General features: G+C 45.5%; 5 protein-coding genes and 1 long non-coding RNA gene across 6 annotated transcripts; 3 read left to right on the forward strand and 3 right to left on the reverse strand.

Moving 5' to 3' along the window:
- The first annotated feature begins 3,239 nt into the window (after window positions 1–3,239).
- Window positions 3,240–5,904, forward strand: LOC124675993 (F-box protein At5g25290-like). Its single transcript, XM_047212080.1, has one exon. The coding sequence runs from the start codon at window positions 3,332–3,334 to the stop codon at window positions 4,670–4,672; it is 1,341 nt and encodes a 446-aa protein (XP_047068036.1). The 5' UTR covers window positions 3,240–3,331; the 3' UTR covers window positions 4,673–5,904.
- A 13,139-nt stretch (window positions 5,905–19,043) lies between these two features.
- On the reverse strand, window positions 19,044–30,603 carry LOC124671598. The gene is made up of 7 exons (XM_047207955.1): window positions 29,875–30,603; window positions 29,229–29,727; window positions 26,570–26,803; window positions 24,031–24,146; window positions 23,427–23,766; window positions 23,076–23,290; window positions 19,044–19,397 (listed from the first exon to the last, which is right to left on the reverse strand). Exons 1-7 carry the CDS (start codon window positions 30,601–30,603, stop codon window positions 19,044–19,046), a joined length of 2,487 nt encoding a protein of 828 aa, XP_047063911.1.
- Window positions 20,136–21,992, forward strand: LOC124677943. Its single transcript, XR_006994277.1, has 3 exons — window positions 20,136–20,265; window positions 21,153–21,268; window positions 21,815–21,992. It is a non-coding gene; the product is annotated as an uncharacterized LOC124677943 (long non-coding RNA).
- A 504-nt stretch (window positions 30,604–31,107) lies between the features above and the next one.
- Window positions 31,108–34,743, forward strand: LOC124678745 (probable metal-nicotianamine transporter YSL11). The gene is made up of 6 exons (XM_047214607.1): window positions 31,108–31,546; window positions 32,592–32,755; window positions 32,845–32,942; window positions 33,027–33,161; window positions 33,375–33,564; window positions 33,640–34,743. The coding sequence occupies exons 1-6, from the start codon at window positions 31,108–31,110 to the stop codon at window positions 34,741–34,743; spliced, it is 2,130 nt and encodes a 709-aa protein (XP_047070563.1).
- Window positions 34,744–35,768: 1,025 nt separating this feature from the next.
- Window positions 35,769–37,438, reverse strand: LOC124674626 (large ribosomal RNA subunit accumulation protein YCED homolog 2, chloroplastic-like). Its single transcript, XM_047210669.1, has 7 exons — window positions 37,208–37,438; window positions 36,930–37,118; window positions 36,641–36,730; window positions 36,377–36,463; window positions 36,193–36,273; window positions 36,068–36,113; window positions 35,769–35,980 (listed from the first exon to the last, which is right to left on the reverse strand). The coding sequence occupies exons 1-7, from the start codon at window positions 37,415–37,417 to the stop codon at window positions 35,895–35,897; spliced, it is 789 nt and encodes a 262-aa protein (XP_047066625.1). The 5' UTR covers window positions 37,418–37,438; the 3' UTR covers window positions 35,769–35,894.
- Window positions 37,439–42,891: 5,453 nt separating this feature from the next.
- On the reverse strand, window positions 42,892–47,227 carry LOC124677826 (UDP-glycosyltransferase 82A1-like). The gene is made up of 2 exons (XM_047213778.1): window positions 46,726–47,227; window positions 42,892–44,015 (listed from the first exon to the last, which is right to left on the reverse strand). The coding sequence occupies exons 1-2, from the start codon at window positions 47,225–47,227 to the stop codon at window positions 42,979–42,981; spliced, it is 1,539 nt and encodes a 512-aa protein (XP_047069734.1). The 3' UTR covers window positions 42,892–42,978.
- Window positions 47,228–70,624: the final 23,397 nt, after the last annotated feature.

Consider the following 70,624-nt stretch of genomic DNA (forward strand, 5'->3'; position numbering starts at 1 on the left):
TTGCATGAAAATCAAAAGAACTATTTTCATAACTATGAATATGACTATGTGGTGGGCAATGGAACCATGGTATGTGTTGATATGGTGGAGGTTCGATTGCAATGGTTTATATCCATCTAGGATTAAATAACAAATGTCGTCCAGTGATTCTTGTGCCGTAAAACTCGTGTTAACCATAAGATCTGGAGTGGGACGGAATAGTCAGTTGTACTTCCACCTCTCGTTCATCAACAGATGCGCTTACCGTAGACACTTGATCCCGATGGACAAGCGGTAAGGTGGGGAACCCGTTAAAGTCCTCACGGTAATGCGGTCTATGATGGGTTGCAACGACCGGCGAAGGTATCGGGCCGGAAGCCTCGATAGTAGTCGAGGTCGGATGGTATCCTTTGGATACGCCGGCGCCGAGGACCCAAGGTCGGAATTGCAACAAAGGGTGGGTGTGCGAGGTAGCGGAGGAGTATAACTTGGCTATGACCTTATACCGGGCCTCACACCATCGGAAGTGTGGACGGGAAAGCTGCCCGGTTGGCACCAAGGTTAAGATCTCTTGTGGGTAAAGCAACACATTTCTGCAGAGTGTAATGAATCGTGACCTGTCACTCCCTGTTCCGGGTTTTGGAACTGCGAACGCTGCCGGAAAGGAACTCCATGAAGTTCTAGTAAACTGGTGAAGGCTGACGGACATAGTTCTTCTGAATAAAAGCAACATTTTGAAGAAATGATTACAAAAACCTGCATTAGTATTAGACTTTCTGGTCTAATACCGTAGCTAGTGCATTAAACACCTCTTTCCTATAATGAACTTGTTGAGTACGCTCGTACTCATACCTCTTATAATCCCCTGCTTAGATTGCCTGAATCATCTTGAGGAGGACACCGACGACCAAGAAGGATCAGATGGGATCTGCTATGAAGAGCCAGACCTCTCCGGAGGTGTAGAAGGAGTAGACTACCTTATAGTCTACGAAACCGGGGACGGTTCCGAAGGAGAACAAGTCTAGGACCGTGAAGTCGTAGTAGTAGCCGAGCAGTACGAACACTTTAGTACTTAGCTGCTCGAGTAGAATAAATGTATGACCTGCTCAGACTATTATATTGTAAGCTAAGTCGGGTTCACCTGGAACCCAGGAGTATTCCTCTCTGGACTCAGGAGGAACTCCGTGATGATATGTACATATGGTTTGTAATAATAAATGAATGAGTTATGGACCAGCTATGTTCTGTTGTACTACTCTGAGGGATGTAATATTTGCGGATTGGTACTTCGTGAATGTTATATCAATGACTGGCATACTACAACATGCAGTGGTATGCAGGGTCACCACACTCCTTCACCTCCCGCTTGGGGATGGTGTAGGGCGCGGCGCGGTGCGACGAGGATGGTGCCGATCGTGTCAGCCCTGATGAGGAAGAGTTGGAGGAGGACGAGTACATCCTCCTCGGCCGCCAGTGCGCTGCGGAAGTAGGAGATGGTGGCGGCGACGACGGTGTCTCCAACGAAATCTGGGACGCCATTAACGTCGCTTGACCAAAGGTAGGCGGCAGGGTTTTAGGCTTCCGAACCGCTGATGCGTCGGGCCCGCGTCTCTTCGCCTCGCTTTTCGTTGTGTCCAGCGTGCCCGGAGCGTCCCCTGTGTAGCGGGGACGAGCTCGGGGCGCCGGACACCGTATCGGCCGCGCCGGACCAAAAGAGGCTTTGAGGCACGCGGCTGGGAACGTTTTTTCGTCCGGCGCGCCCCAAATCCCTTTGGGGGACGCGGCTGGAGATGCTCTAACAGATTAGGGCATCTCCAACGGGCCGAAGCATTTCAGACGTCCGAAATGTCCGATTGTGTCCGTTTGCGTCGGCCCGCAGACGCCATGCGGCCCAGGGCGACCGTTTGTGTGGGTACCTCCAGCGGTGCAGACACATTTTTTTAGCTGAGACAACGTCAAGATCGTTAATGGCGTTTTACGTACCGTCGAGGCCTGCCGCCGGCGATTAACTGTTCCCACGCGACGACGGTCGTTCCCGCGCGTACCCAATACATTAGCAAGTTTCGCCGCCTGCGCGGCAACGCCGTTTCCTGCCCCGCCGTGGCTATATATGCTGGACACCGGCGGGGGTGACGGGCACACCTCAAGCTAAACCCTAGCATCCATCCATGAGCGAGCACAACCTTAGCTGGGATCAGGTTGTTCAGATGTGCCGCCATGCCCACCCGGAGGAGGACCAGGAACTAGTCGTCGCCGCCATTCAGGCCGACCAGCTGGACCTGGAGGCGGCGGAGGCGGCAGAGCGCGCGCAAGGGTGCCTCGCGGCGACCAGGGCGGAAATCGCCGACGCCAGGGCCGAGCTCACGGAGGCGGGCGGCGATGGCGGCCCCTCCACCAGCAGACGCCGTCATCCACGACATCGCCGACGACGACGATGCCGTACCCGGCCGCTTCGAGTTTGCCGGCGACCAGCGGGTTCTGCTCGCGTCCTTCGAGACCCTCGATGAGGACGCCATGTGCCGTCAGGCTTGGGCAGCGGAGGAGGAAGCCCACAACTATGGAGTCGCCATGGCTCGGGTACATGTGTCGCCTCGCTGCATTTTTCGGCCGGCGGACGCAAACCGTTTTGCGTCTCCCCCGTTGGAGATGCCCTTAGAACCACGTGAAAAGTCACCTCTGCCCCTCAATCCTATCTTGTTGACCCAATTCACAAACTCACGCGACCTGCACAGGTCGATTTCTTCCATGGCGCTGGCGATGCACACATCCCGCTGCCGGCCAACTGCACCACTCTCTCAGCAGCTCCCCTCCCCTAAAACCGCCCGGACCCTCCTCCCGCCATCCATGGCTTCCCGTCCGGACCGCCCAAAGCGAGCAGCGCCGATAGCGTGGGACAAGCGGAGCGGCGTTTCTTCCCCAGATGCTGCCATCAGGAAGACCGCGTGTTTCCCCTTCTCATTTCCGTCGGCGGCCGGGCACTTGGGCTACGCCGCCGCGGGTTAGTTCTCTCTCTCTTGGCTCTCAACCGGAGTTCCTACAGCGGCAACAAGTCGGATTTGAAAATCCGAATCTCTTCCACATTGTGGCCGCTACAAAAAAAAAATTCGGGTGATGCTCGTTCTTGGATTCGGACTACATCTCCTACTCGGATCAAAAGTGATGCCTCAGCTGGTTCAGCTACCCTATAAATGCAGCCAGGAGGAGCCTGCCTGCCTGTCGTCGGTGTGCTTCACCTGAGATCAGATAACACTTGTGGTTGGTGCGCAGAAGCAATTCGTCTTCCAAAAGACCTGGTTTTGCAGTTGTTCTCGTGAAGGCGTCAGCTTAGCCAGGATACCGATCTCGAGCCATTATGTTGAGAACTTTGCGTAAGCTCCTATCTCTTTCTTCCTATTCGCTAAAGGAAATTCAGAGAAACTCACCGCTTATGGAAACTGAGGTCGTAGTCAGAAATTCGCCGGAGATTCCACAGGATGTATTGCTGGAAATCTTTGCCCTCCTGGAGATCCCTGACCTCATGCGTGCGGGATCTGTCTGCTCCTCCTGGCGCTCTGCGTGTACCACCATACGCAGCCAGCCTGAACTATACAAAAGGCTTCAGACCCCTTGCCTCCTCTACACGTCCGAGTCTGCTGGTGAGAACGTAGCTTGTCTCTACAGCCTCGCAGAAAAGCGAGTCTACAATTTTACTCTTCCAGATCCGCCTATCCGCAGTAGGTATCTGGTTGGGTCCTCACATGGCTGGCTTGTTACTGCTGATGAGAAGTCCGAGCTACACCTTGTCAACGTGGCCACTGGTCAACAGATTGCTCTCCCGTCAGTAATCACCAATGAGAGTGTGAAGCCGATCTTTGACAACGCAGGCACAATTGACAAATATGAGTTGTGGGACCCAATGCACGACATTGACTTAGACTTTCAATATATTGGTCACCATATGACAATCCATGCTCTTGATGAGCTTCGTGACGTCTTCTACTACCAATCCTTCATATTTCCTGATCCGTCCACAGGAAGCTACATTGTAGTTCTCATTCACGGTCTATCACTTCAGCTTTCGTTTGCAAGGGTAGGAGATTGCAAGTGGACCTTGCTGCCGCCAGGTTGGGACTACCAACAATGCATCTACACGGATGGTCTGCTGTACGCATTCACGAGATTCGGAAGAGTCGACACTTTTGATCTCACCAGTCCTACCTTCACAATGAATACAATTGCAGATTGCATGAAGAATTATATCCCTGAGTGCATGTATGTTGTTGAGACTCCGTGCGGCGATCTGCTGCAAGTTCGCAGGGATTTTGAAATCATAGATACGGATGACAACAAGCTCATATGCGAGACCAAGAAAATATTGCTATATAAAGTTGATATGGCAGCAAAAGAGCTTTTGGAAATGAAGGACTTGCATGATCAGGTGTTGTTTCTTGGGTATAACCAGTCGCAATCCCTTAGTGCTAAAGAATTTCCCCAGTTGAAGCCAAATTGTGTCTATTTCACAGATAGTGAGTCATGTGTTTCGAAATATAAGAATTATTGCAGGGATATAGGTGTTCTCAACTTGGAAAATGACACCAGGGAAGAAATTTTACCTCAGCTTTGGTGCAGCTGGCCGAACCCCATATGGTTAACACCTAGTCTCGCAAGGATGAATTGGAGTTGCACAAATACTCAGATAGATAACTTGTTGTAATTTTATAGCCCATTTCTATGATGTCATTCGAACCTGTCCGGTAGGTTCATGTCGACCCAACTTTTCCAATCCTTTGGGCACAAGCTATGACAACGGAGGCATGTTCCGTTTATCTTTTCTCCAAACCTTAGTTGGCATATTTTTTTGACTTTTCTTTTCTGAACTGTCCAATACGTTTTCATTTAGAGTACATCTGTCTACACTACTAACCATTTGCAGTACATTTTACCCTTTTAGTTTTCCTCTTCTTAAGATATAATCCTTGTAATAGTCAGGTTCCATTTAATTTTAATTTGATAGTGTAGCTGAAAAGGCCGACAAACTAGCATGTAAACCTGAACTCCAAGATTTTTAAAGGGGAAGATTTACTTCATCCAAATTACAGTATAACATTAGTTTCTTACTGATACATTTTCTTAAAGTATGTTCAATAAATAAAGAACAGAAGTGGAAATATCTTTTGTGTTTTCCTATGTGTTACTGTAGAACAATCCTACTCTTTTGTCTCCATCTATACACAGGCATATCTGGCAGATTTCTCTGATATCTTGTCCCTATTCTTACCAGTAAGGGACATTTTTATTCATTTGATGCTTTAAAGCGCTTGAATCTTTTATTAGATTATATTTTTTGTATTTTATTAACCACAGAAGATCGAGGCCATTTTGATTTTTTACCCGAGCCAATTTGCTTCCATGTTTCATTATTTATGCCTCTACCACTGTTCCATATTAAGATACTGTGGATGAACAGTGCTTCTTTATCCTACCAGCAAAGTTTTTGTTTTATAGAGCTCGTTATCCTGAAGTGCAGCCTTTTGTCACAAGTCGGAGTTTCGTGCAAATTTTAATGATGCCCTGCAGTGTTCTTTGCTCTTGCCATGTGTTTTGTTCTTATTTTATGCTCTATATAAATTATGTATTCATTAAAATTTAATGAACATATTCTGAATGCGGACTCAGGCTCACTGGGAAAGTTGATATTTATAATGCATATGTATTTGATACTCCCTCAGGTTCACAAAAGATTGCCACTTTGGACTATAACATGGCCTTCAAGATGCAACTCTGACCACTAGTTTCCTACTCTAATATATAAAACCCAAGAAAATTAGAAAATTCTAGAAATGGTTTTGATGATAAATGTATACATGTAAATTTCAATTCTCCAATCTAAAGATCTAAAACAGGATTTTCCGTCAATTTTTCAAAAGTTTGAATGAAATAATGCTGAAACCGCCACTTATTTGTGAGGGGGGGGGGGGGGGCAACTTTCCACTTTCCACTGTAAAGCAAGGCATCTTAAACTGCAATTTCACTATTCATGTCTCAACCTATTGTGTCCCTGTAGTTTCTACATTAAAAGTTCCACAAGAATTTCCATGCAACTACAAACTTTTGAAGTCTTATGTGATGTTTATGCAATGCTATGACCTGTCAACAAATCTAATTTTGAATATGGTTAATGATATTTTTGGGTGTGTGCATCTGTGTATTGATTGTTTAGCAATTTGGGCTCCTTTTTTTTGTCTTGGATATTATGAGGGCTGGATGAGTGTCAGCGAGACTCCATGACTTGCAGTTCTATTTCTCCTTTCTGTGCACAATGGTTACCATTTGAGTATTATGTTAAGCAGATGATGAGCGGATTAGCTTGAGTTTTGCTCTCTAGGTCAGTCAGTATTTGTGGCCTTCTCCTCCGGCGCTCAAAGGCGTCGACATTCTGAAAGTGTGGTCTGGCCTCTGTTTCTCAATGAATCCTATTTGTTTTCCTGAAGACAAGATCTCCATCCGCTAAAATTTCAAGCGATTTTGCAAGGTAAAAATGTCATTGTACTGTTCAAACTTTTTAAATTCTGCTTAGAAAGTTCTTCCTTTAAAATCTGTATAAATGAGTAGTGGATCCGCACCACTTACCCATGTACTAATATTCATCTCCTGTACAAGTTAACATTCAGAATGTAAACAGAAAAGTGGATCCTACATGGTACTAAGGTGGTCATTATCTAAGAACATATATATGGACCTAAGATTGATAATCCTTGAACAACCTTCTTAAGTTTGCATGATACCAGCGACCACAGCATGAGCACTATACTATACGGCATACAAATTTAGTGCCAAAATATCAAAAATTCATATCTTGCATTTTCTCTAAGGAGATGGCGACTGCAACTATTCATATCTTGCATTTTCTCTAAGTATATGGCGCATGCTTCTAACTCATTTTGTAATATATTCTATGTGCCCCGCAGTTTGTTGGTGTGTTGAATCTAAGTAATGGCTATTCGGTTTGAGGTGCTTCTGTGCACGAATGCTTGGACCTTTCGAAGATGGCACAAGGAGGACCTGGATAATCATCAGAAGAAAATGAAGCTTAAGCACCAAGAGAAGATCATCGCGCAGCTGGGAACGGAGCAACAGAAAGGCGTGATCGCAAACTGAATGGCAAGTTCAGCGGTCCGGATTGGACCACGTGAGGTGAAGCAACGGAGGAGATAGCTGCCAGTTATCGGAGGCGTCGACAGCTGGAGGTGGGCCCACGTTCTGGAGATTTAACTTTTGGAAGCCAAATTGTAATCGAGCGTTGGCTCTGATCTCCTTCCTCCCTTGCTCCTCTCAACCCAGACTACTGCTTCTATCCTCCTTCCCTTTCTTGGATTTGAATCTTGTATCTGAATTCGGGGTGTTTCCTAATGGATTGATGAGGTTATAGATCGGGTGCGTATCACAGAAGGTCAAGTTACAAGAATTCTGTTGAGACAGCAATTTCACTGTCAAGCAAGGCATCTTAAACAACAATTTCACTATTCATGTCTCAATCTATTGTGTCCCTGTAGTTTCTACATTAAAAGTTCCACAAGAATTTCCATACAACTAGAAACTTTTGAAGTCTTACTCCCTCTGTTCCATAATGTAGTATGTTATGGCAAACTAAAAATATACTAATATTATGGAATAGAGGATGTACTTCATATCCCCTAGACCTTAACTGAACAGCACCCCAGAACATGTGCAGTCATGTGTCATTTTGCTGAATTCCTACCAGCATATATGGAAAATTTCTAGAGGATGAATTGTGTATACCACTGGTGTATAAACTGTTTTTGTCAACTTTGCTCTGACGGCACAATAGTGAGATACTCTGATTTTCATCATGAATGAAAGAGCCAAAGCCAAAATGTACCAATAACCTCGATTGCGTACTCTAGAACGGGTGGAACTATACCAAATTCAGAGCCCAAACCCAGCATTCACACGCCTCTGTTTACTACATGAACTGACTAATTGCAGTGATTACACAAACAACCATAACCTAAGCTTTAAGCCAAGACTGAACAATGGTTGCGCAGTTGATACTCCTGTCCAAACTGACTGAAGACCAGGTCATCAATTTCTACATGTTGTGGCAGAGAATCTGGTGCATGCCGATGTCCCTCTTGTTCCTTCCTGTGACCCAGCAACCTGTTTTCTTGCACACGTGCTCCCTCTTGATATTGTGAGCATCTTTTAGATGCCGGCTGGCCTAAACAGAAGATAAAAGGATTAGATTCATTTCATATTGTGCTATTAGTTCACAGAATATAACGGGGAGAGAGAGAGAGAGAGAGAGAGAGAGAGAGACATCATTCTCTGTATTGGCAATTTCAGGAACTTTCCTCCTCTGCTCCAAAAAGCAAATGAGGCACAGAGTTGTATCCTTGCCCTTCCCCCTGCCCCTGAGCTCCTTATTTTTGATCCAATACTTGAGGTGCAACTCCTCTTCCTCTTCTCTTTCATTATCTTCCTTCTGAGCTACTTCTTGTCCTTCAGGTTCAAACATTTTCTTGATACCGAAACCATTGTCTTCTTGGTCTTCACTTTCATCACCCTACAAAATATTATTGATTCAGAACTTGCATGGCTGTAAACAGGCCCGTGTAACTCCCAAAAATGTGAGGGCTCCCATTTTGTTAATTACTACTGTAATACTTTGTATGTATTGCTAATGAATGGATTAATGAAGCAGTAGCTGTTTGCGTAAACAGAACACTCCTCTTTACCGGCAAACTAACACATCAACCTCATGATCTTTTACTTTTCAACCAGTGCTCTTTCCATCAATCAGCTGGTACGTTCTAGTACACTCTAATTAACATACGTGTGCAGTGAGTGTTTTGGTTCACATTTTTAGTTTGTTCTTTTGGCCAATTGTTTTGTGTGCTATATCAATTGGACTCTTGTCCAAATCGCACCTAGCTACTAGAGTAATCTCATCTGGCTAGAAGATACCAGATTAACAGTAAAGAGTTCCACTAATCTTTTTTTTTTGCAAGATTTAGTTCTTTGAGAAGGTTATACTACTACCATAATGTTCGATAAAAATGACTTTTAGTTGGATACTTCACAGTTAGGGCCTAAATTTTAGTTTCCTACCGAGCCCTGGCTGGCTCTAAACCTCTACTTGTGAACTGAAAGCCGTGAAACCCCGAGTACCCAAACTGAACAGAGTATTCAAAATTCATTAAATCATCAAAAGCATAATCATGGATTGTGAAACCACAAGTTTCTAAATTGTGCAGAGTACTCAAGATTGACCAGAACATGCAAACCATGACGAGGGATTGTGAAATTCCACGATTCTGAACTGAACAAGTTTGAACAGAGCATCTAAAGCAGAATGAGGGATTGTACCTGAAGCACAAAAGCTGGCGGCCGAGTCGGCCTGGCGGGAGGCGAAGCAGGGCGCGCAGGCGTCGGGCGAGGTAGGCGCGGCGGCGGGGGGACAGGAGTCCAGCGTGCCCGCGGTTTCTTTGGCTTGAGCCACCCATTGGAGGGGTCGGGGTCGGGGCAGACGGCACCCACCCTTGGCTTGGGCGTGGGGACGGCGTCCAACGCGCTGGCCGGCCTTGGCTCGTTGACGGCGGCATTGGGCGCGCGCTGTTGCTCGGCGATCGTCGGCCTGAGGGCGTCGTGCTCGATGACGATCGGCTCGAGGGCGAGTTCTTGGGCCGCCCGCTCGGTACCTCCGCCATGCCGTTTCTTGGGCGCGTCTTGTTGCCGGCCTTCAGTGTCGGTCTCGGCGACGACGGCGGGCGCGGGCGCGGGAGCGTCGGGCGTGGGCTCGTGAGCGTCGACGACGACAGCCGCGGGCTCGATCTTCCCGTCGGGCTGCTGGGACGAAGAGGTGTTCGCCGCCGTGGGCTTCTTGTTGCGCGGCCTGCGGCGCCGCTTCCTTGACCCGTTCTTGGTCTGGTTGGCGTCGATGACGAGCTCGGACGCCGACTGGTGCGCGGGGACGAGTGGCCCGGACGAGGAGTCGAGTGTGAGCTCTTGGGGGAACTTGGCCGCGGGTGCTTCCTCGTCTTCCGGCATTTCCCCTTTCTTGGCTTCTCCCCGGTTCTTGGTTTCCGCCACCTTGGCCGGCGCGAAGTGCCGCTGCAGAAGCTGGAGAAGCCGGCGCAGCCAGTTGGCCCAACCCTCCGGTGGCTCTTGGGGGGACTTGTCCGAGGATCCTTCGCCGTCTTCCAGCCTTTTCCCTTGGCCCGGGTTCTTGGTTTCCGCCACCATGGCCCGCGCGAGGTGCCGCTCGAGAAGTCGGCGCAGCCACTCGGCCCAACCCTCCGGTGGCTCGCCATTCGCCATCTTGGCGGAGAAGCGGGAGGAGAGGAAGAGAATCGAGGAGGAGCGGGGATGATCGGTGATTGTATTTCTTGCAGGGGGAGGAGCGAGGAGGAGGGAGGACAGAAGGGACAGGGTGGAGCGGGAGAGAAGAAGGACGGGACCGTTTATAAAACCTCTTCGTGGGCTGGCCTTTGGGCCCGGTACATTTCAGCCCAGTCTTTGTGTCGTTTTTTTTTTGGCGAACCCCTTTTTTTTCTGTTGCTGCCACTGCCAGTACGTATGGTCGTCTCTCCGGGCTCCGGCGGCGGCGACGGCCGTGGCAGCAGGTGCGCGGCGCGGCGCGGCGATTGTTGTTTAATTTCGTGTGCTACCGGACACGTGGGCCAGCTGACTAGTTGGGTCCGACCGAGCCAGCATCAGTCCGACCGAACCGAACTACCACTCCGATCGAACCCGCGGCAAAAGCCCTAGAGAAGATATCTAGTGCTACCACCCCTTTCAGATGCTACCGTGCTACTGTACAAAAAAAAATATTTTATACGTGTCAAAAAATTATACGAAAAATTGTGAGTGCTCATGAAACATGTCCCTACAACATCCCAAAATTTCATATCCAAAATCGACATGGACACTGAGAAACAAAAAAGAGAAAAGCAGCATGAATAGTGCTACCTGCTTTTCTCTTTTTTGTTTCTCAGTGTCCATGTCGATTTTGGATATGAAATTTTGGGATGTTGTAGGGACATGCTTCATGAGCACTCACAATTTTTCGTATAATTTTTTGACATGTATAAAATACGTTTTTTTGTACGGTAGCACGGTACCACCTAAAGGGGTGGTAGCACTAGATATGTTCTCAAAAGCCCTAGCCTCGCGCCGCCTCCCTCCAGCTCGAGCGCGTCACCTCGCCCCCGGTGGCTGCTAGCGCCGCCGGTCCGTTGCCCTCTCCTGCCGACGACACACGCGGTGGCGGCAGGCCCTGTCCCCAAAGGCGGGCCGGGGTGCTTTGCCCGCGGCACGCGCGCGAGGGACCGGAGGCCGGGGCGGCGGCCCATGGTGGTTGGAGATGCGGTGCTGCGGTCAGCCGCGCGAGCGGCGCTCTTGGGCGGCTGGCCCGCGGGCGCCGGGCCAGCGGCCCCGGGATTCATGGCTGCGGTAGCGGTGCACCTCGACGGCGCCGCTCTGGTTTGGTGGAGGCGGTGTTCAGCGGCTGCAGGTGTGCTGGTTCGTAGCAGGCAGCGTGGCTCTGCACTTGGTGGCCGGCGGCGTCGAGTTGGCTCCGGCTTGTGGGCTGTGGTCGGGTAGGAGTGACTGCGCCGCGCATGGCGCGCAGAGCAAAGGCCTGAGGGCAGCCGGCCTGGCCTTCCTAGGTGGTGGGTGGCGTGGTGATTGATGCAAGGCTTCAAGCCCGTGGTGTCTCTCTGCCCTCGTGCAAGGCTTCAAGCCCGTGGGTTTCTGGCCGGCATCGCTGAGGCAGTGGATGCCATGACGGCGGTCCGGTCTTGTCGTGGTCGTCCGGCCAACAAATTTGGCGGCCTGATAGAGGATCATGTTTGGTCGAACGACGAATGGAGGTCGAGGCAGCGGCGGCCTCGGAAGGCAGTGAAGAAAGACCACGCAGGGTGTGGTAGTTCCTTGGATGGCGGGGCGGCGGCCACTGGCTGCTGTGGGCGTCAGCGTCTGGCCGGTGGTCTTGCTTGCCGGGTGGTGTGGGCTCTCCTCAAGATAGTTCATTGGAGGCAGTGGCCATGGGTTTTCGGACGCGAGTCTTGCCCGACTTGGTCGGTGCCGGCAACGGCGGCGCTTGTGGGCGCTGTTTTCCTCCTTGGAGGTGTTTCGTGGAGTGTCGACACCCCTCCGTCCATCATTCCAGGGTGAAAACACAGATCCGGATGATGGCGGCGCCTTTGGATGTCGTACCTCCTTTGAAGCATCATATTTCGGAGTGTTATGAGCCACTCTTGGGGATGCTACGGCTACAGGTTGGGTCGATGTCTTCGGAGACTGTTGGTGTGCTAGTGCTGCTGTTTTGTTTCTTGCGCCCTGCCTCCCCCATTATTTCCTTTGGTATTGCTAGTTCATTGCCATTCGTACTCCATGTTAAGTGTTAACTTGACTTCAGTTTACTTGACCTGTCCAAGATTGCAGAGAAACTAGCATCCAGACAGTATAAATGTTTGATGCGTGAAAGGAGTGGACGATACTTCTTCATTCATGAGACAAGATATGCAAGAGAATACATAACTAAAAACTGAAGGTACATGGCTTCACTATCTTTGGAATGGATGCTCTCCTTTTATTGTCTTACTGCATTTGAAGGTTTGCCCTGTTAGAATGAGTTTGCCTCAGCTATGCTTGTAGTACTAGTACCTTGTCTGAATTGGTGTGCCTAACTCTCGTTTTGGGTAAAATGACCAACAAAAATAGCAGGATACAACATCAACGTTCAAGTGATAGTGTGCACAGTTGAGTTTTTTTTTTATGTTAGCTCTTAACTTGATCAAGCTAGATGCGAAGAACTGAACATGTATTCCTATGGTGTTTGACATAAGTTATGGTTAGCAAAGCATTTGGTATCATGTGTAAGTTCTCTCATTTCTCAGTATGCTGTGTGATGTATTAATCAATTGTGTGACCAACAGTTCCTTCCTTTTGCTTATTCTAGCTCATTTTCTTGCCATCTTGGCATCGACAGGAATATACGTTATCCTGCAGAATCCAAACTTGACAGAAATTTGCTTTTATGTCAGCTAAACATCAGAGGTACATGACAGGAACATTAACTTTCAGGCATAGTTTTCTTTTCCTGGGATGCTGTACCTGACGGTTATTTTACTGTCGAGTCGTGGTGCACAGACTTAGTCCTTTTTATCGTGCCACATTTGTAGACTCATATCAGACAACCGCACCTCTTGACATTTGTAAACATGCATTCTAGTTATGAAATATGACTTCAGATTAGATACTTCTATGAACCAAACCTACTACTTCAGCTAATTGTTCAAGTTTCAATGAAGTAGAGTAGATTTTTGTATCTCTCTGACTGTATTTGAAAAGAATTATTCATGCATACTGCCTGCAACTCAAACTTACTGCTTGCTGTTTTAGAACTACTCTCTTGCCTCAGTTGCAGTACACTACTGTTTTTGATGTATAAAAGGGTTCTCATAGTTGAAATCTCCTGAATGATTCTTGTAAGATATATATTTTGTGACACCAACGTCGAACATAGCTTGTGCAATCTGTGGGTTAAGCCTGAACTGAATTTATGGTTTACAAACAGAAGCATTTGTATGCAACTCCGTAAAATTCTATTCTATTAATTGCAAACAGAATTTGAGTACTTGCATTGTTATCTCCTGGATGAGTTTGTGAGATGGTAGTTTACTAATATACAGTTTTTAATCAGAATTTGTGACAATTCTGTGCTATACATGGTGGTTCTCCTTTGCATGCATACTGTCCTGGTGGTTCTCCTTTGCATGCATAATATACCAAGTTCCTTCAGTTTTGTATTACTGGACCTAACCAGATGGTCTTTTTGTTTTGTTGTTACGTAACCTGGACTGATCACCAGCAGAAGTTGGAACTAAGATCTTCGACACTTGGTGCAGGCATACATGCTTGGATGGAGAACTAACCTGAATACCTGATGCATTGTTTCTATAGCGAGTTATGTGTGTTAAGTTGCTACTCTTTTGCACGAGAGCTTTCCCATGTGTCCATGTATGTATCTAAGAGTTATGTATCCATTGAGCCCCTACCTATTTTTACTTTGTGCGGAAGGGTTTTCAGCCCTTATAACACATGCTGGAGAGCAAGGAAATTTAATTGGAGTTAAAGTGTGCCGCAATGCACCATCTGTGTCTCATTTGCTATTTGCGGATGATTCATTCATTATTCATTCTCATGGAAGCGGATGATGCTAATGCCACATGTCTGAAAAATATTCTTGATTTATATTGTGCATCGTCGGGGCAGATTGTGAGTGATGGAATCAAGTATTTTCTTTAGTCCAAATACACCACTAGACAGGAGAGTGGAAGTTTGCACAAGACTGAATATAGTAACAGAGGCTCTCTCAGATAGATATCTTGGGCCCCCTCTGTTGGTTGGTGCTGAAAGAAGTGACTCTTTCCAATATTTAGTGGATAGAGTGTGTGAAAGATTACAAGGGTGGAAAGAAAAGATTTTGTCCATGGGTATCAAGGAAGTGCTACTCAAGGCTGTAGCTCAATCTTTATCAGTATTTGCAATGTCTGTATTTAGTATCCCGAAGAACATTTGTAAACGGAGATAGCGCAATATTGGTGGGGAGATGATGTTAACAACAAGATGCACTGATTTGCTTGGTGGAAATTGTGTACACGAAGAGGGAAGGTGGACTTGGATTTCGAGATCCACATTGCTTTAATCTCTTTGTTCAAGGGTTTAGGGTTTAGGATGAGTATTATCCTCATGGAAAAATTCTTAATGCTCAAGTTAAAAGTGGTTCCTCTTTTACATGGCAGAGCATTGTTGCCGGTTTGCAATGTTTTAAGAGAGGAGCAATATGGAGAGTTGGTGATGGTAGTCAAATTGACATTTGGCAGGATCAGTGGCTTCCCTTGAGTCCAAATGGAAAAGTATTGACACCTAGGGGTGCTAATTTGTACTTAAAAGTACAGGACCTTATTGATCCAATATCGGGTGCATGGGACGAGGAGCTCATCAGATCAATATTCTGGCCAAGAGATGCACATCAAATTTTATCTATCCCCTTAAGCCTATACGGTGGAGCAGGAGGCTGTGTTGCCTGGAGATATACAAAGAATGGGTGTTTTACTGTTCGATCTGCTTACCACATGGAACGGGATCATCACCTTGGCAGGAAACTGTGAGAGGGGATGGTAGGGGAAGATCAGGATTGAACCCTGTTTGGAACTATTTATGGAGAAATGCTGTCCTAGCAAAATTAAAGATTTTTGCATGGAAAATCATTGCATGGAGTTCTCCCATGTCTCGGCGTATTGGCAAATAGACACATACCCACATCGGCTCAGTGCCCAATATGCAAGATACACTGTGAAGATATAAAACACACCTTATTTCAATGTGAAAAGGCAAGATAAGTATGGAGATCTGTATGATTGGAGAAATTGGTGGTTGAAGCAATAGATACAGCCAGAGCGGGAAGTGCAATTTTTGGATATATGATCTACTACAGTAATTTTATACAGTTACAGATTTCTGAACCTGACTGTAGGGAACTAATATTGGTGACTGCCTGGTATATTTGGTGGATGCGAAGAAATGTGGTGAATGGTGAAAAGGAGCAGCGGATAACTGATGCAGCTATGTCTATTAGAGTACTAACTGCAAATTTTACCAGATCATTGAGAAAAGGGATCCAAGAGAAGACTAGTTCCTAGCAGAAACCACCTGAAAATTTCGTTTCAGTAAATATTGATGCTGCCTTGGGCTTATTGACTATGATACAAGGAGTGGGGCTACAGGTGTAGTAATTCGGGATAGTATGGGGAAGTTCATGGCTGCAAGCAGTCGAAGAGCGAGTTTTGCATTTGATCCAGCTACTACTGAAGCCTTGGCGTTGCCTGACGGAATTGCCCTAGCAAATCAGATTGGGGTTCACAGATTAATTATACAGTCTGACTGCAAGGACGTTGTGGACACAATGGTGGAAGGTTGAGGTTCAGCGTCAGCTTACTGTGCAATATATCAGGATATAGCTATTCAAGCATGTTCCTTTGTCAAAATTTGCTACGTTTATTGTCCTAGGGATTCAAATGTGGTAGCCCCATACTTTAGCTAAAGAATCAGGAGATCAGTCTGTTGTGTGGGTAGATGATCCACCTAGTTTTATTGTTCAAGCTTTGATAAACGATGTAATTACTATTTCATTGTTCAATAAAGCTTCCCATGGTGGCTTTTCCTAAAAAAAAAATTTATGTGTTAAGTTGCTACTCTTTTGCGTGAGAGTTGTCCCATATGTTCGTGTATATATCTAACTGGCTGTGAAATGTGAATGGAAATAGATCACTTTCAGGTACAAAAAAGACATGGTCTTGCCCTTCTAAAGCAACAGTGAATTTTGGTGAGACATGGTCACATGGACAAAATATTATAATATACAATTCGCAAAAAAAAAATATTATAATATACACTCCGAAACAAACCTTGACCCGACGAAACATCATGTATCAATCTAAAACATGGGGAATGGCATCTGAAATTACTGGAGTATATGAGGCGACCGGGGAGCCCCCCACCTTCCCCGCCTCAGAACCCTCCCTCCTTTCCTTCCCCCGTCGGCCAAAGGCGAGGCGGTGCTGGCAGCGGCTGTTTCCCCTTTCCCCCGCGCTTGGAGGGCTCGACGAGGCGAGTCCCTTCCTTGTGGTGGGGAGGCTCGCCGGCTCCGTTCTGGGTTGGCGCTACTCCGGGCATTGGGGGCCGTGTGGGCGGCGGCCGCGGCGTGGCTGGGGCTTCGCGCACGGTGCTTCCTTGGCCGCCGTCGGCCGTGTTCGTTGGGCTGCCTAGGATTTGGTTCTTGGCTGCCTAGGGTTAAGTTTTGGGCCCAGCATGGCTCCCGCCATGCATGGTCGCGGCGAGGTGGGCGGTTGTGTCGGGGTTGCCTGGGCGGCGTCCTGACCGCCGGTGTGTGGGTGGTGGCAGGAAAATCTAGGCCCACGGGCCTAGATATGGGCCAGGCAGGCCTAATTGCCCCACTGCCCCTGTCGGCCATGGGTGGGTGCCGGGAGTCTATTTCCGCCACCATGCCCGGTCCGCTGCCAGCCGTGCTCGCTCTGAGCTGGTTGCTCGGGTGCTGGTGACCTGTCCGCTCGGCGCTGTTGGTGCCTTGTTGGCCTTCCTGCAGTTCTGGCATCTTTCTGGTTGATGCCCTTGCTGGCTTTCTGGGATGGGGTCCCTAGGCCGGTGCGTGCTTGCCGGGTAGGCTGCATGTTCGTTCAGTACTGTAGGTACTCTCGTGCTATGCTAGGTGGCCGGTCTGTCGTTGAGTTCCCCTTGGGTTGCAGTCTTGGTGCGGTGGAGGTTTGTTGGTGTGGACACGGTCATGATTGCTCCGGTGCAACAGAAGACAAGGCTCCCTCTTCATGGGTCAAGCTGACGCTTCGGCTTGACATTTTTTTTATGTTGTCTTTTGTTGTGTTTTTTTGGCGTGTGCTTGGCGCATGTGTGTTTTGTAACTTATGGTGTAACTTCTAGCCGGTTGATAGCTTCTTAATTCAAAGCTGGCTCATTTCGAGCCTTCCATAAAAAATCTAAAACCTGGCAAATTTCAGTGGATCTTAAACATCTTAGTAAGTGATGCAGCCCGACCTTCGGTCTTATCCGCATCATGGTCGTCATCAAGAACTACGCTCAAGTCCGACGTCACAGAAGCATGGAAGAGGAGACAGAAGAAGACTTGGGAAAACCGGCGCACAAACCGAAACGCTCGCCGAACGAGAACCGTTGCCCAGCCCGGCACCGCCGGTCTTATCGCCGGAATGCCCCGGACATGCTACTTTACTCCCTATGCTATTTGTATGCCTAAACTACCCCTCCTTTAGTGACTCCCTATATATAGGCTCCCACCTCCCCTTCATGAGGTTAGACATAATTTGAGTGAGAACTTGGCTTATGCCTCCACCATCCCTTTGAGATTAGGGAAACTGTAACACCCCGACCACCCATGGCCGGGCCTGTTACCCCTGGCAGCTCTCTAGGATCTCTAGACTAGCCCCACAGACCAACATATGTCTTTCCTGCGCAGTTTGTCCTCACTCATGAGCACCCGAGAACTACTTCCCGGTCAGTCACCCATCCTCAAATTACTTCGGGCCAAGCACGCTTAACCTCGGAGTTCTTTGTTGATAAGCTTCCGGAAAAGAAGTTGCAATTTGTTGGTATGAGTAACCTATTAAGCCCTGGGCCAGGATGTCACAGAAACCCCCTCCTTAGATTACCAAATCTATTGTACAAGGCACTCCTCATATGATTGATCTTTCATACTTGTGATTCTACCTCGGTCTCTCACTCGTGTGACTCTATCGATCGTATATCGGTCTTTCTCTCGGGGATTCAACCTTGTGTCTTTCTCTCGAGAAATTCTATCGAGATAGTGGTTCGGGCTATCGGGAGTAAACCGGGATTGTATCGGGTTGGTGTGCGTTTGCGTGTGTTCATAGTGTTCTTCGCCATGTTCTTCATGTTCATCCCTCCCCCCTCGTGTTCTTGGTCAATTCGTGAGATCGGGCAACCGATGTGGCCTTAGGCCCCATCATATGGTATCAGAGCGTTTTGGCGAGCGTTTCGACGCCGGTTCTCGTTCTGCGAGCGTTTGGCGCGCCGGTTGGGATCGGCGTGGCGGCCGGCGGCGCCGGTTTGTGCGCCGGTTTCGCCAAGTCTTCTTCCGTCTCCTCTTCCATGCTTCCGTGATGTCGAACTTGAGCGTAGTTCTTGATAACGACCATGATGCGGATAAGATCGAAGGTCCAGATCACCTTCATCCGTGTCGTGTACACTCTATGTCTCTGGATGTTTCGGAGTTACCTTGTATAATTTCTTCACTGTGTACAGACTGAACTATGTAAAGCACAACGGAACTGACTTCTTTGAAACTTTACCTCTATTGTCATACAACGCACAATTTCTCTTCGAATTACATTCACAAGAGAATATAGATATCTGATAAAAACAAACGTAACATGAGAATATCATTATTTATACTCCAACAAATATCCAAATCAAAAGAAAATCGAGACGGCCTAGTTCTCTCTAGATGGGTCGAGGACATGCCCTGCAAACACAACTGCACCGGTTGTCTCCTCCACTATGAAGTAGGCAAACGGATGGTCAGCGACAAAATCTACTTGAGGAGGTGGCGGCCGTGGTCTCATCGAACATCCTACCCTTATGCTCATCATGGTGACAGCCGCAGCTTCGGTGCCTTCCTCGTTTACCTCGATAATCGCCTTATGAAAGACATCACTCAGGACCAATGGCAAGCCGGATTCATCAGGCTCTACCATGCCAGACAGATCGGCTTGGTCACTGAATGGCAACTGAAGCCCCAGCTTTTTGAGAATGGTGACGACGCTGTTTTCGAAGGACAACTTAAACTCACTATGCCACGTCCCCAGATTCCCGGCAGTTTTGGTGCAGGCACTATCCTAAACTGCCACGAATTGTAGATTTAGCGGCAGTTTTTTTAGCTATGCCGCTAATCATGTGTTAATCAAAGGCACTTTTCAAAGTGTGCCGCAAAAGTTTGCCTAATTAGCGGCAGATCAGCAAAGTGCCGCAAATACTTTGATCAATTCCGGCAGTATTGAAAAGTGCCGTTAAAGATTTGATGATTAGCGGCATTTTTTGGAAAGTGCCGGCATCTTTTGCAGGATTACAGGCATTTTGCCAAAGCGTGTAGCAGCCTCATTCGCAAAAAAAGTGCCGGTAATCTTTGTTACTTTTCTGGCTAACCCCTTGGAAAGAATCACTTATTAGTCAGCAAGTCAACACCTTCCCGACCCACTCTCATTATCTCTCACCTCACTCACGCGCAGGACCTCCCGTTCGATCCCCTCTCACGCTCGCGACGCCGCCGCCTGCCTCTCCGGTCGCTGCCGGGCGTCTCCGGCGCCCCAGACTCCTCTTCTGGTTTACGGTTTACCGTCGCCGCGATTCGCTATCGCACCCCTCCCACAACCCCGTGAAACCCTAGCCCCATTGTTCGGCGCCGGCGCGGCGCCCATTCACCCGCGCCTCCGGCTGCGCCTCCTCGTCGATCTCGGTCGACCACGCTGCCTCAGTGACCTCTTGGACCCCGTGCCCAGGTCCTTCTCAGCACCATCAACCGCGAGCTGCTGATGCCGTCGACCTTGGTCGCTCTGCACCCCACTCCAACGCCCTCGTCGACGTGCTGCCTCCCGTGGCGCTCTTCAACATCTCGCTGCTCGGGCCGTCGGTGAAACTAACGTTTTATTATACTCGGTGAGTTTCTGATGGATTTCTCTGATCTGTATGAACCGTAGCGTTGCAATTTGAAGTGACGTGCACTGAAGGTGTTCGACGAATTAGCTATCTGAGTAAGAGCTCACATAGTTGCAGGGACTTGCAGTCTGCTGAATCTCCAGGAATAATTTAATGAGTATTTGAATGGCATGGTTGCACTTCAACTGATTTTAGTTATCTCTGGCATTCTCTGTGAGATGCAAATGCACAGGAGCGTGTTATGTTACCTTTTCTTGTATATTTTCTTAAACCTTTTTCTCATTGCGTGGATATATGAAATCAGTACAGCTGTGTTACCTGAGGTGTTCAGTTACCTGAATACATACTAAGCTAAACCTTTCCACTGTTTGCACGCTAATTGAAGCCTTTGAATTTAGAGTGTTTCTGTCCTATTAGAAACAACTAAGAAGTAAATTGAACACATCTTGAACAACCAGTTTTGAATGCTAATATCTATTTGGTAATCTTCGCAGATTATTGCACACCTTTCTCGGGAGGAGTTGATGAATCCGTTCCCTACATTTTACATTTAGATTAGATGCTAGTTGTAAGATTAGATGCTAGTTGTGCGAGAGAGCTTAGAACAATCACTCATATAATGCTACATCTAGTTAATTTAGATGAGTGAATCATGTGCCTATTCAGCTTTGGTTTCTACCTGTCCTCACATCATTTAATTTTGCACATTGATAATTGTCGTCATCCTAAAAGGAATTCTGCTATAAGTGATGAATTCTATGATATGAGATATCCAGATACAGCTTGTGTTTGCCATTTGAGATTGCAATATGTTTTTACGTTCAGCTTGTTTAACATGTGGACAATCTCTGCATCGAAACTTTATTTAGTCATGCACTATTTTGCAGGGCTCATGATATCCAATTTGGAGACCTTGCTCTCCACTGCTGTTGCAATAATGCAAGTGAGAAAGAAGGAACAAAGACGTGCCTCAACTCTTAGCATGCCAGAAGTTGTCCACTTGGTATGGGAACTTCCGCTTTCTTAATATACCGATTTGCGGTAGAGCACTCGAAAGTTTCTGACCTTTCATTCTTGCGCGTCTACCTTTAGCACTTAATCCCTCTCAATCTTGTTATATTTGTTTTCATGATATGCTGAATTCTCAAGCCCTGTAACTCGGTTTTGTCAAACCATTCTTCGTGATTAGAACTGCATGATAATATGATATGCATGATTACTGCTCTTTCCTAAGTGAATCTATTTTTTTTCCTTGCAAATTCTCAGCTGATTGACTTTGAAAGCTTTATCGTGTATTATCCCTTTTTAGTACGGAGTATGAAACTATGGTTTGTAATATCTACAGTACCCCGTGCTGCAATCAATTTCCTTCTAAAGTGACTTTTGAATAGTTTTGTTCTTTCTTACTCTTGCTAGTGTTCTGATTTCATGTCTAGCTTCAGTTTTCTTGTCATCTTTAGTCAACAAAATTCTATTTTAGCATGCGGAGTTAGAAAAATTATGGTAATTATTCCGTCATGTAATGAACTAATTTTTCCTGCTATTACAGGTTGATATGAGATCATGCTTACCAAAAGCAAAATTCCTGTTCCTGATATATTGTGAGTATCCTTTGTGGGTTAATTAATCTTACTCTGAAAAAAGGAGGCACGTTGATTTCCTTCTGTGGGATAGTGATTACTTATGTCATTTTGAGTATCTAAATCTTTGTATTCACATTTTTTTCATTTTCCATGTTCTGCTCTTTTAATGCTGACTATCTTCGTTTGCATGATCTCATATATACTCTTGCTCAACGTGATGTACATTGTATCTCTGGAGAAATACCTTACAACACTGGTTTCCTTCAAGTAGCCACACTGTAAGCCTTGGATTAATGTGAATTATCTATACTCTTGCTTATTTGTATTCTGGCAATATACTGTTCTATTTATATTCAAACTTTTACTTAATGTTTTCATTGTTAGTACAATCAGTAAGACCTGTTTTTTAATGAAACAACATTCTTTACTGGAAGCTTCAACTGGCAACGAAGACGAAGGTGAAATTGATGGCAAGAACTCATTCTGCAGCAGCTTCGACATCGGAGAGAAAGACATGAACTATCTCGGGTTGGAGCTTCTGTCCTTGGCCTTGGTAACAATGATCAAATCTGCTGACTCATTGTTGGTATAGTTACATAAGATAGACACTTCGTTTGTAATTGCTGTCACTGTAATTTGTGATGTTATTGTAAGGAATTCGGCGTAATATTAATTATTATGCAATACAGTTATTTTTAACCTGAAAATTTAGTTGCACGCATTATTTACATTTGAGGTACGATTAACAGTGCCTCACTTGCCAAGAATGTCTGAAAATGGAATCAATGGCACATCAGATATAGTGCCTCAAATTGATATGGAAGCATAAAACAAAAGTGCCGGCAATGGTTTTACAGGCAATTTAACAAGTGCTGGCAATGGGTTTACAGGCAATTTAAAAACTGCAGGCAATGGTTTTACAGGCAATTAAAAAAGTGCCGGCAATGGTTTTACAGGCAATTAAAAAAGTACCTGCGATGGTTTTACAGGCAATTTAAAAAGTGCCGGCAAAGATAATACTACCGGCAGTTTTAAAAGTACCACAAAATAGAAGTGCCGGCAGTTTGAAATGTGCCACTAAATAAAAGTGCCGGCAGTTTCTGAAAATGCCACCAATTACCTTCCACGACAGCAATAAATGCAGCATTTTTTTCTGTGCCACCAAAACTAATTGCCAGCATATTTTGCAGCTTTAGCGGCAGTTTTTAGTGCCGCTGATCAAGGGACCTGACGTAGTGACTTTGGGACTCGGAACTCGTCGACTTCGACCTTCTTCTTCGGCAGGTGCTCGTGCAGGAAGTCGGGCTGGGATGCTATCATGTCAACCAGGTTCGGCAAGCCGTCGCGGCCATCAGGGAGGAAGATGCACATAGAGAACTGTGTAGGCTTGACAGAGGACACCTTGGTGCGCTTGTTACGATCAGAGGACTCCTTCGCATAGCCTGTCAACACTCGGCAGGTCAGCATAATGGAGTAATCAAGATTTTGGAGAAATACGGTCATACGGATGGCCTCCCAGAGTATGCGATGAATGTATTGGAGGTAGAGATCATCACGTAGTGTGGCCTGATGGATTACCTTGCGCTTGTGCCATCTGGTACCGGAGTTTCAGCACCTTGAATCCGTTGTGCACCGCGATGAACTGGGACGACCGGCTCTTCATGAAGGGCACATCGTCGACGGTGCCGCCGTCCAGGCGGTAGAAAAGCTTGTTGGTTGTGCGCTTCTTGTCGAAGGGCCTTTCCCACTTGCCCTTGAAGTATATGGCGTTGCCGAGGACGACGCGGGTGAGCGGGGTGATTGATCGCGGACCGAAGATGGATCCGATCAGATTGCTCGTGGCTTGCGCTACCCACGCGTTGATCTGGCTCCGTGCTTCCTCTGGGTTGTTGATGAAGTCGACGGTGCTAGCCTCGGCCTTGTAGGTGCCCAGGACGGCCTCCCGGAAGGCTGGCTTCAGAGGGCGCGTGAGCTCGCTCCAGATGCCGCACGCGAACGCGACGCGCGGACCGCCGGAGTCGGATTGGTCCTTGAGCGCGTCCCCCGTCACACGGGCGACGATCTCCTCGAGCTGGCCGCGTGATCGGACGCCGACGACGCGGAGGATCTCGTCCAGGGTGGCTCCCCGAGCGCCGGCGCCTAGGAGCGCGAGAGCGGCGTAGATGGACAGCGGCGAGAACACCAGGTTGTTTTCAGCGTTCTCCTCGGCCAGGGACCTCGCGAGGCCGGCTGAGAGCGCCGCCAGGCCGACAAGGTCAGCCTGCGCCATCGGGTTCCTCGTCGCTTCCATCGCTGACTCTAGAGACACAGAAAATCTCGTGGAGAAAAGAGTAGGTGACCACTTCTTTTCCCTAATACACGCTATTTCCCCTAATAAAACTCTAACAAGAATCGGCTTTATTTAGGTCGGTTCTCAAGCGAGGTAAATTTAGGACAAAATGGAAACAATTTAACATTTTCTTAAATTGGAAACAATCTATATTGGCAGGTTTTGTTTTCTTCTCTGAATCTTTTGGCTTTTAGTTTCCTTTCGTGCCTCTACTACTCGTAGTGTGTTGATGAAGGACATGTCTCTCGGACAGAGATTTAATGCTCATGACCACCAGTGATCTTTTTTCAGAAAACTAATTAAAAATCATATTTTTAAGTGTTAGAAGAATCTGAAAATAAATCGTGATGTAGTTAGTATTTTATCCCACAAACGTGTATTTTTTTAACTAAAATAACAAATATGTGAATCTGAGTATAGTGATTTAAATCTCCAAAAAGATTCAGACTTTGTCATTTTTGTGTAGCTCAGAAAATAAAACGTTTGTAATTGAGATTTTATACATTAGTGGAATACATAATTATATACTTTTAGAATTTTGTTACGTAATTTTTTGAAATATATAAATATAATTTTCAATTTTTTTATACAATAAGAACATTGCTGCCCATGATTCAAAAGGACTTTTCGATGTCTCACACGTTATTGCCAGTACCTCTGGGTGGACATCTTTAGGCTTATCCTGATGCAGTCCAAGATTTTCTTACTAGTACTTGTACACTAATTGAGAGTAGTGCATCATGTTAGGAATAAAAAAGTGCACCAGGGGGCATAAATTCAGTTAGCAAAGGCTGCAAACCTAAACATGCATCAAGGGAAATTTTCCTCTAGCTCTGCTCCTACCTATGAGCATCTCTGAAAGACTGGCCGACGAATCGGATCTTAAAATTAACGAAATCATCTCTTTTTGTTAATTTTTTTTGTGAATGGATAATTCCTCCATAGGTTACTCTTGCATGGAGAAGACTAACTAAAAGAGGGAGGCCACCAATTGTTTTTTGATTTGCTGCGTGAGTGGCTGGAGGACAAGAAGAGGGAGGAAGAAGGTAGTAATCGGCGGAGCAACGATAAATATAAGAAGCCGACGCAATGGGTCCGCCGGAGAAGATATGTGTTGTTGACATGTGTTCTGGCTATGCTAATGAACTATCCTCGTATAAACCCATGTAGGATGAAACGGGGAAGCGAACTTGGAGCATGTTGCAATACTTGTTCTACCATATGAACATAATCAAATTTCAATGCCCCTTTTCATTAACTTTTTTATGGAACTATTCATCTTTGGTTACTCTTGCATGGAGAAGATGAAAAGCAAAAAAAAAGGATGTCATGAATGGCTTCCGATTCGTTGGGTGATCGGCTAGGGAAGAAGAATAGGGAGGGTAAAGGTAATAATGGAGGGCTGAAGAAGATCGTCACCTCACCTGTATGACAAAGCCTTTACCGTGATGTAGTGCAACACATGTATGACAAAGCGATGGAGGGAGAGAACTCGGAATGTTAGCTATACTCGCTACAAATTAAAGGGATCGCGTGAACTCAAGGAAAAATCAGGTATTGGGTCGGGCAGCTTAGTTAGCCATAAAAGATTAAAAAGAATGCTTACATATACAACTTATGCATACGCAGAAAGTTATGTCCTTCTCGGCAAATACTCAATCAAGAGATTTTCTGATTCAAGAGGATTTCTTAGTATTTTAGATGACGTGAACCTTGCAATTATTTATGTGAATGTTACTAAGAATTCATTTGCACTATATATAATATGAAAATATGTTCTTTTATGGCTCTAATATTGATTTGATATTGTAGATTCTTATACCTTTTTATGCATAGCTTGTGAACTTTGCGACATTTGACTCTGACTAAACCTAATAGACCAAGTAATATGGAACGGTGGAACTATGCATAACACAGATATAAAACTAGCTATGGGGTTGCCATTATTGGGATAAAATATCTAACTAGCTACCACGGTATGTCGCAGTGGGAACAATCCACATCTCGTTCTAGACGGGCCAAGGTGCAGATTTGGCATGTTAGGTCACTTGGGTCGAAGTTTTTAGCTCAGCACAAATGTAAGGATCAGTTTGTTTGGTTTCATATGAGCTCAGCTTTAGCCTCACCACTTATCTACATGGTGACCTTACCTCTCACCTCCTCACCTATCACAAAGCCTCCCGCCGCTGTCACGAAGCCTGGCACCACGCCGGTGTGTGGAAAGACCACCATGTCACTCTCGCCGACGGTGGCCAAGGCGGGTTTACGCTACCTAGGCGCAAGACTGGGCTGAATATGATAGACCGGAACTTTCGGTGTAGCACAACAAGAACATCGCCGCCACTAGCTACACCTACACGGTTACCACCATGGATTACTGTCTATCACATACCATAACCATCACCACCATGGCACCGCCGGTCATGCCCGTCACAGGCATAACCACGTCGCCGAACACGAAGACAAACACCGCCATGACACTGTCGTTCATGCCCCGTCAGACGCATTACCATGTCGCCGACGACGTTGCCGAACACCACCATGGGACCGCTGGTCACGCCGGTCACACACATCACCACGTCACCGAACACGAAGATGAACACCACCATGACACCGCCGTTCATGCCTGTCACATGCATCACCATGTCGCTGACAACAAAGTTGAATATCACCATGACACCGCCGGTCATGCCGGTCACAAGCATCACCACATCGCCGACCGCGAAGACGAACATCACCATGCCGCCACCATCATGGATTGTCATCTCTCACTTCTCACCTATCATTACCATGTCGCCGTCCATGAAGATGTACTCCAAACTATACTCACATATATGTACACATTACAATATACTAGCTAGTTATTTATCTATCCGTGTATGTACACCGAAACAAAAACATGTCAACATAAAAATCATGCGGAATGGTGAGGTGAACCTACTCCTCAAAGGAAATTTCAAAAGGTTGAGCGTGTGCGATAAATTTTGCAAAATTCTCTTAAAACTTCATACACGAAATTGACGATTTACGACCAACCAAACTCGAAACCGATTGTGAAAATTAATTCATATCATCGAGACGCATCTTTTTCATGTACAGCTTATTTTGATTTGGAATATGTTTGTGTTGATTGAATAGAGGGTGTGTAGAGTAATGTAATGGAGATTGATCACGTGCATAGGTTGCATCTAAGGATTCTCTTTTGCATGGGTTGCTTACAAGATTTGTCTGCATCCCTAGAAACGAAACGGCCGAATCGGACATTCCTCCAGGGCCTGGCCCAAGGGTGCTTTAAGAACCATGCAATGCAAAAGCGTGAGTGAGCCCAGGCAACCAAACAAACCGAAAATTACTGGACCGATGCGAGCCAAGGGGCGTCCAGCCTACCAAACGCCCTATATATATATAGGAACCGGACGTCGAGTCGTTTTCGTCGACGGGAGAGAAACCGACGGGGACACATTGAACCGATCGGTTTCCAACACGAATATATCATGAGCATATAGGCGCAGACGTACGAAGGCGCCAATAAATATGGACGAAAGCGCACTTTTGACGGACCAAACTACGGAAATATTAGCTCATTTATTTGTAAGGTATAGATATAGATATAGATTTAGATTTCTTTGTACAATCTTCCTTCATAGGGACCTTCATCATAGTGGCCTTGACTATTTGAAAGCAAATATATGCAAACACTGGCGGAGCTTAGTGCAATTCAGGGGGCCAGTGCCCCCCCCCCCCCACACACACACACACACGCACACCAGAGGAGCTTACTTGAGTTCCTTACTACATAAAAATATGATGCATCTTTTCTCATTTATTACATATATAGATCAAGTTTGCACTTAAATTCTGCCCATGTAATTATTGATCAGGAGCTGGACTAACATTTTGTTGGTTGTTATTTTCAGATGAAGCTGTCCCATGACATGAAGATGCAGTTCTTTTACCTGCTCCGGCTGCTCTGCTCGGTTTCACAGCTATTATAACCCAAATCCAACTCCATACTTGCTTTGGTGGAAACTACAATTCATCAAGTAGTTACCACCAACTGCCTTAGAAGGTGTCGCTGGCTCCTAGATTGTTCGCCATGACCCAGGAACAACGTTGTCATAGGTGAGACCACATATGCCCTGGCTAGCGCAGTGCCGGAACGATATATAACATGTGAAATATCTTAATAGGTTTACTCTTTTTTTTATCAAAGTATAAGACGCGCAACAGTTTCTAAAAAGATGCACAACATGTAGCTATGTACTTCGGCTCGCTCAATCGAGCGAGGAATTTCCTAGACTACATGTTATTGATTGAGCAAACAACCTATGGGTCGGGATGTAGCGATTGATCCTTACGGATGAAAATGCCTAGCAAATATCCAATTAAGAGATTTTATGATCCAAGGGGATTTCTTAGTTTTTTTTTAAATGAAACGGTGTCTAGAAGGAACTAGAAGACTATTGATATAGTAGAAGCAGGACTTGGCATGACAATTCTAGTAATTCATCCTTGACAGGGATCCAACTCTGGTCGTTAAGATGCACCACTGCGACCCGAATCATTGGACTAAGCCCACAACGTCTTTCTTAGTATTTTAGATTAGATGATGTGAACCTTCCAATTATTTATGTGAATTTTTTTAAGAATCCATTTGCACTATATGTAATATGAAAATATATTCTATTATGGTTCTAATACTATTGTTTTGATATTGCAGATTCTTATACTTCCATTTGCACTATATGTAATATGAAAATATATTCTATTATGGTTCTAATACTATTGTTTTGATATTGCAGATTCTTATACTTTTTTGTGCATAGTTGCGAACTTTGCGACATTTGACTTTGACAAAACCTAATCGTCCAAGTAATATGGAACGGTGGTGGAAGTATATATAATGCAGTGAAATTAAGCAATCAATTAAAGTACATAAAAAAGGAGAGTTCCGAGAATAAACAACATCAAAGTACTCCTATGAAACTAGCTATGAGGTTACCATTATGGGGATAGAAAATCTAAGCAAAACCACGCGTTCGAAACTGTCTAGTTCTCTTTAGAGGGGTCGAGGACATGCCCCGCAAAGACAACAACGCCGGTATCCTCCTCGACAATGAAGTACACGAAGGAATGATCAGCTACAAAATCCACTCGAGGAGGTGACGGTGGCGGTATTGCGCTACATCCATACTGAATGCTCATGACGGAAGCAGCTGCAGCTTCGGTACCTTCCTCGTTAACCTCGATGGCCGCCTTGTGGATGACCTCACTCACTTCCAGTGGTAAGCCAGACTCATTGTCCGCCACCATATCAGACAGATCGGCCAGATCGCCGAACGGCAATTGAAGCCCCAGGTTCTTGAGGATTGCAACGATGCTGCCTTGGAATGACAGCTTGAACTTGGGCAACCGGAACTGGCTGACGGCGAGCATATTCTTCGGCAGGTGCTGGTGCATGAAGCCAGGCTGGGATGCTATCATGTCAACCAGGCTCCGCAAGCCATCCACGGCGTCCGGGAGGAAGATGCACATGGAGAATTGTGTGCGCTTGTTACGACGATAGGGGACATAATATGGTGTGGGAGTGCCAGACGGAGTAAGGTTGGAAACATACGGATGGCCGGCCGTATGGGCGATTCCATCGTACCGGCTGTGGTCACTCAGAAGGAATGCACCGTCACGAGTGTAGTGGACGGACTGACCCGCGAACGCGAAAGGATCGCTCTGCATCTGGTACTGGAGCTTGAGGACCTTGAACCCGTGGTGCACGGCGATGTACTGGCGATCCCAGCTTTGCATGAAGGGCACGTCGACGGTGCTGCCGTCGAGCCGGTGGAAAAGCTTGTTTGTCGTGTCCCTCTTGTCGAAGGACTCGGCCCAGCTTCCCTTGAAGTACATGGCGTTGCCGAGCACGACGCGGGTGAACGGCTTTATCGCTTCCGGACCAAAGACGGAGCCGATCAGGTTCTGCGTCACCTGCGCGACCCAGGCGTTGATCTGGCCCCGCGCCGCCTCCGGATCGTTGGTGAAGTCGACGGTGCTCGCCTCGGCCTTGTACGTGCCCACGACGGCCTCGCGGAAGGCTGGTTTCAGCGGGCACGTCAGGTCGCTCCAGACGCCGCAGGCGAACGCGACGCGCGGCCCGCCATAGCCTGAGTGGTCGTCGAACACCTCTTCCGCCACGCAGGAGACGAACTCCTCGAGCTCGCCGCGTGACCGCGCGCCGAGGACGCGGAGGATCTCGTCCAGGGTGTCGCCCCGGGCGCCGGCGGCCAGGAGTCCGAGCGCGGCGTAGATGGACAGCGGCGAGAACACCAGGTTGCTGCCCGCGTTCTCCTTGGCGAGGCTTCTCGCGATTCCGGCGGCGAGCATGGCCAGGCCGCGAGAGCCGGGCTGCGTCGGGAGGTCCCCTGTCAAGTCCATCGCCTGCGTTCGAGGCAGAGAGAAACAAGAATCGGTTCTTCTCTTCGATTCGTTTGATTGATGCACGGTGTCCGTGGGCGATCACCAGGAAGAATCGGTTAACTTTTATGCACGCCGGAGCGGCGATTGCTATAGGTGGTATGCTTCGGTTCTAGAAGAACTTGGTAGGTTTTCGTTCCGGTTTCTGTTCCCTTCCTTTTTTCCTTCTGCACTTCTATATTTTTCAGACGTTTACGACTCGGTCTATCTGTGAGATGCACGAGATAGAATTTTGAAGACGGGGTTGTATCACCACCGGAGATCGACCTCCGATAAAAGAGCAGAACACAGCTGTATTCGAATTTTACCGGACAAAAAAAAAAGTTGTATTCGAATCGGAAAGCCGGTAAACCCCGGAGATCTCAACCACCATCCATATATACGCGCACGCCGGCCCAGCTCCTCGTCCAAACGCAAACAGTCGTTCAATAGGCAGTACACCGAGACGCCCGATCGAGAGAGCCCATGGCGACGGACGCCGCGGCGGCGGCCGCAGCCCTAGCCCACGATGCCGACGCGGTGGAATCGGGCAACCTCCTCCGCCGCCGCAACGTCGGGAGCAATGCCGACGACGACGCCCACGCCGAGGAGGAGGAGGAGGCGTCCGTGGAGCGGGCGTTCCTGGACAAGCCGGTGCCGACGTGGACGGAGCAGCTGACGGTGCGCGCCTTCGTGGTGGGGTTCATCCTCTCCATCCTCTTCAGCGTCATCGTGATGAAGCTCAACCTCACCACCGGCATCATCCCGTCGCTCAACGTCTCCGCCAGCCTCCTCGCCTTCTTCCTCGTCCGCCTCTGGACGTCGGCCATCGAGAGGATGGGCTTGCTCAAGCAGCCCTTCACGCGCCAGGAGAACACCGTCATCCAGACGTGCGTCGTCTCCGCCTACGGCATCGCCTTCAGCGGTAAAACTCCCAACTAACTAGGGCACTTCTCGCGCGCCCACCTTTTGCTCCTTCTTTCTCGGCTAGTCAAACTTTCAGGACTAGGAAATCTGGTGCGTCTGTTATGTTTCCTTGTTTATTTATTTTAAGGAAAAGATATCACAGCTCGATCTGCAAACTACAAAAAAAAAATAGACCTAGGCTTTATGTTTTTCCCCTAAAAAATAGACCTGAGATTAGATTTAGTTTTGCAATTGCATGAAGATAATTTCGGCAGGAAAAAAATTATTACTACATAACGTTGTAATACTGACTAATAAGCCACGGTATAACCATGCTTCACTGTTCTTTCTTTCCAATTCCAATTTACAAGATACTTTTTGGGATGTATCCAATTTACAAGCTTTACACACACCACTACACACGTAAACAATGCACAGTACACGCTCGACTCTGCCAGACCCAATCAAACTCTCGTAGTGTTCGGTTCAATATTGTTGTTTACGAAAGACATTCACAATACATTTTTTTTTCAGTGTTTACGCGACCGAGCATGCAGAGTTTCATCTGCTCTTCCTGGCACCTCATAGATTTAGTTTTCCCTTTACACAAATAATTCTGCAAACCAAAAAAAAACTGTCATAATGTTGAAACACTGATGTGCAATATAAACAATCATCTAGTGTTGTTCTAGTTTAGTACTCCCTCCGTCTCATGAAACTTGTCTTAACTTTGTCCAAATTTGGATGTATGTAGAATTGTAGATACTATTTACCATCTAGATACATCCAAATTTTGATAAAATTAAGACAAGTTTCATGGGATGGAGGGAGCAGTATTGATTAATGAAGACATCTGCAGTGCATATCTTTTTCGAGCGTTTATGCAAACACAAACAGAGACCATAGAGAAGGTTTTTTGCTGCTCTTCCTGACACAACGAATACACTTAGTTTTGCCAGCGCATGAATATTTCTGCAAAATAACTTGCTGCTTATGTAAGTATACTTGACCCACAATATAATCATCTAGACATCTCTGACTCAATATTGATTCTATTTGATCAGGTGGGTTTGGCAGTTACCTGTTTGCTATGAGCGAGACCATTGCTAAGCAAGCAACAGAAGCTAATGATGCAATGAATATCAAGAACCCCCAGCTCGGATGGATAATATGTTTTCTGCTTCTCGTTAGTTTCGTTGGGCTTTTTGCTCTGGTTCCCATGAGAAAGGTAGAAACTTCCCCTGCCAATGTTTTCTTCATATACAGCACACGAAAATATCCTTTGCCGTGGGTGCCAACTGGAATAACTGATTGCAGGTTATGATTGTGGACTACAAGCTCACATACCCAAGCGGCACTGCAACTGCTTATCTTATCAATGGATTCCACACACCACAAGGTGCTGAGCTTGCAAAGTAAGTAACATGCCTATTTTGATGTTGTTTGCATAATAGGTAAAAGTCAAGCAGTATGATTGACAAAATGCTAACATATTTCAGGAAGCAAGTTCGGACATTGGGCAAGTACTTCTCGCTAAGCTTCGTCTGGGCCTTCTTCCAGTGGTTCTACACTGCCGGGGATGATTGTGGATTCAATTCCTTCCCAACACTTGGCCTTGAAGCTTACAAGAACAGGTTAGCGTAGCTACATCTTGGTTCCAGCATCAGCGACACCTCTTTACGGATCAGATCCTAAATCCCAAGGCCTGAAAGTGAAAATTGCATCTAAGCTTGTTTTATTATTGGTCTTAGCTATTTGTATTCTTTTATTCTTTGACCATGTTCTCCTCATGATTGGTTTTATGTTACATCCACTATCCTCAAATTTCACTAATTTCTGTCTTCCAGGTTCTATTTTGATTTCTCGGCTACTTATGTTGGTGTGGGAATGATCTGCCCCTATCTCGTTAATGTATCTCTTATGATTGGAGGCATCCTCTCGTGGGGCCTAATGTGGCCACTCATAAGCACAAAGAAAGGAATTTGGTACTCTGCCTCTCTTCCAGCAAGTAGTCTACATGGACTGCAGGCTTACAAGGTACTTGACATTTAGGCAGACTTTTGCTTTTGCAATCACATCTAACTCTTCAGAACTAACATCTTAACACCGCAGGTGTTCATAACAATAGCAGTAATTCTTGGGGATGGCCTGTTTAACTTCATGATGGTATTCTATAAAACAGTGAAAGCTTTCATACAAATGTATAAGAACAAATCAAAATCACTTCCCGTCTCTGACAATGGTACTCCTGTCGCCACTGTGGAAGCTGAGTCTTTTGATGACAAACGTCGCAATGAATTATTCATGAGGGATCAAATTCCCAAGACAATTGCATTCGGGGGTTATGTCATCCTAGCAGTGGTAACGATTGTTTGCCTTCCACACATCATCCCGCAGCTCAAGTGGTACTACATTTTGGTTGCATATATCTTTGCACCTATACTGGCCTTCTGCAATGCCTATGGATGTGGCCTAACAGATTGGTCCCTGGCCAGTACCTATGGTAAGGTTGGAATCTTTGTGTTCGGTACGTGGGCAGGTGCTTCGCACGGTGGCGTGCTAGTAGGATTGGCTGCCTGCGGTGTCATGATGAACATTGTGGGAACAGCTGCTGACCTGATGCAAGACTTCAAAACTGGGTATATGACTTTAGCCTCACCAAGGTCCATGTTCGTCAGCCAGGTGATAGGCACTGCAATGGGCTGTGTTGTTTCACCATGCGTCTTCTGGCTGTTCTACAAGTCCTTCAATATTGGTGCCAGTGACAGCGCTTACCCAGCACCTTATACCATTATGTACCGTAACATGGCAATCTTGGGTGTCGATGGCTTCTCTGTTCTCCCGAAGCACTGCCTCACGCTGTGCTACATTTTCTTTGCTGCTGCATTTGCCATCAATGCTATAAAAGAATGGCTGCCCAAGAAGGTGTCGAAGTTCATCCCGATCCCCATGGCAATGGCGATCCCTTTCTACCTTGGACCATACTTCGCCATCGATATGTTCATCGGGAGCACCATACTCTTCTGCTGGGAATGGATGAACAAAGCGGATGCACAGGCGTTTGCACCAGCAGTTGCATCTGGATTAATGTGTGGTGACGGAATTTGGGCCCTGCCACAGGCTGTTCTTTCTCTTGCCAACGTGAATCCTCCAATTTGCATGAAGTTCCTGTCAAGGGCTGCCAATGCCAAAGTGGACGCCTTCCTCGGGAACTAGCTAGTCAAATAATGTTAGAACGTTTCTTTTTAAGTGATAGCTTGTCTAGTAGTAATGTTGGATATTTTGTTTAGAAGTTGGTAGATTCAGCATAGCTGTCTGTGTAAATATAGCTGGTCCAGAGTTATGTAAAGGAATTGTCTTAGTTTGCTTTTGTCTCCTGCAGTCAAATATATTCACTCGTTTATAATACTCCAAATTATCCGATCGCCTATGTTCGTATCATAATAATGTCTGATAAAGTCTTACACGGTGGAAGAAGTATGCTGAAATTTACTGTCTTAAGGTTTCACATACAGCCGCTTCAGTTACAGTATGTAATTAGGTTTGAACAAAGTATGGCACTTGCAGTTCGAGGTTACTCTCCGGTCTCCGCATTTGCAAACCAAACAAAATACAGAGGGAGAATGGCGGCACATTGGCACGTACTTGCTTCGTCTCGAGCACGATCTTTGCCCCCGCGCGCCTGCCGTTCCTCTGCCCTTTCTCCCACCGCCTCTGCTTCCCCGCATCTGTCAGAGGTGGCGGCGTCAGCGGCAGAGGACTGCTGGAATCGGGCTCCAGAAGGTGGGATCTATCGTCTTGACGGGGACCGGTTGCCGCTCCGTCGCCCCCGCCGCCGGCGCATTGCGGTTGGCCGGTGGGCTCCGGCGGCCGGTTGGCCGCAGAAGGGACGTTGAGATGGGCCTATTTGTTTGGGCCTGGGCTTCTTAGGTTTAAGGCTGTGCACTTGTTGCCAGTATTATTATCTTGATGATGCTCCACAAAAATGTGAGTATATTGATTGGGTGACCAGGAGTGGTACATAAGTTTCTCCGAAATGAATGCTTAATAATCTTTGGAAAAAAAAACAGTAATCGTGAACAGGCTCTGCTAATGCAATATAAATCCATACATTTCTTCTCTAGAGGAAATAAATTTGTTTCTCAAAAAAAAAACGCTTTGTTATGTTCACAATGTCTATTATGAGTATACAGTTAACTGTTATGGAGACGGGCACTCGATCACTGGGTTGACAGGTCCACTAATCAATCATGATCTCACATTCCTTTTTGCAAGATACATATAAGCATTCATATAATTATATCAGAGAACCATCGTATTGCCGGGCAGCAACAGGCTCCATCGATATGGTCAGCTTATGCAGTATTTCAGCTAGGTGCTTTATCCAGAGTTCTCTTCAGATCCAGGAGTTTTGACCAACTTTGGCTGTATCTTCTCTTCTGGTTGCCACCAGCTGTGGATTCACAAGACAAGTAATCTGTTACAACGATCTAAAGACAAGGAATCCAAAGTAGTAGTTGGAGCTGGTCTTCGTACATACATTTCCATACGACAGTAGATTTTTCACACGCCTCTGAGCACGAACTCTGCATGACATCCGGCCAGAACACAATCAGTGGGGAGGTTTTCTGTCGACAATCAAGGTGACATGCTGAAAACACAAACCTTGGCTGACGCTGCTAATCGTATCGTCTCTTGGATTGATGAGTCGATGTCAATCTCGGTTCCTGGCTTCACAGAGATGACCTACTCTAAAAGTGGAAACGGTAAGGTGTTGAATTAAGTTGAGTATAAGAAGTAATAAGAACAATAAAATGCACTGACAGTCCGGTAGCATCCTAACACGTACTGATGGATCATTGTCTCCGATTTCAGGCATCCCACTGTGATCTTTCCTGGAGGAGGACAGCACCGTGATATCAAAGTGATCATCAATCTGCAACAGAGTTACAGAAACACATTAGCTGTTCCGAATCACCAAGTTGAATCAAGTTTCGTTGCTCCTTTGGAACGGGTGAATCAAGTTTCTATCAACGTTGGCATTCAGCAGTTTCCAAATGCACCGTGTTGTCATATTGAACATTGAAGAATCCAAGTGAGCACTCTGATGTACCTTTGTGAGGTAGGGGGTGGAGCAGGAATCGCATATCTTGCCGAACGAAGTGACGACCCGCCCTTTAATTGACATACCGAACTGGCTGTGCTGAAATTCAGATGAAGATCTCACAGCTATCAATCAGTTGCTCAGATGAAGATCTCACAGCTATCAATCAGTTGCTCAGATGAAGATCTCACAGCTATCAATCAGTTGCTCACTTAGTACCTACGTACTTGATCTTACTCCCTGCATGTTTTCAAGTTTTCATATGGACACGTAAATGTATGCCGCGTCAGTTAACTACCTGCTGGACCAGAAGGTGCACTAGGACGTCGGCGTCGCTCTGCCCGTCTTCGATCAGGTCGTCCAGCCGCAGCTGCCGGAGCGTCAGGTCGAACTCACTGCTCCACTCATCTCCTCCGCCGCGAGACGTCCCGACGGAGACCAAGCTCTGCCGCGTGCCGGTTCCCCTCCGGCGGCTCCTCCTGAGGCTCTGGGTAGAAAGCATGAAAGCAGCAGATGGTGTGTGATGAGCAGCTCTGCATTCTACAGTAGTTCCGGAAGTAGTATGCCAGTATTCACCTGTGTAACTTGAACTCTCTTCGGTGACTCGGCAGCGTAATCATCTTCGGTTGGAAGCCGCGCGTGAACGGCCAAGCTTCTGCATCTGCCGTGGCTCCAGCTGCTCGGAAGCTGCTTCGTGATCGGATTGGGCAGCAGCCTCAGCGCGGGGCTGCAGGCTCTCTCCATGGCTTCCAGCTGAGAGCTCGGCCAGGTATGCTGCAATTGCATGCCGTGGCTATTGACAGCCGGGCGTCTTATCCTTTTGCCCCACCCTGCAGGCATCAGTGATGCTTGGTTTAGGTACGTGACAGTTGCTGAGCCACAACCTGCTCTCCAAGTCGAAGAACGCGACGGCTAGACATCTCGGCCGTGTTTGGCCCGTCCAGCTAGCCGCCGGTCGGGCTTCGACGGCAGATTTAGGACATCTCCACTCGTGCAATCTATTTGGAACACGAAATAGGTCCGTTTTCGTTAGTTTGGGTTGAAACGTGGACACATACTCGATCATGTCTTTCCCTTTGGTTGTTTCGGTCGGCTTGCGAGCATTGTGGAATTGTGCGATTAGCTCATTCGCATTTTTCTTTGAGATATTCATAGCGATGACTCGCTAAGGATCTCATTTGATGTCATGGCGCGGTAGCGGGAGTTTTGACGCATGGCGGTCAATCTTGGTTCCTCATAAGGCAATAGGGCATTGTACAATTTTCTCTTCACCCATTGGTCATGGGCAAACGAGGCACCAAGATCTCTTAGTTACACGGTAAGCGCGGTGAGGCGCCGGTACATGTATTCGGCAGATTCTCCTTCATTCATCACGAAACCATCGGCAGCGGTGTTGACTTCATCGAACTTAGAGCTTTGGGTGCTCTCATTTTCAAGGAATAACTCGTCAAGCCTATCCCAAGCCTCCTTGGCAGTCTTGAGGGTGCGAATGTGATCACGGTCCTTAGGAGACACCGCCAAGTGGATCATGTGGAGGGTAGTGGCGTTGAGTTGGCCGTCCACCACCTCCCTTCTCGAGAGATTGCTTGGGTCGTATGGCTTGAAACCTTCCTTGATGAGCCGCCCTGGGCCCATGAAACCAAGGGGCCCTCCAGGTGTGTTCTGTACTGTACTACATTGGGACGGCCCAAAATAAGCAGAACTCGAACGCAGGCCTAGCTGCTGTGTGAGGAAGACGGCCAGGCGGGCATGTTTCCAGGCTGAGTCTCAGATCCGGGTCTCGACAGCTCAAGTGCGTCGGTTGATGATATCATCTGCGCGGCGGCGTCGGCCAGAAGTTGTAGACGCCACCCCCGACAAAGGCCCCCCATCTATGCTCTCTGGTGAACTGGTAAGCGTCTTTCCTCTCTCTCTCTCTCTCTCAATTCTACATGATCCTGCTATGTGGGGGCATTAGGATGTAGTAGGTAGGATTCAATGGTGGTTTAGTTGTGTTCACGTTCATTGGGAACGGCCTCGAATGATTTAGATTGTCATAGCCGCCGGTTTGGCATTAAAAGTTTTTTAAGGTTGGAATACTTTCATTTTCGGAACGCTCTTTGATCGGAAGGATTTCTAAAGAGGCAAATTTTGGAAATAAAAATTGTACAAATTGAATATCATGGCATTTGTTCTTTGCATGAACTGTAAACGCCATGTATTTTCAGGTGTTCCACTTAATGCAATTTTATTCCTTTGAAATAAAATACGAATTAACACAACGGAATTTTAAAATCCTATAGTAAATCAAACAATTTCAATAGGAAAAATCTAAACGGTCGAAATGCTACTCCCTTGGACTCAAAGAAACCTTTTCTGACTTAGCATATAGAATGTAACAAGAATTGTTTGTATAAAAATGTATTGATTATTATCCGTAGGTTTGTATACTAAGGGGCCTCGGGCTCTAGTTCCGCCCCGGGCCCTCGAAATCTCAGAACCAGCCATGCTCACAGTCTTTAACTACTCCATGACTAAGGTGGTAAAGAAGTGCCCCGAGCACGATCCAACCCTTGCCAGGATCGACAAGTGATAGTTGGTACCTTGTATTGATTATTTGTCGGTGTGTGGTGTGAACTAATTAAGTTATGTCGTCTCTATTTTAAAGTAAGTTCTACTATTATGTGTTGTCTGAACTAAGAAATTAAGCCTGTGTTGGTGGTTTAGTATGCTACCTTCTATTCTAGTTTTGGCTCCTTATTTGTACATACATGGGATGGTAACTCACCACTCGAAAGAGGTTATCACACCACACGTTTTGCACACAACCAAACAACACATTCAGTTTCTGCAAAGTTTAAAACAGCTAGCCCAACAACGGACTTATGTTTCTTCCACGGTGTAGAAAAGGACTTCCAAACAACCAAACTGAATGCAAAAGTAGGCTAAGCCGTTGCATGAGAGGAAAAAACCCATGCGAGTAAGCAAACACGGGCCATGAAAAACGCACGCAGTTCACCATCGTGTCAGCCCAGTAGCATCGTCTACTCTGCTCCGCACTACCAGCCGGCTCTGCTTTTGGAATTTCCAATCTTGGTGGTGCTCCTTTTTCAAACGGGATATCTTGGTGTCTTCCTTTCCAATTTTCGGCCTTCAGAGTTCAGACTTCAGAGGCAGTAGTTCATCGCTTTTCAGGCGTGTGAGATGCAATTTTATCAGGACCGCCTCTGTGTATGGAGGGCATTTCCAAGTGGGAGCAATCTCGATCATGGTATCCGCAGGTGCTAATTAGTCGAGCAAAAGAGCATGGTACTGAAACGCATGATTTTCACAGAAAAGTACAACAAAGAGGGATCAATATTTTAGGTACCCATCCCAGCTCTGGACCGGCCAAGATAAAGCTGAAATAAGCAAATAGAAAGTTCGGTTGGTATTCGAAGTCTTTGCCAAACATTGTTTCAGTCCTTCAGAGTGGTGAACGCAGAGGAATGAACCAAACTGAATAGAGTACCGTACTACCTTTTGTCATCTTTTGTTTTCTTGCACATGCCTTTGCTAGTAAGTGACCCAACGTGCAACATTACACCATTTCTATATCCTCCGCCTAGTAGCGTGTACATTGCATTCTATACTCTAGATCGTACTACGCAAGCAGCCTCATCTTTTTTGCAGTGATGACTTATGACTATTGTCTAGTACTATGACATATACACAATAACTTAGGTGTTGCAAAACGTGCCATAGACAAATATATCACAATATTGTATTTGTCTAGGTCTCTAGGCTTTGCTTAGTACTCATCAACTAGAAAAAACTTTTTGAACACTAAAGCAAACTAGTTAGTGGGTAGGTTACCATGAGTAAGTGGACAAAATCAAATTGTGTTGTTCTCGAAAACAAAAAAAATACTCCCTCCGTTTCCATGAAACGTGTCTTAATAATATGTTGATATATCAAAAATGATGTACTATATGTTATTATATTTATAGGGAACGAAACCAACCAAACCCTAAATTTTCTCTCTAAATGTTCTCCCAGTAGCTGGTAGATTCTGGTGGGGCAAGAATACCAGCAATGTGGACTAAGAAATTACGAATATTACGGGTTCTATAAGTACTTAGTTTTCTACAGGGATGCAATATATTTTCTAGTTTAGATAAAATGTAACCACGCATTGTTGTGATAGTTTCCCGTTATGTTTCTTGTAGGGTCTTAATTTATCCCATCAAGAATGTTGGAAAACAGTTTTTTTTCTTTCTAATCCTCAGTTGACTGAAGTGTTCATACATCCATGTGTTTCTTATGTTCTCAATTGACGAGGATTGCACTATTAAAGTGGTAAAAATACACAACTTAGGTGTTAGCCAAAAATGCCATAGATAAATATTCCCTCCGTTCGAAAATAAGTCTCATAGTTTTCTAGAGATACAGATGTATATATACATCAAAATGCGTCTAGATATATATGTATCTAGGTAAAGTTGTGACACTTATTTTAAAACGGACATGGTGAATCGCAATATTGTATTTTTATGAACTTTGGCTACTCCTCAACCAGAAAAAAGCTTTGAATGCTAAAGCATTTTAGTTAATGCTAGGTTACCTCGGGTAAGTGGACAAAAACAATTGTATCATTTTCTTAGAAATTTTAAAATTTGTAGATTAAATATATATGTGTGAAAGAGTAAAGAAATATAAACAAAACACTGATTTTTTTAGAGATATCTAGTAGGGCGTACTAAATTTTATCTTATTTATAGGGAATAAAATCATCCAAAGCCTTTTATTCTAAAAAAAATTATCTAAAAAGTTTTCCCAGCAGCTGGTGGATTTCGGTGGGGCGAGATTACCGGCATTGTGAACTAATAAGTACAAACATTATGTATTATATAAGTACTTAGTTTTCTTCAGCTATGCTCTACATTATCTAGTTTAAATAAAATATAGCCGCACACCGTTGTCATAGTATATTGCGTTATTGTCTTGCACGCGTAAGGATTTAACTATCATATTTATGCTTAGTTGGAGGTGAGAGAATAGGGGAGAAAAGGCAAGTGAACTCTCATTCAAGAGCTAACTCTACCATTTGCTCTTAGCCACTTTGTGAGAGTGAGAAGTGGGTCATATGTTAGTGAAATAATACATCTTCCTACATAGTTATTGTACAGATGACATGGCAATTTCTTATAGACATCTACTGGCTAAACGGACAAACATTTGTGTGTGTGCGTGTGTGCGTGTGGGTGTGGGTGCGAGTGCGTGTGTATGTGTGTGTGAAAACTAAAAAAACAACACTGTTTTTCTAGAGATATCTAGTAGGCCGTCCTAATGTTATCTTATTCATAGGGAATAAAATCATCTAAAAGCCTTTTATTCTAAACAATTATCTAAAAGTTCCCCAACTGGTGGATTTTGGTGGGCTGAGATTACCGGAAATGTGAACTAATAAGTATGTATTATATAACTACTTAGTTTTATTCAACGATGCTCTACATTATCTAGTTTAAATAAAATATAGCCGTGCATCGTTGTGATAGTATTACGTTATTGTCTTGTAGGCGTAAGGATTTAAATATCGTATTTAAAATTTCCAGTGAATGTAAAAAATGATAATTAAAATTTTCAAGGAAAAATATATATTGGAGAGGCCATAACAATAAACTAAATGCGAACTTAAATTTGAGTGTGTGTACATGGGTCTTAAGGAGATGATTGGATTGAACATATTGTCATTGTTGATTGCTAAGTTGCTACACATGGACAGGTGAAATATGTGAAACAACAACGGGGATTGTGAGGGAATATTTGATATTATATTCAACCATACATTTAAGACATTTTAATTATGCATAAAAATATAAGTCACAGTACTGAGATGTTCATTATTTGGTGTCTAACCGTGTATTGACTATGAATCATAAAAGTATGGATTTTATTTGAGAAGAATCGCGGCGGTCAAAAAGTTCACATCAAGGATTAATATAAAATGTTACTTTAGTGAATAGAAATGGTATAACTTTATTCATGGCAGATTATTTCTAACCATCATTTACAATTGTATGCAAGCATATTGATACAAAAGTGATGGTTAAAGTTGCCCACTAGCCATATCAAATATTTAAAAGATATAAAGCTATGTATGAAATCTAGCTACCCAAATACGCGGGTCACCTGCTATTAACTAAAAAAATATCTATTTATTATGGAGTGAGTGATCGAGTGAGTGAGAGAGATGGAATTGATGATAGTTGTATGTTCGTCTAAAAGCTCGGAAATGCGGCTGAAATGTTAAGAAGAAAACTACCCAGGCAACTTAAACTAGCCGATTCCAAAAGATAGTTTAGACATAACCTAAGAACAATCGATCGCTACAATATGCTGTACATCTGCGTTAACAACGAGTAATCCTTGTTGATCTCGTTGACGAAGGACTTGACGTTCCTCTGTGCCAAACTCCTGTACTCAGCCGTCACAACTTTCTTCCTCAGCACGTTCATCTTCTCCTGCAAATGCCTCCCCTCTTTTCCATCCATGATCCTGTCGATGCACTCCCTCACCTGGTCTCTGCTCATGCAGCCGAGCTTGATCCCGATCTCCCACACGCCGGCAATGTACGCGCAGTTGATGAACTGGTCCCCGGCGACAGGGCAGCACAGGAGGCGCACCCCGTGCCGTATGGCCTCCACGGTGGAGTTCCAGCCGCAGTGCGTGAGGTAGCAGCCGACGGAGCCGTGCGCGAGCACGTCCTCCTGCGGCGCCCAGTCCACCACCTTGCCGCGGCCGGCGACGGCGACCCTCTCGGCGTAGCCGTCGGGGAGCCCGGCGCGCCACGACGGGTCCTTCTTGAGCGCCCACAGGAACGGCCGCCCCGTGGCCTCCAGCCCCAGCGCGAGCTCCCGGATCTTGTCCTGCCCGATCGGCCCGACCCAGCTGCCGAACGAGACATACACCACTGACCCCGCACGTTGCCTGTCCAGCCAGCCGACGCACGTCGAGTCTGCCTGCCACATGCTGGGCTGCTTGCACGGCGCCACGGCGACGTCGCCTTTCATGATCTCGATGACGGTGCTGACCCCGCCGCCCGCTAGCAACGGCCCAACAGGGAGGACCCGCGGGCTCTGACGCGCTGGGTGGCCGTCATTGTCATTGTCATCGTCGGTGGCGGCGGCGGCGCCGGCTTCGCCTGGGAAGGAGTTGACGAGGACCGAACGGAAGCTCCTCGCGCGCTGCAGGGCCCGGAGCCAGAACGCGAACCTCGATTTCTGGGTGGCCGAGTCGCCCACGAGCCATGGCAACTCTTCGTCCTTCAGCTCGACCTGTGCCGGCAGGATCTTGAGGGCTCGGATCATCTGGTCCTGGCCGAACCCATCGTCGTCGAACTGATTTGGGGATGATCGAGGCGTGCCTGCACGTTCGTAAGATCAACGATGAATCAGTGAAACACAGATTTTAATTCCTCAATTCTTGATTTGCATATGTGAGTATGCATGGAGTGCTCTCGTGCCGACAAGATGTGCACTAGACCAGACACGGAGATAGCAACAAAAACTCTACAAACTGAGGCTACAACTAGCGAGATCGATCCAGGCCACCATCCCACGTGCCGTGATTGGTGAGATTTAATCATGCATGCATCGAGAGCCCGTCCGATCTACCACAGGACCAAGTTGCCACCCGCAGTCACTTTGCTAGATGTACTTAATTTTCCAGTACGTGCGTGTTAGGGTTCAGAACTAATCGATGGATCGGTGGACTGGTCAAGCCACGTCATCTTGTTTTCTTCCGCTTACAACAACAGCATGTAGTAGTGCTACTCCATAATCGGAAAGAAGTGACTATTCGCACTTCCAAATATGGGAACGAAGAAAGTTCATCTGTACTGCACAAACCAGCCGCATGACCGTCAGATAGTTTGAATGTATCTAAAGAGAAAAAGGATGCAGCTCCTAGGGCTTCTCTACCGAAACAGTGCGCAGATCTCGTGTGCAGAGGCGACTGGTCAAATCTTAATTATGTTTTTGCTAGTTCTAAATTGAAAATTAGCTTAGACCTCGGTCAGCTTCGGAGCGGTTAAATTTGAATCGTGATTCATACGTCATTCCAGTTGCGAGTGGGTTACAACCGAGGAAAAAAATTGGTCGTCTAATTTGCATCGTGACACGTGTTGGCCGTGAATTACAAGTATGTTGCAACTGACCAAGAATTAAGCAAAATCTAGGTCAAGCAGAAAACTCGAGATCCCTCCCTAATTAATTGTTCTATTTTGCTAGTTCTCAATGGACTGAGAACTAACTTAGTCCTCGGTCGACTTTTAAATGATAAGATTTAATCGTGATTCACGTTAAACTGAGTTGCAACTGAGATTTTTCTAGTTCAATTGAGATTGCAATTGATAAAAATGCTCGTACCATTGGAATGCATCGTGATTCATGCTAGCTATAAGTTGCAACTTGGTTGCCTTGAACCGTTGGATTGCTTCGTGATTCGTGGTACTCATTAATTGCAACACGGGCTGCAACTGAAGTTTGATGATATCACGGTTAGAACTAATCACACCCTTAATTGTTATGGTTTTTTAGATGAATTATTCCCCATATGTATCCCCTCTACATGTGCAAAGGTAGTACATATCTGGCCATGATATGATATCCTCCCTAAGTAGTATGCTAAATGAGAGAACCCATCACGTGTCGACTGCCGATTCGCCAAGGCAGCCAGAGGGTCAACTTTGTGAGTTACCTTCTGGTCCAAATATGAGCTAAAATGTACACCAAAAGGTTCAGACCTCAGAAAATAGTAATAAGGAATGTCGAGCTGGCCCCAAGACAAGATGGATCAGATCCAGAGAGCACTTGGCCGGACAGGGACCAAAGCAGAAAAGAAAGACGGGTCCGTGGCTTCTCACATGCACGTCGGCAACACATGGCCAATCCAATCATGTTTGGGCATTAGTATGAGCAGTTCTAAAAGCAGCTAATCAAGTTGATGCGGCTGACAGAAAAAACAGAGACATACAGGTTGTACGTTAACGTTCCTAGTGAACAGGAGTACCTGTCAATTGTCAAAGACTTAAATACCGTTATGCGGTTTATATGCGCATAATTCAATGAGTATTTTATGTTTGGCTGAGTGTATCCCAGATTTTCTATCTTATTCAACAACATGGATTATTGAATATATGATACCTCCAGCACTACATGCATGATACTTATGAATTCATTAAAAAAAACCGTGAGGGCTCTACAAACTTACTTCCTCTGATCTGTTTTAATTAATATTTTAGGTTAAATTTTGTTCCACGTTTATCTATATTCTATCTTTTAGTCAACAAAAATATAGAAAACAAAGTTGTTCTGCTCTTTCTCTATTGGATGTTATTATTTTCAAGGTATCTTGAATTTGTTCTCTACATATGTAGGTAATAATAAAAAATGCAATACTAGTTTATCTTTTTTTCCTATACCGTAGAATAAAACATAGCGGAGGGAGTAGATGAGTAGAGAATAAAGTTTACAGATTACATGATACTTGATTAGGTGCACTCTTTATATTTATTAAATCGGGAGGTTTGATGATGTCAGTGTGTTGGGTGGAGATAGATCTCAATCTCGTAGATACTTTTACATGGGAAGTCATATCAGTGCTTCGAGTCTACAACCTTCGTTACGGAGAAAGAAGACTTATAATTTATTTTTCAATTTGAACAACGGTAAAGTTAGGCCAAGTTTGTACAAAAATTGTTGACATATACAATACCAAATCAGAATAGCTGGATATATCATGAAATGCATTTTTACTTGATGTCTATATGATATTATATATAGCTGTTAACTTTTTAAATACTGTATAAACTTAGGATCTAAACTTAGTCAAACTTTACATTGTTTTATTTTTATAAAAGGCTATGTGAGGGCGTGTGGCATGCATGGAATATTTGGAGTGCATGTCACACCAAGCATATGCAAGACCAAAGGATCCTTTCATGCTACTTGAACTCTTGGTTTACATATCGTCAGGTCAACTCTAACATGTTACGCGCGTGTACTCCGGCGCAGTACGTTCGGAAAGAAAGGAATTAGCTGCAAGCTATGAGCGTGTATACCATATATACGTACCAGATTCCGAGATGAGCCCCTTCTCCATTAGCTCCGGGATGGCGGCTACAACGCGGTAGCTCGCGAGCATCGCGGGCCAGAACCCCGCCGCCGGCACGCCGCACCGCTCGGCCACGGGAACGGCCCATGACGCCAGCACGTCGACCACGACGCAGGCGACGCGGCAGCCCGTGGCGGCGTGCGCCCGCGTCAGCAGGCGCTCTAGGTGACCCGGCATGTGGTGCTCCATGGCGTGCCCGAAGTCGGCGAACCCCGGCGGGTCGCCACCGTCGACGTCCGTGACGCCACTGGGGATGGAAGCCAGAGCCACGCCGTCGCTGACGTCGGCGTCGGTCTTCGTCCCCGCGATGCGCCGGTGGATGAAGTCCGGCACGGCGACCGTGGCCGCGACGCCGTGCGCGGCGAGGGCGCGCGCCAGGTGCAGCATGGGCGTGACATGGCCTTGAGCCGGGAATGGCACGAGGACCACGGCGGGGAGCTGGACGGCAGCCTCGGCACCCATGCCGTCGACGTCTTGTTATTGTTATGGCCGATCGGCTGGCTGTCCGATGTCTCCGTGGTCTGGACTTCGCTTGGACACATATATATGGCCCAACGAATGCGTCATGTGTGGAATTTATACTGGCCGCGGACTGGCGGATGGCTATGCTGAGCCAATTCCATGCTCTATCACATTCCCATTTTTATGTGAGGTTTCACGCTTTTTTCTCCACGACAAGTTTATTTGGCCACTTGGGGAGCATGCGTCCCCACGTGCTAATTCCATAATTTTATTACTTCATGCAGCCCAAATTAGTAAGCACGGCTACAAGAGTACTCTTGAGCCGCGACCAATTAATTTGGACGAAAAGGAGTATTAGAAATGATGATGCAATCATCAATATCGAATATATGTCCAGTGCAAGTGAGTCGCATCAATTAATTTGGATGCAAGAGAATACTAGAAATGATGCAAGCACTGATGTCGAATACACGGTTGATAATAATAATAAATATTAACAGCCCTGACTCTAAAATTTTCGAAAGAAGCCCCTCTTCTACTACCCTGTAAATAGGAACAAAAACCACCGCAACAGTAGTAAAGAATTTGGGGTCGTCAAGACAATATCCTCAAGAAGGGATCACCCCTTATAGGTCTTGGGTACTACTAACAAATATAGAGATTATGATTGTCACAAGCTGTAGTTTCAGATAAACATTGTTGACAAGAGAGCAACACAAGAATCTCAACACCACCTAAGCCTCGGGGTCAATTTTTCCTAGAGGTGTGTTTTTTTTTCTCGCGATGCTTCTAGAATATGTGTTGTCTCCTGGTTAAATTTGTGGTGTATCACGAGGCTAAATTAAGCGGTGTATCACGATCCTAAATTGGGTGGTTTATTTTTCCTTGAGGTGTATCACGTCGGTAAGCGCAACACATAACGTGAGGAAACACCGAACAATGTGACGGTGGATCACGACATTGACAAATTCCAGAATATGTGTTTTCTCTGGCCTAAATTTGTGCAAATCCTGACAGACAAATCCGCCGAATCGTATCATAAAGGCTCCATCTCAACACACACGAGTGAGCAATGCCGATTTGTGAGCAAGAAGGCAAGGGCACCCAAAACTGCTATACACCACTAGGCAACCGTGATAGCAACAAGAGATGGTAACGAGATAATTGATGTGACACACGGCTACCAACTATGGTGGTGATTGGTGCATCAACAGTTATTCGAGCAGTTACTTAGGTGGCAACTAGGATTAGACACGTGGAGACTAACTTGGAGCTTTGTCGAATTGAGCATTAAGGTCCTATGTGATTCAAAAGGTATTTAGAGAAAATGTAGAGGACTGAAAGTTTTAGGACTCCTTTGATTTATAGGATTTATATAGAAATTGTGTAAGATTTAGATCCTATGTGAAAATTTCCTACATAGGTTGTTTGATTTATAGGAAAGTATCCTATATGAAGTAATCATATAGGAGTATTTTAGTGTAAATCCTATAAAAAATATATTAGATTAGACCTCATGAAAAATCCTTTGCTAGAATGAAACACTCTTCATGTTCTCACATGAATCAAGTAGGCATGAAATCCTACTTATATAATTTTCCTATTTCTATGCTTTTCTATCCTATGAATCAAATGAGTAGAATTATTATCTATCTTGGTTGTTTGATCGGAGTGAACACCCTACAAAATTTCTATCAAGGATTACTTTGCGGTAGATTCCATACAAAAAAATTCATCTACTCATACATCTTAAAAGATTTTTTTTAGCTTCTCTTATGATTCACAAAAAACAAATATCGAGGCAAACACCTAACACCTTCACGTAATAATCAAGCGAACATAGCATTATGAGATTTTATCTTGTTTTACTGTAAATTTGTAATCATGTTAAGCAAAATTGTTACCATGAAAAAGATCCTATAAAAGACAACCATTTTGGTTCACGGGAGTAGATTCTCCTATTATGCAAAATGAGATTTAGAATAGTTACCTAAAAATGATTTTTTTGTTGAGTGTGCATTTTACATGTCCTCATACATTTTCCGAATGGCCTTTGGCCGAACTTCTATTAGAAGGAGAGGCAAAAATATGTACAAGTCGTACACAGAGTACCAGACATACTCAAGGGAGTACAACCAAAGACCTAACGCACACAAGGCCACCGGCACAACTACATCGGCACCACCTCATCGGCTAAACCCACTGGCAGAACGCCACCGACTCAAATCCTCATAAATTTTCTCATAAAGATAAAGAAAATCTCATAAGAAGTTATTTTATGGCACCGAAATTATCCTTTTTGCAGGTCACAAAAATGTTTTTCCATGAAACTTTGTATGCAAACATAGAATATGTATATGTACACCCAAGTTTTTTTTTTACTCCCTCCGGCCCTAAATACTTGCGGCAGGTTCAATGAATTTACTAACATTTTAGCACGCACTTTGCCTAAATCTGCAACAAGTATTTAGAGTCAAAGGAAGTAAATGTTTTTTACACTATGTAATGTATTTTCCACAATAAGAGCATCTATTCCCACAAACCAAAAAAAAAAGAATGGTGGTTGCTTGTTTTCGTGCTGATCAGAGTGGATTACAGCAGCACACGCTCGTACGATACGAAACCCTGATTGGTATGGCGTGCAAGTCAAGACTCGTAGATTAAACATGTGAGCGATTTAGGACGGATCTGTTTCAATTTTCGCATGTTGTTAGTTGCTTGCCATTGGCAGGGACGCATGCTCCCTTCTCGCCAAACGAGCCTTTTTTTGCTTTGTATGTAAGAAATTACCTGATTTTAAAGCTTTCTCCAAACATGCATGGGAAGGTGGAGTGGCGTAGCTATGGAGGCGTCGGGGGTGGGGGGGGGGGGACCGGCTCCCAGCCCATAAACATTTCTTGAAGGATTCAGAGAAATTTGGCCCAAAACGTTGAACTTTTATCATATTATAAACCCATTTGCCCCCCACCCCCACCCATGGAAATGGCCCAAACTCCGCCACTAGGCAGGTGCTAGCTTGCTTACACGTCATTGTCTGCTAGCTTCCGCCGTTTGCCACGAGTGCAACATCTTATTTACATGAACTCGCACCGGTAGGTTAGGCCTCGGGGTACAACAATGCTATGCCTACGGATACCTATTACCGAATCAACCTACAGACTCACATCACGCATGCAAAACATGAGATCGTGACCCGCTTTTTCAGGCGTGAATTTTAAACTGAACCAACCATATACGGACACGTTAGTTCGTAATGATTTTGTATGCCCGGAACGTCCGTAAGTCTAGCATTATCGCTCCGCGTATCTCTAAGTTGTCAATTTGGGGGCACCAACCGTATACAGCACACATCTGAGGCTCCCGCCTCCCTGGCAAGATCAAGATCTTTGGGTGGCTCTTTCACCTAGACCGCCTGAACACAAGATTAAACCTTCACCGCAAGACAATCATTGACTCTCCTTCATGCCCAAGATGTCCAAACACACCCCGAAGGTCACCACCACCTCTTCTTTGCATGCCCTGCAGCGCGCATGATCTGGCAGAGAGCTCGCCTGGATCATCTACTCCTCCTTAGCTACCCCAACAAATGGAGCTTTCAGTCAACCACCGCTCTGCCTAACTCAGTCTGGCTCTCCATCCTTCTCTCCATGCTATGGAGCATCTGGGATGCAGAGGAATGCACTCATATTCAGAGATGTCATTGTTACCCCACCCCCAGCTATCTCTCATGTAATTGCAGACCTCTCACTCTGGTTGCACATGTTTAAAAACCCTAGGCACAAGGAGGATGCCATGCTATGGCGTGATCACTTCTCAGCTTCTGAACCCTAAATGGGACTTTCATAAATGAAATTCAGGTGGGGACTCTCTCCCCCACGGTGAAAATTTCAAAAAGAAAAGTTGTCAATTTGACTAACATAATACAAATTGTAGAACATCTAAGTTTTCTAATCATATATGTCTTGTAATATATAAGTTATATCAGGTAGGTTAAATTGACAACTTAGAGATACGTGTAGGCCTAACCCACTGAGATGGAGGTACCATTGTTGATGAAAAGCAAGAATTAAGAAAGTCAAACTTCAACACTCGGGCCAAATGAATTAGCGCATCAATATACTACGTCCAATACAAATACAAGTTTACCCAAAGCTGCGTCAATTGATTAGAAAAACTCGCAACTAAGACTAGTCATAGCGGGAGCAACATAGCTGGTACATGCAACCATATGCAAAGTCATATACAAATTTAGATGACATTGCAAGTCATTAGACGAGAAGTGAAATGTTTATGGTAACTAGGTATGTTACCATAACATCGCATTTTCCAAGATAAACGAGTTTACAACCTAGTAAATGTGACTTTGCATAATACGTAAATTACTATTCATAATAGAGATAACAACATAGATTAGTATGCATGTTACTAATCTACTTTACTCAGTTGATGGGCAATTATTCGAAGCCTTGAACTATACAGACTACGGCGCCGCTTCTCCCACTGTCACAAAATATGACTCCAGGAGACAAACGTCCCAGAAGCTGTTAGTACGTGTAATCTGGCCACCACTAATTCCAAATTCCAACCAATAATTGCCGGTTGATGCCTAGAGTTCGGTAACAGTGTTTGTCTATGAAAAGTTGCCCAAACCAAAGCCAACTTTGTAGCAAGCAAAACGGCCGCCGTCAATCCTTTGTGTTCCATGCCGTTGGAACCGTTGCAGGCCCCACTAAATGTCCCGACGCAGAACAGAAGCGGATCAGAAGCCGCTGTCGTTGGCTTCGTCACTTGCAACTGCAGCCGCAACCGGAGCTTCCAGAGCCGGCACAGGCCAAACACCAACCTCTCCCACTAGCTTCGTGAAAGTGACGGCAGAATGTCACTGTTCATAAATTGGTCGGCCAAAAACATGTGCCAGTACGTTAGATTGATTTTCATTTTTCAAGGAACATGCCTTTTTGACAGTTCCACAAGTGTTGTTTTCGCAAAGTAGAAATTGGAGAGCTCTCCCGGGGGGACACTGACCCGCTACTGTTTCTAGATAGCACCACGATCAAGTCTGTAAAAAAAAATACATCTTAGTAAGCACGTGCAGATTACTCTAGGTATGAGCCGAGACAGATTAGCAAGTTTTACATTACCAAATGAATTAAACTATTCCCTCGGTTCTAAATTGGTTGACGGAGCTTTGGTTAGATTTTAGTGCGTACGCTCAGTTATTTTGGAAAGAAGAAAAACTGGACCAACTAATTTGAATCGGGGGAGTACATCGGTAAAAAGTTGAAGAAGCACGCACAATAAAAACATGTCGCCTGGAAAGCTACCTCCAATGCTCTTGCAACAGACGAGAATAAGAGCATCTCCAGCCACGTCCCCAAAAGCGCCCCCCAAAGGGATTTGGAGCGCGCCGGACAAAAAATACGTTCCAGCCGCGTCCCTCAAAGCCCATTTTTGTCCGGCGCCCCGAGCCCGTCCCCGTCCCACAGGGGACGCACCGGGGACGCCGGACACAACGAAAAGCGAGGCGGGGAGTGGCGGGGCCGACCCGTCGGCGGCACGGAAGGCTAAAACCCCGTCGCCTACCTTTGGTCAAGCGACGTTAATGGCGTCCCTGTTTTCCCGAGCGACGCAGTGACGCGTCTCGTCGTGCATGGCCGCGTGGCCGTCCGCGCCGGCGTTATTGCGTGCAACCACCCGCTGCCGCCGCTGTTTTAAGACTCCCTGCGGTTCTCACCGCTCACAAACCTTCTCGTCGCCGCCGCCTACCTCCCGGATCTTCTCCTCGCCGCTCCAAAAATGTCGAGCTCGTCCTCCCGCAAGATCGTCGCGGCGAACGGCTGCGGCCGCGGCAGCCTCACCGTGCCGGAGGCGTGGGCGCTGTACCACGCCCGGTATCCGGTCCCACCGGACATGCTTGCTGCCATGCGGCGGCGGGCCGGAAGATGGCCGTGAATGGCATGGGTGTCCCGCCGCCGCCGAAGCCGGGCACGGATCAATGGAGGGACGCCATCAAGGCCCGGCGGGCTCAACTCACCGCCGAGGAGCGGTTGGATCCGACGTGGGCGGTCGACAACAACGACGTCTGGTGGACGACATACTTCAAGGCGAAGTACGACATCGAGATGCACAGCACCGACGGGCTCATCGGCGGCCCCAACAGCTGGAACAAGGACGGTCGCGCCCTGTTCTGGGGTGTTCCGGGACGCACCCTCGAGAACGTCATCCGCGGCATCCGCAACGGCGCTCCAAGGTTGGAGATGCCGTCGTCACCGCCGCCGTCTCCTCAATGGCAGCCGAGGAGGACGACGTACTCGTCCTCCTCGCACTCTTCTTCCTCAGGACCGGCGCGATCGACGTCGTCCTCGTCGTACCGGTCGACGCCCTACACCGTCCCCAAACGGGAGGTGAAGGAGGAGCCGGCGACGCCCGTCAACACGAGGCGTGGCGGCAGCGGCATCGGCAGCCGGCGGAAGCAAGGGAGGCGCGGCGGCGCCCTCCTCATCCCGAAGCCGAAGGTGAAGGAGGAGCCGGAGGAAACGTCGCAGGCGGCGCTGCTGGCGGAGTACGAGCGGCAGCAGCGGCTCATCGCCAACAGCGACGACCCCGAGGACTGCCCAGGGCTGCGGGCGGCGTTCTTGGCGTCCATGAACGAGAAGGACGCCTAGAGGGGCGACCTCGACGCGGCGATCGCCATGTCCATCCGCGACTCCGGCAAGCCGCTGGTGGACCTCACCGACGACGGCGAGGCAGGACCAAGCGGCTTGGTGAAGGACGAGCCCGTCGACGAGCCCGTCGAGGTGCGCGTCAAGCAGGAGGTCGTCACCGACGACATGTACAACTTCCAGCAGTACTACGACGCCTCCGGCCGCCGCAAGTGGTTCTAGATTAGGTTTAGTTTAAATTTAGTCAAATTTCGTTCGAATCTATGTAAGTTTGGAAAAATCTAATCGAATCTCGTTAAGTTTAAAATTTCCGAAATTTTGTTTGGGGGACGCGACTGGGGAGCGACATCCCCCAAACGCGGCACGAACGAAACACGCCCCCCAAACGCTCAATCCGGCGCGGTTTGGGGGACGGTTTGGGGGACGCAGCTGGAGATGCTCTAAACGTCAGGGTATCTCCAGCGGCGCGACGCAAACGGACCCTGAGCGACCGTTTGTGTCCGCCGTGACCAAAAATGCGTCGTGCACCACCTCCAGCGGTGCGACGCAAAGTGACCGGGCCGTCCGCGGAGACGCAAACCTGGCCCAAATATGCGCCAGGTTTGCGTCTCGGCGGACGCTCGGCGGTCGCGGAAAATGTCCGCTCGGTCCTCGCACGGGCCCGCCTGGCAGCGGCACAACTGCTTCATCTTCCGCGGCATTACTTCCGGGCGGCGCGCTGCAGCCTTTGCAGGGCCGTGTTAATGGCGTATCTCGGCTTCCGCGAGCGTGCGCAGCGTCGATGCGTCTTCTCCGCCATTACTGGCACCGAGGCGTCGCTTCGGCAGTCTGCGGCCGCGTTAATGGCGATGCCTCGCGTGGCGCGCGGCCGTCGCCTACTGATACGTCTCCAACGTATCGATAATTTCTTGTGTTCCATGCCACATTATTGATGTTATCTACATGTTTTATGCACTCTTTATGTCATATTCGTGCATTTTCTGGAACTAACCTATTAACAAGATGCCGAAGTGCCGATTCGTTGTTCTGCTGTTTTTGGTTTCGAAATCCTAGTAAAGAAATATTCTCGGAATTGGACGAAATAAAAGCCCGGAGGCCTATTTTCTCACGAAGCTTCCGGAAGTCCGAAGACGAAAGGAAGTGGGGCCACAGGGGAGCCAAACCCTAGGGCGGCGCGGCCCCCCTTGGCCGCGCCGCCCTGTCATCTGGGGCCCCTGTGCCCCCTCTCGACTTGCCCTTCCGCCTACTTAAAGCCTCCGTGACGAAACTTCCGGTACCGAGAGCCACGATACGGAAAACCTTACCGAGACGCCGTCGCCGCCGATCCCATCTCGGGGGATCCCGGAGATCGCCTCCGGCACCCTGCCGGAGAGGGGAATCATCTCCCGGAGGACTCTACACCGCCATGGTCGCCTCCGGAGTGATGAGTGAGTAGTCTACCCCTGGACTATGGGTCCATAGCAGTAGCTAGATGGTTGTCTTCTCCCCATTGTGCTATCATTGTCGGATCTTGTGAGCTGCCTATCATGATCAAGATCATCTATCTGTAATTCTATATGTTGCGTTTGTTGGGATCCGATGAATAGAGAATACTTGTTATGTTGATTATCAAAGTTATGCTTATGTGTTGTTTATGATCTTGCATGCTCTCCGTTTCTAGTAGAGGCTCCGGCCAAGTTTTTACTTTTAACTCCAAGAGGGAGTACTTATGCTCGATAGTGGGTTCATGCCCGCATTGACACTCGGGACGATGGAGAAAGTTCTAAGGTTGTGTTGTGCTTGTTGCCACTAGGGATAAAACATTGATGCTATGTCTAAGGATGTAGTTGTTGATTACATTACGCACCATACTTAATGCAATTGTCCGTTGCTTGCAACTTAATACTGGAGGGGTTCGGATGATAACCCGAAGGTGGACTTTTTAGGCATAGATGCGGTTGGATGGCGGTCTATGTACTTTGTCGTAATGCCCAATTAAATCTCACTATACTCATCATGATATGTATGTGCATTGTCATGCTCTCTTTATTTGTCAATTGCCCAACTGTAATTTGTTCACCCAACATGCTGTTCGTCTTATGGGAGAGACACCTCTAGTGAACTGTGGACCCCGGTCCAATTCTCTTTACTGAAATATAATCTACTGCAATACTTGTTTTTACTGTTTTCTCTGCAAACAATCATCTTCCACACAATACGGTTAATCCTTTGTTACAGCAAGCCGGTGAGATTGACAACCTCACTGTTTCGTTGGGGCAAAGTACTTTGGTTGTGTTGTGCAGGTTCCACGTTGGCGCCGGAATCTCTGGTGTTGAGCCGCACTACATCCCGCCGCCATCAACCTTCAATGTGCTTCTTGGCTCCTCCTGGTTCGATAAACCTTGGTTTCTTTCTGAGGGAAAACTTGCTGCTGTGCTCATCATACCTTCCTCTTGGGGTTGCCCAACGAACGTGTGAAATACACGCCATCAAGCATATTTTACGGCGCCGTTGCCGGGAACCGAAGAAAAGCTACACCACAAAGATTTCTAACTCCCACGTCAACTACGCACCAGCATATTTTATGGCGCCGTTGCCGGGGAGATCAAGACACGCTGCAAGGGGAGTCTCCACTTCTCAATCTCTTTACTTTGTTTTTGTCTTGCTTTATTTTATTTACTACTTTGTTTGCTGCACTTATATCAAAACACAAAAAAATTAGTTGCTAGTTTTACTTTATTTACTATCTTGTTTGCTATATCAAAAACACAAAAAAAATTAGTTACTTGTTTTACTTTACTTAATATCATGCATGTTTTTATTTCACTAATTAAGCATAATGGAAAACAACAAAAATATGAGAGATCTTTATGAACTTTATCTTGAATTAGGACATGATGTGTTTGAAGAGAGAATTAAAAAACCCATGGAACTTTATATGCATGTTAATGGGAATGTTATTACTATGGATGCTTTGAACACCATTGTTGCTAATGCTATGGAAAATTCTAAGCTTGGGGAAGCTGGCTCTGATGAGTATGATCTTTTTAGTCCCCCAAGCATTGAGGAGAAAATTTTCTTTTATGATTACAATATGCCTCCTACATTTGATGATAGCTACTTTGTTGAATTTGCTCCCACTATCACTAATAAAATTGATTATGCTTATGTGGAGAGTAATAATTTTATGCATGAGACTCATGATAAGAATGCTTTATGTGATAGTTATATTGTTGAGTTTGCTCATGTTGCTACTGAAAGTTATTATGAGAGAGGAAAATATGGTTGTAGAAATTTTCATGTTACTAAAATGCCTCTCTATGTGCTGAAATTTTTGAAGCTACACTTGTTTTATCTTCCTATGCTTGTTACTTTGCTCTTCATGAACTTGTTTATTTACAAGATTCCTATGCATAGGAAGCATGTTAGACTTAAATGTGTTTTGAATTTGCCTCTTGATGCTCTCTTTTGCTTCAAATACTATTTCTTGCGAGTGCATCATTAAAACTGTTGAGCCCATCTTAATGGCTATAAAGAAAGAACTTCTTGGGAGATAACCCATGTGTTATTTTGTTACAGTACTTGGTTTTTAATTTGTGTCTTGGAAGTTGTTTACTACTGTAGCAACCTCTCCTTATCTTAGTTTTGAGTTTTGTTGTGCCAAGTTAAGCCGTTGATAGAAAAGTAAGTACTAGATTTGGATTACTGCGCAGTTCCAGATTTCTTTGTCACGAATCTGGGTCCACCTCCCTGTAGGTAGCTCAGAAAATTACGCCAATTTACGAGCATGATCCTCAGATATGTACGCAACTTTCATTCAATTTGAGCATTTTCATTTGAGCAAGTCTGGTGCCATTTTAAAATTCGTCAATACGAACTGTTCTGTTTTGACAGATTCTGCCTTTTATTTCGCATTGCCTCTTTCGCTATGTTGGATGAATTTCTTTGATCCACTAATGTCCAGTAGCATTATGCAATGTCCAGAAGTGTTAAGAATGATTGTGTCACCTCTGAATATGTCAATTTATATTGTGCACTAACCCTCTAATGAGTTCTTTCGAGTTTGGTGTGGAGGAAGTTTTCAAGGATCAAGAGAGGAGTATGATGCAACATGATCAAGAAGAGTGAAAGCTCTAAGCTTGGGGATGCACCCGGTGGTTCATCCCTGCATATATCAAGAAGACTCAAGCGTCTAAGCTTGGGGATGCCCAAGGCATCCCCTTCTTCATCGACAAATTATCAGGTTCCTCCCCTGAAACTATATTTTTATTCGGCCACATCTTATATGCTTTTTCTTGGAGCGTCGGTTTGTTTTTGTTTTTGTTTTGTTTGAATAAAATGGATCCTAGCATTCACTTTATGGGAGAGATACACGCTCTGCTGTAGCATATGGACAAATATGTCCTTGGTTTCTACTCATAGTATTCATGGCGAAGTTTCTCCTTCGTTAAATTGTTATATGGTTGGAATTGGAAAATGATACATGTAGTAATTGCTATAAATGTCTTGGGTAATGTGATACTTGGCAATTGTTGTGCTCATGTTTAAGCTCTTGCATCATATGCTTTGCACCCATTAATGAAGAAATACATAGAGCATGCTAAAATTTGGTTTGCATATTTGGTTTCTCTAAGGTCTAGATAATTTCTAGTTTTGAGTTTGAACAACAAGGAAGACGGTGTAGAGTCTTATAATGCTTACAATATGTCTTTTATGTGAGTTTTGCTGTACCGTTCATCCTTGTGTTTGTTTCAAATAGCCTTGCTAGCCTAAACCTTGTATCGAGAGGGAATACTTCTCATGCATCCAAAATACTTGAGCCAACCACTATGCCATTTGTGTCCACCATACCTACCTACTACATGGTATTTTTCCGCCATTCCAAAGTAAATTGCTTGAGTGCTACCTTTAAAATTCCATCATTCACCTTTGCAATATATAGCTCATGGGACAAATAGCTTAAAAACTATTGTGGTATTGAATATGTAATTATGCACTTTATCTCTTATTAAGTTGCTTGTTGTGCGATAACCATGTTTACTGGGGAACGCCATCAACTCATTGTTGAATTTCATGTGAGTTGCTATGCATGTTCGTCTTGTCCGAAGTAAGGGCGATCTACACCGAGTTGAATGGTTTGAGCATGCATATTGTGAGAGAAGAACATTGGGCCGCTAACTAAAGCCATGATTCATGGTGGAAGTTTCAGTTTTGGACAAATATCCTCAAATCTCTAATGAGAAAAGAATTAATTGTTGTCAAATGCTTAAAGCATTAAAAGAGGAGTCCATTATCTGTTGTCTATGTTGTCCCGGTATGGATGTCTAAGTTGAGAATAATCAAAAGCGAGAAATCCAAATGCGAGCTTTCTCCTTAGACCTTTGTACGGGCGGCATAGAGGTACCCTTTGTGAAACTTGGTTAAAGCATATGTATTGCGGTGATAATCCAGGTAGTCCAAGCTAATTAGGACAAGGTGCGGGCACTATTGGTACACTATGCATGAGGCTTGCAACTTATAAGATATAATTTACATGATGCATATGCTTTATTACTACCGTTGACAAAATTGTTTCATGTTTTCAAAATCAAAGCTCTAGCACAAATATAGCAATCGATGCTTTTCCTCTATGAGGACCATTCTTTTACTTTCAATGTTGAGTCGGTTCACCTATTTCTCTCCACCTCAAGAAGCAAACACTTGTGTGAACTGTGCATTGATTCCTACATACTTGCTTATTGCACTTATTATATTACTCTATGTTGACAATTATCCATGAGATATACATGTTACAAGTTGAAAGCAACCGCTGAAACTTAATCTTTTTTTGTGTTGCTTCAATACCTTTACTTTGAATTATTGCTTTATGAGTTAACTCTTATGCAAGACTTATTGATGCTTGTCTTGAAGTGCTATTCATGAAAAGTCTTTGCTTTATGATTCACTTGTTTACTCATGTCATACACATTGTTTTGATCGCTGCATTCTCTACATATGCTTTACAAATAGTATGATCAAGTTTATGATGGCATGTCACTCCGAGAAATTATCTTTGTTATCGTTTTACCCGCTCGGGACGAGCAGAACTAAGCTTGGGGATGCTGATACGTCTCCAACGTATCGATAATTTCTTGTGTTCCATGCCACATTATTGATGTTATCTACATGTTTTATGCACTCTTTATGTCATATTCGTGCATTTTCTGGAACTAACCTATTAACAAGATGCCGAAGTGCCAGTTGCTGTTTTCTGCTGTTTTTGGTTTCAGAAATCCTAGTAAAGAAATATTCTCGGAATTGGACGAAATAAAAGCCCGGAGGCCTATTTTCTCACGAAGCTTCCGAAGTCCGAAGACGAAAGGAAGTGGGGCCACAGGGAGCCAAACCCTAGGGCGGCGCGCCCCCCCCTTGGCCGCGCCGCCCGTCATCCGGGGCCCCCGTGCCCCCTCTCGACTTGCCCTTCCGCCTACTTAAAGCCTCCGTGACGAAACTTCCAGTACCGAGAGCCACGATACGGAAAACCTTACCGAGACGCCGTCGCCGCCGATCCCATCTCGGGGATCCTCGGAGATCGCCTCCGGCACCTCGCCGGAGAGGGGAATCATCTCCCGGAGGACTCTACACCGCCATGGTCGCCTCCGGAGTGATGAGTGAGTAGTCTACCCCCGGACTATGGGTCCATAGCAGTAGCTAGATGGTTGTCTTCTCCCCATTGTGCTATCATTGTCGGATCTTGTGAGCTGCCTATCATGATCAAGATCATCTATCCGTAATTCTATATGTTGCGTTTGTTGGGATCCGATGAATAGAGAATACTTGTTATGTTGATTATCAAAGTTATGCTTATGTGTTGTTTATGATCTTGCATGCTCTCCGTTTCTAGTAGAGGCTCCGGCCAAGTTTTTACTTTTAACTCCAAGAGGGAGTACTTATGCTCGATAGTGGGTTCATGCCCGCATTGACACCGGGACAAGTGACGTAAAGTTCTAAGGTTGTGTTGTGCTGTTGCCACTAGGGATAAAACATTGATGCTATGTCTAAGGATGTAGTTGTTGATTACATTACGCACCATACTTAATGCAATTGTCCGTTGCTTGCAACTTAATACCGGAGGGGGTTCGGATGATAACTCCGAAGGTGGACTTTTTAGGCATAGATGCAGTTGGATGGCGGTCTATGTACTTTGTCGTAATGCCCAATTAAATCTCACTATACTCATCATGATATGTATGTGCATTGTCATGCTCTCTTTATTTGTCAATTGCCCAACCGTAATTTGTTCACCCAACATGCTCGTTCGTCTTATGGGAGAGACACCTCTAGTGAACTCGTGGACCCCGGTCCAATTCTCTTTACCGAAATACAATCTACTGCAATACTTGTTTTTACTGTTTTCTCTGCAAACAATCATCTTCCACACAATACGGTTAATCCTTTGTTACAGACAAGCCGGTGAGATTGACAACCTCACTCGTTTCGTTGGGGCAAAGTACTTTGGTTGTGTTGTGCAGGTTCCACGTTGGCGCCGGAATCTCTCGGTGTTGCGCCGCACTACATCCCGCCGCCATCAACCTTCAACGTGCTTCTTGGCTCCTCCTCGGTTCGATAAACCTTGGTTTCTTTCCGAGGGAAAACTTGCTGCCGTGCTCATCATACCTTCCTCTTGGGGTTGCCCAACGAACGTGTGAAATACACGCCATCAAGCATATTTTCTGGCGCCGTTGCCGGGGAACTGAAGAAAAGCTACACCACAAAGATTTCTAACTCCCACGTCAACTACGCACCACCTACCTCTGCGCACGTAGTAATGGCGATGCCACGCGTGGCGCGACCGTCGCCCTGCCTCCAACCTATATATACAGGGGCGCGAGCATCTCATCTCCTTCCCACAAACCCTAGCCGCCGCTGCCGTAGCGCCGCTTCCTCTCAAGCAGATCCACCATGAGCAGCGTCGGACGCGGCCAGGCTGCCGCGCCTCCACCTCCACCTTCACCTCCCACTCCACCTCCTCCGGCGTCGAGCTCCTCCGAGGAGTTCGACTCCGAAGATAGCACCGATCTCCTCCACCCGGTCAGGGATGCTGCGGCCCTAGCTGAAGCGGAGAAGGAAGCACAGGAGGAGTGATGTCTACGCACGCTTCTATTCCTGTAGACAGTGTTGGGCCTCCAGGAGCAGAGGTTTGTAGAACAGCAGCAAGTTTCCCTTAAGTGGATCACCCAAGGTTTATCGAACTCAGGGAGGAAGAGGACAAAGATATCCCTCTCAAGCAACCCTGCAATCACGATACAAGAAGTCTCTTGTGTCCCCAACACACCTAATACACTTGTCGGATGTATAGGTGCACTAGTTCGGCGAAGAGATAGTGAAATACAAGTGGTATGAATGAATATGAGCAGTAGTAACTGGCGCCGTGAAAAGTGCTTGCCGGCGTGCGGATGATGATAGTAATATTGCAGGAAGTAAAGATGCAGTAAAAAGTAAACAAGCGATGATTGCAGTATTTGGAAACAAGGCCTAGGGATCATACTTTCACTAGTGGACACTCTCAACATTGATCACATAAATAAATAAGTTCTCTTCCTTTGTGCTACATATACTCTTGTTTGATAATGAACACCATTCGTTGTGTAGGGCTACAAGAGCACCTCAATGCCGGAGTTAACAAGCTCCACAAGCATTCGACATTCATATTTAAGTAACCTTTAGAGCATAATAGATCTTTGCAATTTAAACCGAGTACTAACATAGCATGCACACCTGTCACCATCACACTACGAAGGGGGAATAAATCACATCAATACTATCATAGTAATAATTAACTCCATAACCTACAAGAGATTATGATCATAGCCTACGCCAAGTACTACACGATGCACACACTCGTCACCATTACACCGTGAAGGAGGAATAGACTACTTTAATAACATCACAAGAGTAGCACATAGACTAATAGTGATACAAAACTCATATGAATCTCAATCATGTAAGGCAGCTCATGAGATCATTGTATTGAAGTACATAGGAGAGAGATTAACCACATAGCTACCGGTACAGCCCTTAGCCTCGATGGAGAACTACTCCCTCCTCATGGGAGACAGCAGCGTTGATGAAGATGGCGGTGGTGTCGATGGAGATGCCTTCCGGGGGCACTTCCCCGTCCCGGCGGCGTGCCGGAACAGAGACTCATGTCCCCCAGATCTTGGCTTCGCGATGGCGGTGGCTCTGGAAGGTTTCTCGTACCGTGGCTTTTCCGTATCGAAGATTTAGGCCAGGGACCTTTAAATAGGCGAAGAGGCGGAGTCGGAGGGCTGACGGGGCGGTGACACAATAGGGGGCGCGGCCCAGGCCCTGGCCGCGCCACCCTGTCATCTGGTGGCCCTGTGGCCCTCCTCTGCTGGCTCTCGGTTGTTCTGGAAGCTTCGTGGAAAAATAGGATGCTGGGCATTGATTTCGTCCGATTCCGAGAATATTTCCTTACTAGGATTTCGAAACCAAAAACAGCAGAAAACAACGAATCGACCCTTCGGCATCTCGTCAATAGGTTAGTTCCGGAAAATGCATAAATATGACATATAATGTGTATAAAACATGTGAGTATCATCATAAAAGTAGCATGGAACATAAGAAATTATAGATACGTTTGAGACGTATCAAGCATCCCCAAGCTTAGTTCATGCTCGCCCTCGAGTAGGTAAACGATAACAAGGATAATTTCTGAAGTGACATGCTATCATAATCTTGATCAATACTATTGTACAGCATATGAGATGAATGAAGCGATTCGAAGCAATGATGAAGATAATGAGTAAACAAATGAATCATATAGCAAAGACTTTTCATGAATAATACTTTCAAGACAAGCATCAATAAGACTTGCATAAGAGTTACTCATAAAGCAATAAATTCAAAGTAAAGGCATTGAAGCAACACAAAGGAAGATATAAGTTTCAGCGGTTGCTTTCAACTTCAACATGTATATCTCATGGATAGTTGTCAACATAAAGCAATATAACAAGTGCAATAGGTAAACATGTAAGAATCAATGCACAGTTGACACAAGTGTTTGCTTCTAAGATAGAAAGAAGTAGGTAAAATGACTCAACAATAAAGTAGAAGAAAGGCCCTTCGCAGAGGGAAGCATTGATTACTATATTTGTGCTAGAGCTTTTCATTTTGAAAACAAGAAACAATTTTGTCAACGGTAGTAATAAAGCATATGTGTTATGTATAAGATATCTTATAAGTTGCAAGCCTCATGCATAGTATACTAATAGTGCTCCCACCTTGTCCTAATTAGCTTGGATTAACACGGATTATCATTGCATAGCATATGTTTCAACCAAGTGTCACAAAGGGGTACCTCTATGCCGCTCGTACAAAGGTCTAAGGAGAAAGCTCGCATTGGATTTCTCGCTTTTGATTATTCTCAACTTAGACATCCATACCGGGACAACATAGACAACAGATAATGGACTCCTCTTTAATGCATAAGCATTCAACAACAGTTAATTTTCTCATAAGAGATTGAGGATTAGTTGTCCAAACTGAAACTTCCACCATGAATCATGGCTTTAGTTAGCGGCCCAATGTTCTTCTCTAACATTATGCATACTCAAACCATTTGATCATGAAAATCTCCCTTACTTCAGACAAGACGAACATGCATAGCAACTCACATGATATTCAACAAAGGTAAAAGTTGATGGCATCCCCAGAAACATGGTTACCGCTAAACAAGCAACTTATTAAGAAATAAGACACATAAGTACATATTCTTCACCACAATAGTTTTTAAGGCTATTTTCCCATGAGCTATATATTGCAAAGACAAAGGATAGAATTTTTAAAGGTAGCACTCAAGTAATGTACTTTGGAATGGCGGAGAAATACCATGTGGTAGGTAGGTATGGTGGACACAAATGGCATAGTTTTTGGCTCAAGGATTTGGATGCACGAGAAGAATTCCTCTCAATACAAGGCTAGGCTAGCAAGGTTGTTTGAAGCAAACTCAAGTATAAAAGGTGCGAGCAAAGCTCACATATGAACATATTGTAAGTATTATAAGACTTTACATTGTATCCTTGTTGTTCAAACACCTTAACCAGAAAATATCTAGACTCTAGAGAAACCAATCATGCAAACCAAATTTTAACAAGCTCTATGTAGTTCTTCATTAATAGGTGCAAAGTACATGATGCAAGAGCTTAAACATGATCTATATGAGCACAACAATTTCCAAGTATCAAATTATTCAAGACATTATACCAATTACCACATGAAGCATTTTCCGTTTCCAACCATATAACAATGAACGAAGCAGTTTCAACCTTTGCCATGAACATTAAAAGTAAAGCTAAGAACACATGTGTTCGTATGCAACAGCGGAGCGTGTCTCTCTCCCACACAAGCATGTATTTATTCAGAGAATGAAAATAACAAAACAAAAATAAAAGCACACGAACACGCTCCAAGTAAAGTACATAAGATGTGACCGAATAAAAATATAGTTTCAAGAGAAGAAACTCGATAAATTGTCGATGAAGAAGGGGATGCCTTGGGCATCCCCAAGCTTAGATGCTTGAGTCTTCTTGGAATATGCGGGGATGAACCACGGGGGCATCCCCAAGCTTAGACTCTTCACTCTTCTTGATCATAGTATATCATCCTCCTCTCTTGACCCTTGAAAACTTCCTCCACACCAAACTCGAAACAAACTCATTAGAGGGTTAGTGCATAATCAAAAATTTCACATGTTCAGAGGTGACACAATCATTCTTAACACTTCTGGACATTGCCCAAAGCTACTGGACATTAATGGAACAAACAAATCCATCCAACATAGCAAAACAGGCAATGCGAAATAAAGGCAGAATCTGTCAAAACAGAACAGTCCGTAAAGACGAATTTTATTGAGGCACCATACTTTCTCAAATGAAAATGCCCAAATTGAATGAAAGTTGCGTACATATCTGAGGATCACGCACGTAAATTGACAGATTTTTCTGAGTTACCTACAGAGAGGCATATTGAAATTCGTGACAGCAAGAAATCTGTTTCTGCATGAGCAATCCAAATCTAGTATTGACTTTACTATCAAAGACTTTACTTGGCACAACAATGCAATAAAATAAAGATAAGGAGATTTTGCTACAGTAGTAAACAACTTCCAAGACTCAAATATAAAACAAAAGTACTGTAGTAAAATAAAGACATGGGTTATCTCCCAAGAAGTGCTTTATTTATAGCCATTAAGATGGGCTCAGCAGTTTTAATGATGCACTCGCAAGAAATAAGAGTTGAAGCAAAAGAGAGCATCAAGAAGCAAATTCAAAACAAATTTAAGCCTAACATGCTTCCTATGCATAGGAATCTTGTAAATAAACAAGTCATGTAGGCATAATGCAACAAGCATAGGAAAACTAGACAAGCGCAACTTCAAGATTTTCAGCATATAGAGAGGTGTTTTAGTAACATGAAAACTTCCACAACCATATTTTCCTCTCTCATAATAACTTTCAGTGGCATCATGAACAAGCTCAACAATATAAGTATCACATAAAACATTCTTATTCACATGCATAAAAGCATCATTACTCTCCACATAAGCATAGTCATTCTTATTAATTGTAGTGGGAGCAAATTCAACAAAGTAGCTATCATTATTATTCTCATCATCAAATATAAGAGGTATAGTATAATCATAATAAGCTTTATCCTCCATAGTAGGCGGCACCAAAAGACCACTATCATTATAATCATCATATATGGGAGGCATATCATAATCAACATAAACTTTCTCCTCAATACCCGGAGGGCTAAAGAGATCATTTTCATCAAAACCAACTTCCCCAAGCTTAGAATTTTCCATATCAATAGCAACAATGGTGTTCAAAGCGTTCATACTAATATCATTGCTACTAGCATGCAAATAAGGTTCCATAGGTTTTTTAATTTTCGCATTAAACCATTCATGTCTTGACTCGGGAAATAGTATAAAAAGCTCACGGATGTTTTCCATTATGCCTTACTAGTGTTTAACAAGAAAAAAAAAAAGATGCAATTGCGGGATCTAAAGGAAATAGCTTCGAGCACACACACAACGGCAACGAGAAAAGTACTTAGTTACTCGGGACCGGAGTATGAGTGTCTTTTACCTTTCCTCCCGGCAACGACGCCGTGAAAAGTGCTTGATGTCTACGCACGCTTCTATTCCTGTAGACAGTGTTGGGCCTCCAAGAGCAGAGGTTTGTAGAACAGCAGCAAGTTTCCCTTAAGTGGATCACCCAAGGTTTATCGAACTCAGGGAGGAAGAAGACAAAGATATCCCTCTCAAGCAACCCCTGCAATCACGATACAAGAAGTCTCTTGTGTCCCCAACACACCTAATACACTTGTCGGATGTATAGGTGCACTAGTTCGGCGAAGAGATAGTGAAATACAAGTGGTATGAATGAATATGAGCAGAGTAGTAACGGCGCCGAGAAAAGTGCTTGCTGGCGTGCAGATGATGGTAATAATATTGCAGGAAGTAAAGATGCAGTAAAATAGTAAACAAGCGATGATTGCAGTATTTGGAAACAAGGCCTAGGGATCATACTTTCACTAGTGGACACTCTCAACATTGATCACATAAATAAATAAGTTCTCTTCCTTTGTGCTACATATACTCTTGTTTGATAATGAACACCATTCGTTGTGTAGGGCAACAAGAGCACCTCAATGCCGGAGTTAACAAGCTCCACAACATTCGACATTCATATTTAAGTAACCTTTAGAGCATAATAGATCTTTGCAATTTAAACCGAGTAATAACATAGCATGCACACTGTCACCATCACACTACGAAGGGGGAATAAATCACATCAATACTATCATAGTAATAATTAACTCCATAACCTACAAGAGATTATGATCATAGCCTACGCCAAGTACTACACGATGCACACACTGTCACCATTACACCGTGAAGGAGGAATAGACTACTTTAATAACATCACAAGAGTAGCACATAGACTAATAGTGATACAAAACTCATATGAATCTCAATCATGTAAGGCAGCTCATGAGATCATTGTATTGAAGTACATAGGAGAGAGATTAACCACATAGCTACCGGTACAGCCCTTAGCCTCGATGGAGAACTACTCCCTCCTCATGGGAGACAGACAGCGTTGATGAAGATGGCGGTGGTGTCGATGGAGATGCCTTCCGGGGGCACTTCCCCGTCCCGGCGGCGTGCCGGAACAGAGACTCCTGTCCCCCAGATCTTGGCTTTGCGATGGCGGCGGCTCTGGAAGGTTTTTCGTACCGTGGCTTTTCCGTATCGAAGATTTAGGTCAGGGACCTTTAAATAGGCGAAGAGGCGGAGTCAGAGGGCTGACGGGGCGGTGACACAATAGGGGGGCGCGGCCCAGGCTCTGGCCGCGCCACCCTGTCATCTGGTGGCCCTGTGGCCCTCCTCTGCTGGCTCTCGGGTGTTCTGGAAGTTTCGTGAAAAAAAGGATCGTCGGGCATTGATTTCGTCCGATTCCGAGAATATTTCATTACTAGGATTTACGAAACTAAAAACAGCGAGAAAACAACCAACTGGCCCTTCGGCATCTCGTCAATAGGTTAGTTCCGGAAAATGCATAAATATGACATATAATGTGTATAAAACATGTGAGTATCATCATAAAAGTAGCATGGAACATAAGAAATTATAGATACGTTTGAGACGTATCAAGGAGCTGGCGGACCACGCGGCGTTGGACGCCGAGCTGGAACAGCGCAGGCTGGCGGCCGCCGCTGCAGCTGAGGACTCCGACTCGGAGATATCTTGGTCCTCCGATGACCCTGATGCGCCGACGCCAGAGGAGAAGGCGGCCGAGCAGCGGGCCCTCGTCGAGTCTTTCGAGACGCTCAAGGACGAAGCCGCCAACGCGAGGCCGGAGCGAGTGCTCGCAAGAGGACGCGGCGGCGCACCGAGCCATAGCGGCCGCGCGGGAGGCGGCGGAGAAGCAGGCGACGGAGCGACGCAACGACGGTGCCGGCCCGTCAGGAAGCAAGTAGTCTAGGCCTATAGATCTTCTTTATATAGTTTTTATGCATTTTTATGTACTACTTTCAATGTTTGTACTATGTTGCAATTCAAAAAATGGGTCGCCCCGGTGGGAGCACACCCAGACGCAAACGGACGAGCGGACAAATATGTCCGCAGGGCGATGCAAACGGATGCTCGCGACCACTTTTGGGCGTCCGAAATGCGTCGCGCCGCTGGAGATGCCCTCATCGCCATATGCATGTTAGTGGACTCTGCAGAATCTGCAATCGTGAACCAGAGGATGTGGCCCATGCTTTGTTTAGGTGCCCACACGCATACAGACTTTGGGAGAAGATGCGTGAAATTTGGTTCTTGCCCAGTGATGGTGATCTACATCTACACCCATACTCTTGGTTTAAAACTGTTATCTCCAAGTCACCAGCTGCTATGCTAGATAACCTGTTGCTGGTAGCCTGGAGATCATGGCATTGTCCAAATGAAGTGACTCATCATAAACCTTTACCCCCGGTGGAAGCTTCTTCTTGTTTCTTGTGTAGTTACATCAAACTGATTAGAGATGTTCCTGTCCTTTCAGTTGACAATATAATCAAGGGGAAGCAACCAATGGTGGCATCACAGGCAATCTGTAACCCCACGAAACCGGCTGATCCTCCTCCCAAGCCGTTGTGTCGCCCCCTGCCAGGTTGGGCAAAGTTATCTATCGACGGTTCATTTCAGTCAAGGAACGAAGCAGGAGGAACAGGTATGATATTGCGCGATGAGAGCGGTCAGATTATCTTTTCTGCATGCCGCTGGCTAGCGAACTGTGATGATCCTTATGAAGCTGAACTTCGTGCATGCGTTGAAGGAGTGAGGCTAGCGTTGGACCACTGCCTTCTGCCGTTTGTCATTGAAACGGATTGCAGTTCGTTGGTGCTACCTGCTTCAGAGTTTTCTAAGGACAGATCTATTCATAGGAATATTTGTCTATTACTTAGTCGGCTTCTTAGCCAAAGAGTGGAGTGCTATATTGTAAAAGTGGAGTGTTCTCGGGTTAGGGCTAGTCATTGTCTTGCAAATTTTGCAAGATCAGAGCAACACACTATGGTGTGGTTGGGTTCCGGGCCTGATGTTGTGTTACAGGAGCTGGAACTCGATCATACTGTAACCCCGCCTGTTTAATGCAATCCTCTTTTACCCGCATAAAAAATTAAAGTTGTATTAAAACGTAGTAAACGTTTGTAACTCCACAATTTGCATCTTGACATTCCTCTACTACAAGAGTAAATTGAAAACGAGGAATTCTAAGATGCTCCAAAGCTATCATGGGCCATCCATTTACGTTCATCTAACGGTTAGGATGACCAAGTTGACCTTCATCAATCAAGTACTCAAAGTTAAACATTATCTTACCTCTGATGGGGTAAGAAGGAGCATGTTAAAACAACTCATTGAAAATAGTGCAAGCCGTCAAACATGGAAATCGTCTTGGGCGCGACGTAACTGGTACTATCCCTTACAGGGCATACCACCAAGACATATGGCTTCCTTCTCAATTGGGTGGAAAGACTAGATGCAAAAAAACATCTCACATAAAAACCACCGACCAAAGGAAAAAAACTTGACACCATCATCGGCTTCACTTGGTCGAAAAATGGTTGACCCATGGGATTGAACAACAAAAAATCCCTTCATGTCAAATACAATGTTCATTTTGAAGTTGAACAAGCCATG

This window comes from Lolium rigidum, chromosome 7 (genome assembly GCF_022539505.1).
Source record: "Lolium rigidum isolate FL_2022 chromosome 7, APGP_CSIRO_Lrig_0.1, whole genome shotgun sequence".
NCBI classification, from domain to species: domain Eukaryota; kingdom Viridiplantae; phylum Streptophyta; class Magnoliopsida; order Poales; family Poaceae; genus Lolium; species Lolium rigidum.

What these genes read in the sequence shown, in the direction of transcription:
- LOC124675993 (XM_047212080.1), top strand. Translation starts at nt 3,332, where the DNA reads ATGTTGAGAACTTTGCGTAAGCTCCTATCTCTTTCTTCCTATTCGCTA.
- LOC124671598 (XM_047207955.1), bottom strand. Translation starts at nt 30,603, where the DNA reads ATGGACTTGACAGGGGACCTCCCGACGCAGCCCGGCTCTCGCGGCCTG. An exon ending in CCATGGTGGTGATGGTTATG is followed by an intron (nt 24,147 to 26,569) that starts GTATGTGATAGA and finishes CTGTGTCTCTAG; the next exon opens with AGTCAGCGATGGAAGCGACG. An exon ending in CCAGATGGCACAAGCGCAAG is followed by an intron (nt 23,291 to 23,426) that starts GTAATCCATCAG and finishes GAGTGTTGACAG; the next exon opens with GCTATGCGAAGGAGTCCTCT.
- LOC124678745 (XM_047214607.1), top strand. Translation starts at nt 31,108, where the DNA reads ATGGCGACGGACGCCGCGGCGGCGGCCGCAGCCCTAGCCCACGATGCC. An exon ending in CTACGGCATCGCCTTCAGCG is followed by an intron (nt 31,547 to 32,591) that starts GTAAAACTCCCA and finishes CTATTTGATCAG; the next exon opens with GTGGGTTTGGCAGTTACCTG. An exon ending in ATGGACTGCAGGCTTACAAG is followed by an intron (nt 33,565 to 33,639) that starts GTACTTGACATT and finishes TTAACACCGCAG; the next exon opens with GTGTTCATAACAATAGCAGT.
- LOC124674626 (XM_047210669.1), bottom strand. Translation starts at nt 37,417, where the DNA reads ATGCAATTGCAGCATACCTGGCCGAGCTCTCAGCTGGAAGCCATGGAG. An exon ending in TCGGAGACAATGATCCATCA is followed by an intron (nt 36,274 to 36,376) that starts GTACGTGTTAGG and finishes CTTTTAGAGTAG; the next exon opens with GTCATCTCTGTGAAGCCAGG. An exon ending in GATTAGCAGCGTCAGCCAAG is followed by an intron (nt 36,114 to 36,192) that starts GTTTGTGTTTTC and finishes GATGTCATGCAG; the next exon opens with AGTTCGTGCTCAGAGGCGTG.
- LOC124677826 (XM_047213778.1), bottom strand. Translation starts at nt 47,227, where the DNA reads ATGGGTGCCGAGGCTGCCGTCCAGCTCCCCGCCGTGGTCCTCGTGCCA. An exon ending in GGGGCTCATCTCGGAATCTG is followed by an intron (nt 44,016 to 46,725) that starts GTACGTATATAT and finishes ACGAACGTGCAG; the next exon opens with GCACGCCTCGATCATCCCCA.